The sequence below is a fragment of the Serinus canaria genome, chromosome 3 (assembly GCF_022539315.1).
Source record: "Serinus canaria isolate serCan28SL12 chromosome 3, serCan2020, whole genome shotgun sequence".
Lineage (NCBI taxonomy): Eukaryota > Metazoa > Chordata > Aves > Passeriformes > Fringillidae > Serinus > Serinus canaria.
The window spans coordinates 102433045-102505133 of NC_066316.1; the positions used below are offsets into that span (position 1 = coordinate 102433045).

General features: G+C 40.4%; 2 protein-coding genes across 2 annotated transcripts; both read right to left on the bottom strand.

Annotated features, from left to right (window-relative positions):
• Positions 1-33261: 33261 nt before the first annotated feature.
• RDH14 (retinol dehydrogenase 14) lies at positions 33262-38275 on the bottom strand. Its single transcript, XM_009095507.4, has 2 exons — positions 37895-38275; positions 33262-34767 (listed from the first exon to the last, which is right to left on the bottom strand). The coding sequence occupies exons 1-2, from the start codon at positions 38240-38242 to the stop codon at positions 34150-34152; spliced, it is 966 nt and encodes a 321-aa protein (XP_009093755.1). The 5' UTR covers positions 38243-38275; the 3' UTR covers positions 33262-34149.
• A 4673-nt stretch (positions 38276-42948) lies between these two features.
• On the bottom strand, positions 42949-49486 carry NT5C1B (5'-nucleotidase, cytosolic IB). Its single transcript, XM_009095498.4, has 6 exons — positions 49298-49486; positions 49024-49191; positions 46304-46433; positions 45703-45825; positions 44849-45033; positions 42949-43853 (listed from the first exon to the last, which is right to left on the bottom strand). The coding sequence occupies exons 1-6, from the start codon at positions 49427-49429 to the stop codon at positions 43515-43517; spliced, it is 1077 nt and encodes a 358-aa protein (XP_009093746.3). The 5' UTR covers positions 49430-49486; the 3' UTR covers positions 42949-43514.
• Positions 49487-72089: the final 22603 nt, after the last annotated feature.

Consider the following 72089-nt stretch of genomic DNA (forward strand, 5'->3'; position numbering starts at 1 on the left):
AAATACATTTTTGCAACAGCTGTCTCAAGTTCTGTGGAAATATTCCAGAAGGGAATCCTGTCCCATGGCAGAAGGACTGCTTTGATCACACTGATTACAAAAGCAGATACAGAAGGTCACAGTGACAGAAACTTCCTAATTTTTTTTTCTGAGTGTGGAACCTAACATATTAACTGAGACTTTAGTTACTTGGTTATGTGAAATTGTTCCTATTCTCACCCAAAGGAGTTCAATGACTTTGATGAAATGCAACTTGCAGCCTTTAATACTGAGAACAGGCTTTCCTTTAGTGCATCAAGCTCAGCTAACAGTGAGATCAGTCTGCCTTTACTTTACTGAGAAGGCAGAAGGTGTTGGTGGAGTATTCTAGGTTGAAAATATTTTGAGAAAAGTTTAAAAATTTACCTTGATATTTCTGAATTGCTTTATACTTCTCCTCTTCTAAAATCAAATGCTGATACTGAAATATCTCTTTCTAAATTATGAGAATCCACCTTTTCCCCTTTATGTTACATTCTTTCATGTATTTCACATTCTTACATTCTTTTTATCTGGATCTTCTGCTTGTGCCAAAATCATTGACAACAAAATATATCCATTTAAAGGAGATTCTCTTCTGGAATATTTTTGAATCTCAGAAACCCTAAAATTTTTCACCTTAATGCTCTATCCCACACCTTAAGCTTCATATACTTCCACTCAGAACGAAACAAACCACGGCAAAAGGAGATATCCAAGGGACTGGAGCAGAAAGTATTTTATTTACTTCCAACTGACTTTACACAGACCCAGCAGTTTGTGAATCCTGTCCAAAGCAGTTTCTGAGTTATGACCATGCTGCATATTAAGGCAGAGAAAGAGATGTCTGAAAGATCCTTTTATCATTGCTACAGCATATGGAAAGCTAGAGTGAATATCCATCCTTGGCTCTCCTACTTACATTACAGGTTTATTACTGCTTGCATTCCTGTTTTGTGTGAGAGTTGTGAGACTCTGTACAGCACGGACTAATATAGGATGAGGGAGACAAAGAATATCCTGTTATTGCTATTTGTACAAGCTGGCAACAGCAAAAAGGGTCCATTTTTCAAAGCTGTCAGAAACTGGGAGGCAACAACATTTAGGTGCTTCATGTTTATATGCTTGCTTGGTTGCTATGTGAGTTTTCTTAGGAAGCTAAATCCTGCACTGGCAAACAAATAAACACTTTGTTCCTAGCCCTGATAAGGAAGCCCAAGGGTCAAAGGAAGAAAAGGCACTGTGTCTTGGTTGCAGTTCTGCTTCACAGTCTGGGAGCAAGAGGGCAAACTGCCCCTCTTTCAAATCACTTGGGTTTTTGGAAGTGGGTTTCAGTGCAGAGTCTGAGGGCTATGGATGGGCAGTGAACCATGTGAAAAGTTTCCCACACTGAAACCAGTTGCCCTTGAGACAGATGGTTTTTCCTGGTTCTTTCTTTTTTGACCCAAGCAGGATGCTTGGGTCTGTTTCCTTTGGAGTAAAGCAACTGACCACGTCAATCCTGGCATCTTCTGCCTGCACAGACCAAGCCATCACATCTAAGCCTTCCCCAGATATGAGCCACCAGTGAAAACTGAGCAGAAGTTGGAAATCATGAGAGGGAGTAATTCCCAAGACTGCCTGCTCCAACAGAGCCCAAAGGAGGTCAGAGGCAGCTGATCCCTCCCTCCCATGCCCCCTCCTGCTCATTTTCCATGACCATTCAGAAGGCAGCCATTCTCCTAGAGCCAGAGGCCTCTTGGCACTCAGAACTGGCAAGTGATGTGCTAGAACACTCACTTTGGGGGTAGCCTTGGCTATGGTCAGCACTGCCAGATGCTTTTCCTTTTGTGAATCTGCTGCTGTGCCCCTTTTGGTAAAGGGACTTGGATTCATAAGTCATTTAGGAGCTTTAACATGTTTCTCCCAAAGTAACTGGCCCGAGGTCGCAGAGGAAATCTGCAGCAGAACTGGGAAATAAATCAAGATCTGAGTCCCAGTCCGGAACCTCAGACACAAAACTACCATTTTTCATAGGAGGCTTAAATATGTGATGAGTTCTTTTATAATCATATAGTTTCCTTTCCAATGCCTAAGTTCTCTTGCTACAATCATTAAACTACTAGCTGTCCACTTTTAACAGTTCTGCAGGAATTCTTTCATGTCAGTAGTGTTTGATAATAGGCCACATATGAGATTCCAAACTTACTTTTTCCATTATTAACCTTTCATTTACTGATATTTCCCTCAGTATGTTTTGTTCTTATACCCTTCTGCACCATATGTTTATAATCATCTGAAACTTCTGAGTAATCCCATTATTTTTCTATTCTCTCACACATCATAAATGTGGGCTGAGTTCCAGAATAATTTATGCAGGATTAAAACACGGAATTGGCTTCAATGCTTCATCAATGATGTCTTTTGAGTTTATCTCCCAGATTTGTGTCCTTTTCAGGGCTAGAAATCTGGGAGATTGAGATCACAAACACACAGTCACACACACTCACACACATCTTGAACACCAAAGTAAGTGAAAGAAGATGAAAACCCAGGATTTTTCAAGGAAAAATACCTCATTCAAAACATATTGAAATTCATAAGAGGACTTCCTTCCACTTCACTGTGCATCACACTAGTTCTCTATGTCTAGCAGGGAAGCCTGAAATAATTATTGTACTGATGAAGTGTAGGATTGTAGAAAAGTTTTTCCAAAGGGCAGACACAAGCACTGGGTGTACGACAAGAAACAGTTGAGTATGTGACGGGAGAAATAGTAACTGAAAAAAATCTGGAAGCCTACGGAGAACAAGATTCAGTCTATAAACCCAATGTGTGAGGCAGCAGCTAACACCTCTCTGAGTCCATTGGTTTTAATTAGCCTGTTTTCCTTTGCCCCAAAGGACAAAAAACATCAAAAGTCCTTCCATCAGAGAGTCCAGTGCCTGCAGCTCCCAGAGAATGAGCTGGTTTGACTGCTTTGTGCTTCAAATTCAGTGGCAGGCCAAAGGAGTCCCAAAGGCTGTGTGACCAAAGTCACTGAAGGCTTAGAGGTGATGAGAACACTGCAAGTGCAGGTGGGGCCACAGGGTGCAACAGGGACCCCGAAGCCAAGCACAGACAAGTGGCAATAGAGGGAGGAGCAAGCTCTGAAGATAATGAGGGATGACAGGAATCACCAGGAGCAGCACTTGCTGGAGGCAGCTTCTGGCAGCTGGCTCAGGAGTTACAGTCAATTTTAACAACCAATCTACCAAACCTACTGAACCATCTCCAGCTACAGAGCTGTGGCTTCAGCTGATGGGCCAAACATCCATCATGAAGATAGATGTGTTCCCCTCAGCATGCAGCCTTTGTTCCAGTAGATGAGGTAGGCTTTTGGTAAGACAGAGGACATAAATGCAGCATGAAAACCCTGGGTTCCTTCAGACAAGTGCAAACTTCTGCTTATAAAGAATGTTTTTATGCAGATGTTGCCTAGAAACTACCTCAATTCTGACTTATTTATTATTTTTCTTAACTCCTGCACCCAGCATTGTAATTTTTGATAGTAGGTGTCAGCTTGAAACAAAATAATTTTAGGAGATGTTTGGTGAACAGAAAATTTATTTGTTTGAATTATGAAAACCCATTTCTTGACCTATCCCAGAAAGCTAATTTGTCACTGAACCCCAGTGACTTTCATATGCTTTTGTATATGGGAGAAGAACTGACAGCTGTATCAAGGATGGGTGAAGGAGCATGTGTGAAGTGTAGACGGAGACCAGGACCTCTCTTTGGTGCAAATACACTTACATTTATGTTAAATTGTGGCAATGACTTTCTGGGGTAGGACTCAGAAACTGAAATGAAGGAAAAAACCCCAAAGACTGGCGCATAGGAAAAAGTGAAACAAGCGGAAGAGGCAAAAGTGGGAAGAATAGTAAAAACTAGTTCCACTTGAGAGAAAGGACAGAAGAATCTTTGGCCACAAGGTCAAAATCTTCTCCACAGGCCAGGCTGCATCTTTACAATGGGACATGCTGTGTCTCATATTTTGAGAGAATTCCAGCAAGAGAGAAAATGAATTTGCAAAGGAAGGCCCTTCAGGAAAATACTTCAGTAATTTGGAGCAGGATAAAAGGTGTGATGCAAACAGAAAAAGAAGGTGCATACAGCTTGAGATAACTGGAATCAGTTTAGCATTTGTCCTAAACTCATCCCAGATGAGAGAGGCATCTTATGAGAAAAAAGGTTTTTATTTTGATCTAACGAATATATAGCAGTGACTTCATATGACAGCTGTAAATGTCACTTTGCTTCATTTTGTAACTTCTGAGTGCAGGACATCAAAACCAAAAACCTTTTAACCCAGTCTTCATCTGTATATTTTTTGTATCTGATGGGAAAGAGTCTGTCCATCCGTTTATTACACGTTACTTACGGGCCTTTCCAGGCTGGACTGAAAACTTTCACAGCACACTCCTGAAGACACTTCACCCCTTGTGGTGCCCTTCTGGGCAGTGGGTCTGAGTGTTACCTGATGGGAAGGGGTTGTGCTGCAGCATTAGGATGAGAGGCAGTGACAGGGTGCCGGCAGAAAGTCTGGATAACAAGGATTAATCAGGAGTTCCAGAAGGATTCATAATGATCTGATGCACAGGGCTAGGGCTGCAGCAGCTCATTCCTCTATTTTTAAAGAAAATGAGGTCTCCAGTCCTCTGCAGAGAGAGGAACAACATCTGTATGAGGAAATTAAATGGGCCAAGGACTGTGATTTGTCCCTGAGGCCATCCAGCATGGCATGGCTCATGTTCATACCCTTCCAAAACAAAGAGCAGTTTTCAGCCTGTGTCACCTGAATGGTACTCAGGAATTATCCTGGATGGTGTTTGATGCCAAAAACAGTACCACCAAATTTAGCCAGTTTTAACTCTGTGGATAACCATGTGACAGTAGTGAGTCTGTATCCAGGCCTTGGTTAGTCTGTTGACAAAGTCATTGCAATTAACCTTACCTTCTCTTTGATTACTGCTTGATAATAAACCTTCCTGGGCAAAATAATTACTGAATAAGAACAAAAAACAAAAACAAAAACAAAAACAAAAAAAAAAAACAAACAGCAACAAAAAACCAACCATAACAACAAAGAACTAATACCTAAATATTTAATTTGGGGAAGGTCTAGAGGGTACAGGAGCACACACTTAGACAAAGCAAGTAAGATGACACTGTCTGGATGATATCAGTACTCTGATTTGGAGAACTGGCAGAGTTTTTGAACCATTTACTACCCATAATCTCATTTTAAATGAGTGATTTTCTTGAGGTTGATTTAGATTGCATTTAAAGGGCAGTAAACTGTATTCTTGTTTCCCAGAGTGCATTAAAAAAATTCTAATTCTTGAAAATAAAGTTTTTTTAGATTATGTTTTTAATAGCCTTAAAAAATATTATTATATGCAAACTAAAATTACAGCAATGAATAAAAGTAGTAATTTTTTTGGAAAGCCAAAAGTGCAAAGTTGCAAAAATGGTGAATCCATACTGTGAGCACTATAAATTAAAAGAAAGAAAAGGGGGCAAATACCATGATTCAAACTTATCAGTGACAGTGCAATGCAGACAGCTCCCACAGCTCTGAACATTACAGACTGCAGCTGTTGGTGGCTGTGGGTTTTCTGCCTGATGACCTTTGAGGAATCTGAAGAGCTGGAAGCAATTTGTGGCAGCAATAAAATCATATTTGGGTTGGAGGGGTCTGAAGTGGGCACTGCTGTGGTCAGTGTCTTGTGAGAATCTGTGATTTGGGTTCTTGAGGACTTTGCATTTCCAGTCTGATAGTTCTTTGGAGGTCTGGGGGTCCAGACCCAGAGCCACTTGAGACTGCAGGATGAGAGAGAGTGGGAGGGAAGCTTCAGTACAGCATGTTTTCCATAAGAGCTCCTTGTCTGTTCAGAATCTCATTTATCTCCCTGTCCTTTCCCACTGACTCCTGGGTCATTGCAAGGTTTCTCTGTCGACTTCTCACTCATGGAAAGGCAGTTCTCTGCCAGTTCCTGGGCTGCATTTTCACATGTTTAGCTGCAGTTCTCAAAACTTGTGATTTCACCAACCATGTCATCACCCTCAGATTTTGCAAGACATTTTGATAAGAGAAATACACCCAAAACCTGCTCTGTTAAATCCTGCTCATAGTTCAAAAAAATAACTGAAGGTTAGTTTATCCTCCAGTTTCTATCACAGATAGACAATTCCCATATTAAAATGTCATCCTCATAATATCTCATCAGCCTCAAGGGGCCTGAAGGCAATAAGTCCTTTCCAAACTACACTTGTATGTCTGAAAGTCCTGTTGCAATGAACAGTTTTTTTCATTTCAAAGGTCTTTGCAGCCAACTGCTTCAAGTTGCTGGTTTGATATTTTTCATATAGGTTTCTGCCACAGAAACACTGGGTTTACAACTTAGACACAAGATTTGTGTTTATGTGTAAGAAATGCTGAGATAGGATGAGGGCAGGACTATTTCACAAAATAGGGAATCAGGCACTAGATATTCTGGGCATGTAAGTGTTCTGGTCACTGACATCTCTGCAGCTATAATTCAGTTATAATATTGGAGAATTTTTCACTCATCCAAGCACTCAAGGAGCAGGGAAAATGATTGCTTAGGAGGTCTAAGGGGAGCAAAGCAAAATATTTTCTGCTGTTAGTCACCTGCTGTTTTGAGACAGTGGCAAAATTCAGCCATTTATTCTGGAATAAGTGAAAAAGTTATAATTCAGTGTTAACTGACCTTACATGTTCATTTTCTATCTAGACTTTTCAGGTACAAGGCTTGTGATGAAACATGTGAAGTTTGGAAATTGCTGCTAGGTCCATTTCCAGTTAATATGACTTGAATTTACTGTTAGCTGGTACCTGTGGTACAAGGAAAACACATTCCATGGCCTTGCACTAGTGGGTACTACAGGATGGACTTCAAAACTTCCTCCAAGGTAACTTAAAGCGGTTCAGGATGTGACCAATGGAATGATTTAAAATGTTCTCCATAAACTCTTTTATTCCTAGTTTCCAACACACTTCATGAAGGACACCAGCAAAGTGACCTGTGTTGGCTCTGGATCTTTGGAGGGAAACAGGGGATTGGAGGCTGCAGCAGGAGGACCACGAAGGGTCAAATTCTGGGTGTGTAGCAGGAGAGTTGTGAAAGCCATTGGGTGCTGCAGGCTAGTTAGAACACTCCCCAAACAAAGTGCACAAAAGAAGAGGGAGATAGGCATGGTTGTAAGTAGGGTGAGAGGGAAGAGATGGAAATAGTAGGGCTGAAATTCATAAGTCTATGGGATAAAAAAAAGACAAATTTCTGATATTGTAGTCAAGAGGTTGTAAGATTTCCCTGAGTATACACAGAGGGCATGGTAGGTGTGACTGGTCCCAGCCACAGTCCTGCCATTCATGAGTCTGTAACAGGTTTTCTGGGAAGTCACGATGTTAATTCTGGCTTTCTGGACTAATTCCAGCAAGAAACATCTGTGTTTCAACTTATCTGCAGCTAATATTTAACAGTGAATTTTACAGGAATTTGAATATATAATCAAATATTTACAAGTCACAGACATTACGTAATAGTTATTGCACAGTAGTAAGTAATGAAGACAGCAGGAACAGGCTGGGACAACCTGGGCTGCTTGAAAGCTGTAGTGACACAGTCTGTGAAATCAGACTTGGTCTTACCCTCGTACTATGGAAAAAACCATGGAGATGCTGATGGCATTTCTGTGCTGTCTCCAGGGTGCCTTCTTGCCAAAATGCCCCTTGTTGCCTGCTGGAGCAGCCCATGCCCTGAGATTCTAGGACAAAATCAGGCAATGCCATTCTTCACTGGGATTTTGGACCATGGTAGAATGTCACTCAGAATGCACTGATTGAGCTTCAGCTGACAGAGGCAACGAACAGAGCACAGAAATTATGTGTGGAATGAGTACACCTGACAGGTCCAACATTACACAGTTACATTGTAGAAAACCCTGCCTAAAATAAGGTTTTGTTTGGAATGACAAGGAGGTGTTTTCTCTTCAGTACTGTGAACTATGTAAAAACTGTCTGGATGCAACATTCTTTCCAATCTTGTTTTGAATAATACGTGATGAAGGTCGTGTACCTTTCCCTTGTTCTCTAACTGTCTGCTTTATCCCACAGGCTCTCCATACAATGGCAAGATACATTTAATTGCAATAAAAGGCATTTTTCCACTCTAGGTCATGGACTAATCCCAGTTTAGTGACAAAGAATATATATGAACGTGTATCCAGATCCTATACACTGAAGTATTTTAAAGACAGAGATTAACCCTTCCTGCCTAGCAGACAGATGCTTTGTGAAAATAGAAAACAGAAGAAAATAATTTTCATCTTTGTTTGCACTGTGTAATACCCAGAACCATGTTCTGATTTCTGGGACTGCAGCACTGTCCCCACTCTGACATTTCCCCATCTCCTGGAACAAGTTGTGTTTTCAACTTACCCTTCATCACTGCCTTCTCCAACCCTTGCAGCCCTGGAAGCATGTTTTTGTGACTGCAGAGCTAGTATTTCAGACCATCAATGGTTTTCAGTGAGAGAGGAGGATCATATTTACTCAATCACCATTTTTGCAGGGTTTTGGCTTCCTCTGGTAGCACATGATGAGACTGGCTTGATGAATTTTAAAAGAGATTCCTGTGGAAAACTGGGATCAGAGATTGCTATCTTACAATGGACAAAGGTGTGTCTGAAACCTAGAAAAGGGGTTGTGGAAAAGGTTTTCTCCTAAATATTTTAGGATTACTTCAGTTCCTCACTTGGGCTTCTTCAATGGATCAGAATGACATGAACCCATTTTTTTCCTTGTGCGTTTCTTAGGATGATTGTGGTTATGTCTGTACTAGCAGGGGAACCTGAACATCTGCTCAGTTTTAACTTTTAGCACGGGCTCTCATCTTGCCAAACAGACTTCAGCCACTGTTCAAAGTTTAGCAAGGACTAAAAGCTATTCTAGGTAGACAGTTGGGATGTTCCTGCCATGCCTTAGAGGGAATTCAATACAGCAGACATGGCCAGGCAGGGACTCAGAAACAGAGGATGTGCTGTAACCCTGCTTAGCCCAAAGATACCTGACCTCTAACAGGATTCAGTTTGAAGTGAATGATAATGTGCACAGCACTGCAAACCTGAGCTGTTCCTCTTCATCCAGTGATCAGGAAAGATGTGGCCCACAGGGCCATGCAGAAAAAAACTGCAGGAGTGTGAAATCAGAACAATCCCAGTGATGCCCTGGCCAGCAGGTGCCCCTCAGAGCTGGGTTGTTTGAGCTTTCCTATCTTGTTTTCTGTTCTCCACCTCTGCCCACAATCTCACTTGGTTGTCTGGACTCCTACCAGATACTGAAAGTTAATTTGATCCTGGATAAAATAAGGAATTTAAATAATGGAATACCAGTATTCCTGTTACATCACCAAAGGATTATGATACTGATCAAAGACAATGACCTGTGCATGTTATGACCCTTGACTAGAGTTACTTAGAGGCCAGTTTATAAACAAAACTATTTAAAAATAATGTGAGAATTTGGTCTGTGTAAATGGTAAAATAATTTTGGAACTAGATCATGAATTTTGTCCTTTCACAAAGGAGTTTTTGGTACAGTGTATGACTAGGGCTCTTCTGTGACATCATAATGAAAATAAGAGTAGTCCAGGGTGCTCCTGAAGTAACAAAGGAAAACAGCCAGGGAAAAGGTGGACATGTGCCCTATTATACAGAAAAGTTTCTCACCTCAAAAAACCTCGTGGCAGCAATTTTAAAAAAACACAGCCCTAAAAAGAGCACCCCACCAAAACCAACCCAAAACCTCAAGTCAGACTGGGAAGCAAGGGAAGCATTGAAAACTAAAATATGCAGTAGGCTGAGGAGTAAAATACCATTATCCAAAGCATCCATTTGTAGCACTGCAGCACCTCTGAGGTGTGGGGGAAGTAAAATAAAGTAAACCAGTCATGTTTTTCAATGAGATTTTTAGTATTGAATTTTAGTTCAGAATTTCAGGAAAAAAAATAATTTGTGGAATTCTTTGGATTGTTATGCCATCTGCACACACTTGTTTTATTATTAAAAAGGAGCAAGGCATCAGTAGCAATTATTATAAATATACTAATCCAGTCAATGCCTGGGTAAAAGTAATCAGAGGAAAGAGTATAGTAATGTTTTGATCATAATAGCAAGAGGACTCCAGAGAGATATAATTTTTTCCCCTAGTGATACTCCAGCATGGAGATGTGTGAGCAAGTGTGTGGATCCTCACAGGCAAACCAGAGTGCTGCTGTCTGCTGTGCAGCAGGGGCACAGCAGGAGGACTGGGATGAGTCAGAGGGAAGGACATCAGTGTGCACATCCATCCACACCTGCTTTGCTTTTCTTCACTGCTGGCCGGAACACTTCACAATTTCCATATCTGGGGAGATACAGCCTTGAAATTATGATGTATTTTATGATCTAGCAACAGTACAAGGTTGAGGACCAATAATGGAGGAAACCATGTACTCTTGAAAAAGTCTCTTTTGGAAGGCTTTCAGGATCCTCTGGTTACTATGTTCTAGACACCAATCTCTTGGAAAATGTGGACTGGCAGGTTGCATCACTTGGATGTGAGGACATTGGTCATTCTTGTGGCAATGAAGATGGCAGAGCCCCACTGCTTTACGAAGTGTTGTCACATTAGATTAGTAAGAAAGATGATAATAAAATTATTGTGACTCTATGAAACAACCCTTTCTTTATATCATGCCCACATGAAGGCTCCAGCCCTGATACACTTAACATAATAACATACGTTATTATGTTAATTGTATCAGGGCTGGAGCCTTAACATACTTCTGTGGGTATATTACCATACCTCTGTGGGTGCATAACTTTTATCATCTCAGGGTAAAAATAGAAGACAAGTCCAGCCACAGGTATCCTAGCTTGTCCAACATCACAAATGGAGAGAAAATTTCTAAAATAAAAACTTCAATCAGCTAGGTTCATCCTGAATTACATCTCAGTACTTATAAATGCTTCCCCTTTGTGTTAATACAAGTCTGTATTAATGCTCTGCAGGTGACTCAGCTTTGGTGCTCAGCTCCCAACTGCCTCAGTTTTGGCAGCACTGAGACACCCAAGAGTTCAATCATCCCTGTGTCCTGAAAGAAGGCACAAATTAAACACTCTTCCTCTCAGCCCCCTCCCAGCCTATGCCCTACAGAATGGACTTCAGGAAGAGCATGGCAGTTCCCAGTCTTTTACCCCACACCACTGTCTGTCCTGCTTAAAGAGCACCTGAGAGGGGCCTCCCATCCTTAGCTCAGCTGTGGGTTTGTGTAGGACCTGTGTGGGAGGGTGGACGGAGGGGCTGGAAGGATGGCTGCCTCTACTCAGACAACATACAGGCAAAACCAGCTACACCAGCTGAAAAGTGAGCACAAAGGGGTTACTCTGGCTATTTTTAGCTTCATCTGGATCATATGAAGTATTTGCTGGTGTCCAAGATGACCTTTTTCCCATTCAATGATGCTACAGGGCCAGATTTTATCCTTCCAAAAGACCTATGAAGAAGAAAGAGCAGTGACAGCCTTGATCCAAAACAATTGCTGTAACTAATGTGTTGTCAGTGGTGACAAATGAGGAGGAAATGTTTTTTTAGCTGTGAAAAAAAAGGAATTATCTAGATTCATTGTTGAGCAGAGGCTGGGTTCCTGAGCTCCACAGCAGCATTTAGAAATGTGAGTCCTAAGGAGGGATGCTTTGGTCCCAGAGGAGCAGGATTTTAGCCACAGGCTTCCTTGTTCACCCACTGTCTATCATCTCCCTTGGTCAGTTTTCTACCAAGTAACTCGGATTTGACAAATCATTCTGATGCCATGCTTCAGCACTGGAACAGAACTGCCTTTGCCAGCAGTGCAGGTCACTGTTTTCTGCAAACCCATTTTCTTTCATAGAGCAGGAATCTTCCATGTCTCTCTCTAAATATTTTTTGCCACCATACTAGATTATATTAATTAAGAATTTTGTATGATCCTGCTTGGAGCTTGGGAGGATGAACATGGATTTAGAAGACAGAATGACTACTGAGTAAATCAGAGAGAAAACAACTTTTTCTAGTACTGTCAGACATTGCTTGTTTCCCCTTGACAGGGTAATACGTTACTTACTACCACTAATGCAGGAGAAAAAAAAGGAGCAGAAAGAAAGCACTGGACAAAAGAAATTGTTTAAAAAAACCCCAAACTAAACCCAAAACCTCTTGCTCGTTGGGAACTGGCAGGTCACACAGTTTACTACATTGCTGCTCTGATACCTGATAAAGTGCAAATGGATTGAAGCACAGGAAGGTGTTCAATACTATAAATATTTTCTGAAGCAGGAACTCTAGATGCTGCTAACAGACTGAGACTTGTATAACTATCCTGCAAGTTTCTAGAAACTTGGATACTCTATAACTTTTTTAATTCACCATATTTCCATAATGCAAAGTGCTCAAAAATAGCAATTAATGCTGTGATTGGTATTTACATAGCAGAGAGTATTAGGAATATGAGTGAGGTTGACAAAGATTGGTAGATGAAATGCTTTTCCAGTGTCTATAAAGCAGGGGTATTTGGCACTTGGTAGGAATGAATATTCCACACTGAGGATTTAGAACTTTCCGTAATTCTTACATATATAAGTTGCAATTTTGACACCTGCCCTGTAAAGTGCAAGTGTGAGGAATGGACTCACAGGCATAATCATCTTCCATATACTTTTTAAAACATTCATATGACTTTTCCAAATAATTACCCTTTGAATTTTATACATTGTTATACCAGGTGGCAAACTGCAGTGGAATAAACTGCACTGTACCTTGTTATGTCATGGGAAATCACGCAATACCAGGCGACATAGCCAATAAAATCTACACCTATCACCTCCTCCAGATGAGTGGGTTGTTTACTACACTTTGTGGGTGGATTTGTGTTTTCTGTCTGCAGTTTTCATGGGCTCTGTCTTCATTGTGCAAACCAATTTGCAGCATTCCCTCATGCCAAGATACTTGTATATGGTTTTATCAGGGGTGACAGTGATTTATTCAAAGAAAAATTTCTGTCACATTTCATGTGAGTTTGGCAATCACTTCATTTCCAAACTTGCCATATCCTTCAAGAAAGAGGAATTAGGTTTAAGAGGCTCTGCAGCTGTTTGGCATTTGATATTCAGAGCTTATTATTATTAGTGATTTGTAATCTCTAACCAGTCAGATCATTCCTTTCTCTAAACATTTTTTACCTTATTTTTTTTCACAGGGAATGTAAAACTTTCCTTCTTTAAAGTCCAATGAAGGGAGGTGAAGACATTTACTTTTCAAATGTAATAAAATGAACTTTATATTATTTTTTCAATGACTGATTAAAAATATTATTTATACCATGCCAGTGCTTCCATGCATATGATAGGGTGTTTCATTTGTGATCCAGCTGATATAGAACAGCTCCCTTTCACTTAAGAGTCCTAGAGAATGACCCCAAATTATTCACAGCCATATGCAATGTAAACAGAAGCACCTCTGAGTAACATATATGTTTATGGTTAAATGCATTCATTCTATGGAAAAAAGGGATTTGTGTTTGCAAAGATTTTGAGAAGTCCTGTGGCTTGTTTTAAGTGGGAGGTCAAATAACTGAGCACAGTGATCTTGTTGGTGTTACACTCCATGAATCTATAATGAACTGCACTATGCACAACAGTCCCAGAGCCCATTCTGCTGGCTCTGAATGGCTTCCAATGGCTTCCAGTGGCTTCCAAAGGCAGCAAGCCCATTTGAACTGGGGGGGCATTTAGCCCAACATCCCCTCTTTCTCTCCTTTCACCAAATCTTGCTAATTGAATTGTCCTGGGCAGGTTCAGAATAAGCCTCCCTATGGATTTAATGAAAGTAAATCAGTGAGTTTGTCCTGGTTCAGCAGAACAATCCCTGTGTGCTGAGCTGTGCCAGGCTTGGCACTGGCTGTGAACCACAATGGCAAAGGTGTTCAGGGCTGAAGGCCAACAAAAGTCAGCAAGCTCTGCTTTCTAAGGAGACCCTTGTACAGATCTCCAGCACCAGAGGTCAGTGTCATCAGCTGTGTTGCCTGAAGTTACATCTCATTCAAACATTTTATTTCCTTAGTATGGATCTGAAGTAATGTTTCCTTTGTCATGTGTTTTCTTGGAACCTGCTTACACTGGAGCCTTGAGTTGGTACTTTGTGGAAACTGGGAATATTTCTCTGTCTGCTCTGGGATGCCCTGACCCCCCAGGGGAGCACTGACTTTGACCCTCATCCATGGAGAAAGTTTCCTTGACCTCAAGATAGACTAGAATCCACAAAAGTGTGAAACTGATTATAGAGAGTAGTGTAGGTGTGTCACTTGGGGAGAAATTTAGGTTTTGGGATTTTTACTATGTTGTGGATGGAAGCAAGATGGAGGGCACAGGGTGTCTTCCTGGGTTTCTTCTCCATGCTTCTTCTTCCTTCTTCTCCATGGGTTTTGTGGCCTTTTGTAACTGGGTGGAAAAATCCACATTGCAGGCTTTTAAGGATCAGTTATTGGGTTAAAAAGGGAAATAATCTAGGTGTCAGTTCTTAATTGGATAGCTGAGTCTTAAAAGAGCTGGTAACAAGAGATTGTTGGCCATTTTTGTGGTGCTTTTCCAGTGCACTGAGCCTGGTGTGGACAGTGTGCAAAGCTCTAGATAAGATAATAATAAACAAGAACCTGAAGACCAAAAAAATCTGTGTCTCTCTTTCCTGACACAAAACCACTCCAGGAGGGTCTCCTCTGACAGGGGAGCCCCCTGGGAGGGCCCAGCCTGAGACCCAGAAGTCGAGGAATCAGCAACAGGCACCCCAACAGCACTTGGGCCAACAGTTTGCCACAACCTGCATATGGGGGATAATAATTGCTGCAGAAAATAGCTTATTTTGCCCTTTAATACACCCTTCATCTGGAAATCCTTCAAGAACCTAGCATTGTTACTGAAGTATGAAAAGGTTCCTGAGGAGCATTAATTTAGTTATTCTGCAGGAGAATAAATGTGGTAGACCCAAGGGTTATGAAGCATTCTCAACTCCTAGTTGCTTACCATAGCTACTAGAAAATATTATGTACAAGACACTAGGTTAAACTTAAAAAAAATTATTAAAAAGTATTTTAGATGCATTTACATCATTCTCCTGAGTACATAAGCTTTCACTGAGGACTTTTGTTTTGTTGTTTCAGGATGTCCAAAACAAATTGTGTGATTGTTGTGTTAAAAGTCCTCAAGGAAATCTGTGCTAAAAATGTGATTTTTCTATCTCGTTCTTTGGCTTTTTCCCTTCTTTTCCAGGACTCTGTTCTGTGAAATGCAGAGGTGCTTCCAAGATGACTCTCGCACTCAGAGATACTCACGGCACTCCCGGGTTGCCGCCAGTGGGCCCTTGGCCAGTTATCCCAGCCCACAGAACTGGCAGAGTACACTCAGAGCTCCTGGCCAGGAACCCAGAGCCATTCCCAAAGCAGAAAGCTAGTCCTTAAAAATGCTGGTCTGGCCACTACAGCTGAGGAACAGTTTCAGTGTTATGCTTATAAGACGCAATTCTCATTTCCATCAAAAAGCTTTCTGGCAAAACCTTACTAGATTACAGCAGGAATAGGGTTTGTATCAAGTGTTCAAAGACAGCCTAGAGTGACTATTAGATACGGTCTGGGAATCCAGTAACTGATTTCTACTACTGGCATATGAGTATTCATAAAAAATAATCTGAGTTTTCTGTTCTTCAGTTCCTGTGTTTGTCCAAAGTGAGTGATTACATGGATGACATTTATAAAGCACCTTGAGACCTGCAGAGTACTTGTATAACAGCTGGGTGTTATTATTACTCTGTTCAGTTGATGTTTTATACTATAACCATAGCAATGCTATATCTGAATGACTTCCAAAGGTAAAAATAAACAATGTGGTTATTTAACATAATTTCTCCCGTAAAGGGAGATGTGTATTTCTTTTTAGCTCAGGCCTGAAAAATATTAGCAAAATCCAGATTGGAAGGATAAGCAGAAAGGAAAGTACAAGCAAAAAGGTTGGATTTGGATTGAAAAGTGAGATTTGCATACCTCCCATTGGAATTAATTTTAGTATTCTAACTTATAAATATTAACTTATGTAAATGAGTTTCACTGATTGAAAGATTTCCAGAGAGAGGAGCTCCTAACAGAGATTAATATCTTGATGGGGGAGAGTCCTTTACATATGTTAATCTCTGCAGGCAAAAAGAAACACCAGGGTTTACCTTTTATGCATCATGGGTAAATGTTTAACACTGTGGGGAAGGTTTCAAAAGCTAAAAGAAGAAGTTGGTAGGTAGGCTTAACATTTGACCAAGGACAGCTGCAAATTTTTTTCCTCCTGTAGGCTGAAAAACTACTTGAGTCTATAAACCAGTGCTTTTGCAGGTTTTCAACATCATTTCAGAGAAAGTTATAGTTCTATGTTTATTCAATTGTCCTGTATTTTCTTGGTGTCAGTTTTAAGGAATTATGGCATAGAGTCATCCCCACTTGTAGATCTACCAGGCTAAAAAAAGAAGTAATGATGTCCCCAGTGATTTCTGTCGCTGTTGCACCTTCATAGGTCCCTTGCCCACTGTATCCTTTGAGAATTCATGATGTTACAAGCACAGCTCTGCAAAAACCCTTTGAAAGAAGGATAAGGAGCTAAGCCACACAAGTTACTAGCTGCTAGCTACTTCAGTTGCTATTCTATATGCTAAAAGTATTTGCCCTGGGGAGTGATTTGAGCTCAGGGGGTGCAGCACGGTCACACCCAGGCTGTCCAGAGCACACTGACCATACACACATAGACAGCACTTCCCTGTGGCTCTCCTCTGTCCCTGTGCAGTATTTCTGTGGCTGTGAGACTTATTTTATAACTTTTATCAGTTTATGGTGTTAAAAATAATTTCTGTATTGTTCTGCAACCCACCATAATAGCTTTTTCATGGCAGGAGACAGACACTGTATGCTGCATACCTTGGTATATCACAGGCACAGGGCAGGGGAGTCTCCAAGCACCCTGCCTGGAGAGGGTCACAGGGCTGTGTAGAGATCCAAGCCAGGTACATTTATCTGTTCTGCCTACTGGTAGCAGTCTGGAAGTGAAATTTCCCCAAGAAAGACACCTGATAGCTTCTAATGGACCTAACTAACCCATGCCTGAAGGATGCCCAAAAGTGAACTGCACTGCATCTGTGCAGGGTAGATTGCCATGGAACCATGATGGGTGAAGGAAGTGAGGACAATCATTTGAGAGTGCAGACACATACAGAAGAAAAAAGATGTGTACTCATGAGCTGAGTGAATTTACAAATGCATTTGACAGTCTGGGTTCTGCAGAGGAGTCCATGGAGACAGAACAAAGATAGAGTCCTAAAGCAGCCAGTGAGACTGTCTCAAAGTGTCTGTGGAAACACAGGAATTTCAGCTAAAAGAGAGAATGATGCCAAGCACCCACTCCTTTGTTTCTTCTTCTACACATGTGACTGTTTTTTGCTTATTATCACTGGTGTCTTAAGCATCAAACACCAAGAACTGAGTCTCCATAAACAGCTGTTTTGGAAGATGAAATATATGTGGTCAGTTCTGTCTACGAAGTTCTTTTGATGTGCAGCTACAGCAGCGAGCAGGAATCTGCAGCTGGAAGCAGAGGAACAGAAAGGGAAAATCCAGATTTTATAGATTTATTTATTTAAAGCAAATCCCTTGATTAAGCAATGCAGTCAGCTCTGTCAGATGTGCAAGTCACACTATGTGAGCAAAGGCTGAAGTGTTGATTCTTGCTTAGAGTAATTCTAAAGCCAATTGTCACTTCCATCACTTTAGTACACCAGCTTCTCTCAGCTCTCTTGCATGGACAGTGAGGTAAATCCAACAAGATTCATCCAATCTAGGGCAAAATGAATGGGTCAGTGGGCTGAGGCCAAGTATATGGGGCTTAACAAGCTGAGTCCTGAACTTGGGTCACAAAAATCCCTGCAGTGCTACAGGCTGGGGAAGAGTGGCTGGAAAGCAGCCCAGAGGAGAAGGACTTGGGGGTGCTGGTCAACAGCAGCTGAACATGAGCCAGAATGTGCCCAGGTGGCCAAGAAGGCCAGTGGTGCCTGGTCTGTATCAGCAATGGAGTAGCCAGCAGGAGCAGTGACCATTGTCCTGCCTGTAAATCTCATCTCCACAACAGACAGAGCCTCCATCTGAATAGACTACTTATTTGGGCATCATAAGGGGTTATCCTTTACAGGTTTTGATGGCCAAGGTTGTCCTGGTTAAGACACCTAATTCCAAAAAATATTTAATAGTCATTCAAACAGCAAACATGATGGACTGAGTTCTCGAGGGTCAGCAGAAATTCAGCTCAGCCTCTTCAACATTTCCTCCTGAAAGAGCTGGTGTTTTACCACTCTGGGAGCTCACTCTTCCATGCTCAGGTTTTGTGATTGATTGTGTGGAGAAACTGGACAGATAATTCTTGTCTTCTGATTCCTGTAGCCTGGGCTACATCTGAGTGTAAAAGATTTGCAACACCGGAGTTTGTCCATGCAGCTGAGAGTAGCAGCCTGCTATGCACTCCAGTCACAGATCATCAGTTTGGGGGCATCTGCTGTGAAGCTGTGGTGGGCTGGCTTGGCTGGCCACCAGGTGTCCAGGAACTCACTCTATAAATCAAAGACAATTTAAGGAAGCACCACCTTCAAGTTGGCTCTAGCAACATCTTTAGTCTTAGCAGACAGCATCACACTTATCACATACATGTGGTAAGACAGAAATGAAAGTGTAAGTGAGCTGGTGCTGGGATATGTACACCTTGACTGGTTATTCTACAGGACTGATGCCCAAATACCTCTTGAGATCTAGCTCTGATGACTGTGTTGTAGGGTTGTATTAATTTTTTTTCTCTATGCCTAACATGCAGCCTGTATGATGTGTGTGATTATCAGGACAAATCAGTCACTCAGAGACCTTGCCTTGCTCACCCTTTTTTTTTTTTTTTTTTTTGACATTAAGAAATCTGGAACAGGCATTTGAATATAAATTTATTTTATATTCCTAGAGTTTCAAGGAAACATGGGATTATGACATACACACAGTTAAACTTTCTTTACTCTAATGAATAAGGAAAACAATATTTCCCAACATGGCCTACTTAGCAGGAAGGTCTCTGCTCAGCCAGTGTAGTGGAATTGCACTTCATGAGCAAAATTGTAAAGCAGCAATCTAAGCAGCAGCTTCTTCCAAATAGTAATGCCACAATTAACAGAAGTGTTTCTCCACCCCCCTACAACATAGCTACTTGTGAAGCCCACTCATAATAATGACATCTGATGACTTGCAGGCCAAACACAAACCAGTTATTCCATATTTTTACATGAAGTAGAAGATAATTATTTTTGGAAATTTTATTAAGGAGACCCAGAAGCTGCAGTAGTTTATGCTTCTACTGACACAAATATATCTGAGGTATCAAAAATGGTGGATAAAGGACCAGTTCAGTTTACATTTTATTTCCACTCTGCTACTGCACAGAGCTGGAGAGAGCTGAGTCCCACTGTTCCTACAAAGTGATATTATCCTTACAGCTACTTGTGTCAGCCAAGCCATATGGACCATGCATTTGAAGAATGACCTTGGTTTGGGTCATATTTTCACAAAATTTTAAAAACAACAGGATCATTTCCTTTTGTTTATCTATTCCCTTGTTCAAATAAAAGAAGTTGAAATAATATGAAACATGTCGAGTTTTGTTATCAGTTGGACTAACTTACATAGGCATAGAAGTATTTTAAGTATTTAGAGCCTTTAATTAGTATGTTTTCAGGAACGGACATTTCTAATCTCCTTGGACTTTCAAGCAGATGTTTCTGAATTAAAATCATTCTATTTCAAAAGATATCACTGCGCTTATTATAATATTTAAATAATACAATCCTTTTGATCATGGTATTGTGACATACCTCAGACATCTTCATTGTTTATGCTATTTCTTCAGAGCCCCAAAGAAATATTATATTTATTGGCACTGAGTCAAGTGGTTGTGCTAGGCACTGCTCTATGTTTTCCAGTGTTTGTTAAAATCTACCCTATAAACAATTTAAATCTATTATTATTACATGGGAGGCCTTTAAATTAATTTGTGCTGACAGAAAAACTACAAACTCTGACCTGCTTCAGCAGTTTGTCTGTGAAAGCAAGAACAATTTTTGAAATATTATATATAAAAGATAAAAATCTTTATTACAATTTATACTACCTCTTCCAGAAATTACATTTGACTGGGGAAAATATTCAACCAGAATAGCACGTGTGACCAGAAAGAGGCTACCAGGTACATGGCAAAGGGACTGGCCAGCTCACCTTGGTTTTACTTCAGCTCACATCTAACCTATACATACAATATTACAAACTACTACAGATCTGAGATTCCCCCTCACTGCTGTTATCAAAGTTTAAAAGAACTATTGCCACAACTCTGCTAAAAAGGAAGTGCCAATCTTGAGCTGCCATTTGGGTGTCTCCATTTTCCAGAAGAAGCAAATATATTTTCTGAGTAAGAGGAGAAGCAAAACTTTTAAAAAGAAAAATGTTTGTATTTATTAGCTACTACTTCTTTATATGAATCAAAATTCTTATGTGATAACAAATACATGAGATGATAAGTTTCATCTGCAATAAGCTGAATTCTGTCCCAAGTAGTCTGAGTCCTAATTCAATAAATACTTGTGTTTTGGTCAGCCTCAGAGCAATTTAGACATATGTGTCAGTACCCTGCTGATAAAGGTTGCTATCCCAAATCACTAGGATACTTTTTATTCTGTCTTATTTAGCAGCATTACCAACGCTGTAGAATTCAGATCTCGAGGCAAGAATGGGCAGAATGTGCACTTATCAAATTTAGTTAAAGGGGGAATTTCACTGTAATAGTCTAGAAACCAGCTTGAAAATAGAAAAATTTCTCCTAGGATATGAAGGCATCAGTAATATCTGTCCTCTATCACATGTATTTGTGTTTGCCAATGTATTTTATACCAAATATATAATTAGCCCTTCAAAGCACATGGAACATTACATTTTTAATTTCTCCCTGCCTTCTTAAGATGCAAAAGAAAAATATGAACATAATCGTTCTGCTACTTCTAAAATTTAAAAATAAAAGAAAGAGGCAATTTTACTGGAAAATGAGTTGTCTACCAAGAAGTTAAACAGAAAACTTCCTTTACTCAAAATGCTCATTGGTTCAGTCTTTAATAGCAACATATTTAAGAAGTCTGATAAACATCCTTTACTTTGAAAATCTCCCAGCCACCAGTTATTCTTCCAGACCACTCATTTATCAAATTTTCTAGCCAACAGAAGACCCATATTTCTTATCAGTGGAAAGGGTAAAAACATATCTTGAGCAACATTTACAAAAAATCCCAAAACCACAGACAATTCTACAGGCTGGGGTTTTTAGCTGGTTACTATCAGAGGCTGATTATCATTATCAATAAACTTGGCAAAATGATCTGAATTTAATTTCTTCCTTGAAATCTCACTGGGTCCTTTGCTAACATGAAACTCAGGATGAATTTGTAGGGAGTAATCAAAAGGAATTTTTAAATTTATGAACAGAGAACAGATGCATCCTTGAAACATATGTACAAACACATGGCCATGCCCCAGTGTGAATTTCAAGCAAGCAGTATGTTTCATAAGAAACAGCCAGTTTGCTCATTTCTAGAGAACTGGCAGCCACTTTGACTTGCTGAAAGATCCAAAAAACATAATTTAAGTACTGTATTTAAAGTTAATCCAGCTAACAAAAAACAGGGACAAACTTTCCTAGACTAAAATTGTAAATTAGATGCAAATTGACAATAGGAGTGGAACTTTAATGAAGTACAGTATTCCTCACTGCTGAGGAAGTTAAGCTGATGGTTAATGACATTCATTTACACATGGGTTCATTTGTTGACTTCCTCCAGTGCAATGGCACTAGCTATCCTGTTGGCAGTTAGAAATCAGGAAGGAGGTTTTGTTAAAAAAACTCATCCAAGAGAATTAGGAACAAACAAAGGGAGAAAAAAAGGAAAATCAGTGGAACTGACACTTCTGAATCTGCCCCAGTGAGCAGTGGAAAGTTTTAAGCAGAAAGACTAACACTTGAGTATTTCTCCGATTCTCTGGGATGCTCTAAGGGTACCCAGTAGCCTGCCTGGTGGGATGCCAGTGGGCACATGGGGGCTGATAGTGAAGCACACTCAACCCTTTGGAGAAGGCTCAGCAGCTTGTAGGAGTGGAGGAACAAAGAGAGGAATCCAACTTTTAGAGTCAAAAATTCCCAGGCTTTTCCAAGTTAGCCCAGTCATGACCTGCCTATTACAATTTTGTTCCAGCCATTCTGTATAAGCCCTAAATGCATTCAACAAAGCTGTGACCAAGCCCTTAGTCTCTCTTGGCAGAGATCAAATCGATAGCACACCAAATAAATTAGTGAGTCAACAATGCAAATGGATTTCTCACTATATTAGTGGCTTCACTATTGACTGTGCCCTACTTTATGCTGTTTCAATCATCTTTAGCAGTGGAGCTCCAACTTGCTCAGCTGCTTGGCACCCCTACCAGAAAACAAATATAGAATTTATTAATATCTCTGTGAATTACATTGGATTTTGGACTGTTTTCCATGCTATATTATTTATTGTACATAGGGTGAATAGGAACCTACTGGAACAGAGTTCACAGCTGAGGAGAATTTAGTTTTTTACAGATGGCAACATCCATGTTTTGTAATTTTTTTATTTGAAGAAAACAAAGGGAAGATTGAGAGAGAGGAAAAAAACCTAAAAATGAAAAAGAGAAATACTTTTATTAGAATATTATGAAAACATTTTTTGTTTCAAAATATATTAACTGTAGTCTACCAAGATCAGATAAACTACAGCATAAAAAGAGTGCATTTGTTTTCTCTGTACTCAGCAGGATTATTCACATTTGTTGTTTCATCGGATATTATTAATATAATAAATTGCACATGTTACGTGTTTGCCAACATTCCTAAATTAGTCTTCAAAGAAACATCTAAATGATCTTACACTATAAAGGGAAGAAAGTCCTGAATGTACAGTGCATTAAAAATAACAAAGTGGCATCATAAATATCTGCATGCACATTCATTTTTGCTAACCCAATCTACCCAGAGGTCTTTCCCTGCCAGGGATCTCTAAATCCAAACTAGACCAATGGTGATATATTTGCTCAGGAAGCCCTTGTTTTAAGTAATCTCATCTCTTTGATCAGCTGTAAAAGTGGAAATCTAAAATCAATGGTGGCAGAACTTCAGCAAACAAAGTCTTGCCAGATGGCCAGGTGTTGAGAAATATTAGACTGCAGTTGTAGTGTTTAACTCCCTTACAGGGTGATGAAAGAAACACTGCATGTGTCACTGAAGGTGATGATAATAAATGTAATAAAAGTAATAATGAATCCCTACTGTATGTCTGCAACAGGCCCTGTTTCATGCCATATCAGCTATTCAAATTATTCCTGAACACAGGTGTTTCTGAGGTAAGAAGAGCAATTTGTACTTTTCAATACTCACACAAATGAATATTAAAACTGGTTTATAAGTGAGAAGAAAGTCAAGACTGCTATTCATGTTTGTCAATAGATTTACCTCAAGTGGCTGAGAGTTATGATATCTGTCATCCCTTCCACTCTCCACAAAGAGTAATTGTCCGCTCTCAAGTATGACTGAACAGAGCAGGATTTTGGTCCCAAACTACCACAATCCACAGCACAATCTACAGCCCAAACTGGTGGCAGCCTCTAAATATTCACAATTTGAATATGCTGTGCTCAGCACTCCATGCTTCACTAGCATTTGTCTCTTTGAGACAGTGAAACCAGTTGCAAGGATCTTCCATGGCTTTCACCCAACCAGGTACATGCACGAACACACTGCTGTTTGAATTTTGAAAACTCAGGATAGAAGGTTCTATTTCATGTACAATTCTTACTGTAAGAGTCAGAGAAAATGAATTAAAAGTCTGTTTATCATATCCATGCAAATATATTATATTCATGGGTAATTTGACCAAAAACCCCTTTCTGTGATTTAGATGCATAATTATCACACATAGGAGTCATCTCCATAGGATTAGGAGTCGTGCACAGAAGGGAAGCTGAGCAGGAGTTCTTTCATCTAAGTGTTGTCATGAGAAGATGGACTTGGGCTTATAATTGTTCAAGTACCCTTACTGTCAGCTGAGAAATGGGGAGAGGCAAATCCTACCAAACAAAGAAACTGTTCAAAACCAGGCATCTGAGGAAAATGGGGTGAATGAAAATCAGGACATCTCTAACTTGACAATGTCTCCATCCAGCTGAGGTGAACAGTTGAGTCTATACATCTGTCTTCTAAATTCTTAGAGCAAAAATGAAAAATGTGTCTTTTTTCTAATACTTTCACTGAAGCTAAAAATATAAGTGATGCCTTGAGGGTAACTGAAGCATTTTAGGCTACCATATTGAATTTAAAAAATCCCAGGAAATGTTGCTAGAGATGAGCCCTTGAGCATACACACTACGGGGTGTTTATTTTTTATCCCTGGCATGGTTTTGGCCTCTGCCAGCATTTTCCCTGATTTCCAAACACCAACTCAGTACCAGAAATTTACAGGAAGCCATTATAAAAAGTAGTTTGGACGTTGACATCCTGCTGTGAGAGATAAAAAGCATTCAAGAGTAGTGATGCAAACTATGATATTCCAGCTGGCCTCAGTGCCAGGGGGCTGCCCAAGACACATCTAAATTAGTGATAGCAACTGAGGGAAAGCACTGAGAAGCACTAGGATTGCCTATAAATGGACTCACACTGGAGTAATACATCCAGTTCTTTTTTCTTTGTGTCACAAAAGAGGTGAAACACTGGCTGGGATGTGGAGGAGAGCCACAGATGTTGGAAATCTTGGAAAAGGACCGTGCAATAAGAGAATAAAAGGGTCTGTTGAATTTAATAAAAACATCCAGCGGTGATTTCAGTGATTACAGTGTACGAGTATCAGCACAGGGAGAAAATGCTGAGCAGTAACAGCAGCACCCTCATCTCACACAGAACAGCATAATGAGAGGTGATTGCTGGAAGTGAAAGCCAGACAAATTCAGGCAAAACTCAAACCACACATTTTTAAGAGGGTGGGCTGCACTCCCAAAGGAAGTGATGGATTCTCCCAACTACTGATGGATTTAGATCTTGACTGCACTATGTTCTAGAAGATAAGCCTTGGCCAAACACAGATTGCTGGACTAACTGGCTTAAATTAAATGTCTTGTGTCATTCAGGAAGTCAGACTAAATAATCTAAGGGCCTTTTCTGGCTTTAAAAAATCTACAGATCTGTAAAATGAAATGGCATAACTCTGAATTCTAGTCCAAGAATAACACATTTTGATAAAATAAGGTTCCCATAGTCCAGTGCTGTGATAGCAGATACAATTCCAAGAGATCAGGCTATCATTATAAAATTGGAAATGAATAAAGCATGATGACATTGTGATGTTAATAATACCAATTTCCCATGTGTTTACAGGATCAGTCCATAGAAATTGCAGCAAAGTCAGTGGAATTTTCACACTATAAAATTATTAAGAGAAAATATGGTGCAGCTTTTTAGACCAGTGTCTGAATGTCGTGGATATAAATAGAAAAATTACTTTTATCCATTAACGTTTGAAGGAAGAGGAGCAGCTTTTGGCTATGCTTATTGCACTCCATTAAGGAGTTACAGGGCACCAGCCCAAGCACTGAAATTCAATCATCAGTGCTGCTCAGGAGTTCTGGCAGTTCCTGGCACAATTTTGGCTCGGGCCAACTAATGCTTTTCTAAATGGCTCTTTGCATCATTCAGGAGTCAGCATGGGCCAAGGACACTCCCAGCAAACAGTTTGGATGCACCTTTGCATCTTCTGGGAGAGAACAGGATATGGTGACATGAACATTGCCCAACTATCCCTGTCAACCTGTGATTAAGGAAACAATTTGTTCTGGCAATAAATGCCCAGTAACACACATACAGCCAGCAAGTTCAAAGTGTCAACTGCTTTGCAGAAAAAGAGCTGAGCTCTCAATTCTTTCCCTATCTTCTACAAAAATATTTACACTATATGTATTTTAATTTCATATATGATTTATATTGATTGATCTCTAAGGAAAATCAGCAATTAACAAACTGTTCAACTGCAAATGGAATCACAGAATTAACTATTTGAAGTGACCTATCAAGGCCAGATCCAATTAAAAGCCAGAAGTGACTAAAAATAAGGTACTCTCCATAATACTTCAGACCAGAGAGCGGAATTTCAATCCAAAACAAGAAACCTATTATTCACATAGAGTTAGGCACTGTGGAAAACTCACTCAGATCACATTGAGAAGGGAGACATTGCATTATCTTGATCATAGAAGAGCCTCAGAATACGGACCTCTCCTTACAATTTAAACAAAAGATATAAGGGAATGCTTCTGTTTACTCACAGCCTGGGATTTGCTTCTCAAGGCATAATCCCCTGGTTATTTTACTTCCAGATACAGCCATTCAAGGCTCTTTCTCTTGTATCACAGCAAGAGGAAGTGGACTAATATTATTTTAATAATGGAGCAGCTGGATCTGTTGCCTGATAAATACAAATATCCTGATCTAGAGACAATTTTGGCTCAGGTTAAGAACTGGGAGAATTCCTTATCCACAAAACTACTGGTTACATCATACAGCTGTCCTGCTGAAAAAAAAAAAGAAGCTTTATTTCCTAGCAGAAACAAAAATTTCATGAGGCTGAGAAGGAACCTTACAAGAGAAAATACAATTACCATCAGGGCAAGGATACCATCCCAGGGCTGGATGCTCACCATTCTGGTTCCATCTGAGCTACATGTAAGTGTTGAAATAAATGGGCTAAAGCCCAAGAAGATCTGGAGTGAATAAAACCATGCAGAGAATGAAAAGGAAACATCAAACTCAAGGAAAATGCTTAATATAGGTAAAGGCACAATGAATTTGGCACATCCCTTTCCATAATGCTGTTCTAATTTTAAACAACCTATTGTACTGTGCTGTTGATAGCCTTGTGTGAGCCATGTAGGGTTCAGCCAACTCAGCTGCATGATCAGTAAAGAGACAATGCTACCACACACAGGCTTATTTGGATTAGTGAATACCATACGCAAGTAAATCATCTGCCAGATGGCACTGGAAGAAAGCTGCAGCTCTCTCACTTTCATTTCCACAGCAGCAAACAATGTTCCGTGTTTAAAATAAACACTTCCAGATGAGTAAAAGATAAACTTTGTGGTGCTTTTTTTCTTGGTCTTCTCTTTGACTTCAGCTTTTTTCCTAAAAAAAAAAAAATTAACAAAAAAAACCAGAAAAAAATCCCATCCACTCTGATTGAGTTACGTTAATGACAACTCCCAGTTTAGACCACCGTAGTACAAAGCTGTCCCTCTAGGCAGCATCAGAATTCCACACTATTTACTGAACAAAAGGCAAAAATGAAATACAATATTTTCATCCATCAACCTCTGTCAACAGAACCCCTAAAAATGAACACCTACCACATTAAGCCATTTCCTGTCATTTTATGGGTTTTCCACAATGAAGAACTGTGCCTCTTTGTTGAAACATGGATGTTTCAATTTTTATACAGTTTTAACCCTTTTTAAATAAGTAGCAAGTATCTAGAATCAAACAAACAGAACTTACCAAAAACCCAAATTCAGAAACAACATAACTGTAATCAAAGTTTTTCAATTATTCCTTTTGAGTTTTCAAGTTGCTTCTTTTGTGACTACAGATGAGCTTGTTATCTCTTAGTCTGTTCTACTGGCCCAAGACCCCAGTCTTAGCTATGCTAATACAATTATTTCATAATACATCTTGCTATATAAAATAAGATTTTTTTAAAATTTTCCACTGACAGCAAAATTTTATGTACAAAAAGCCTTCATAAAGCAATCTTATTTTTATTTCCCTATCTGTGGTGATTCTTCTGAGACACATGAAAGATTCTGAAGATTTTGACGAGGGCATTCTGAAGGAAAGTGAAGCTCTAGTCTCTTCCCAAGTATGTTCAAAGCCAGGTGAGATGTCAACTAGAACTATCAATAATTTTTACTGGACCTGTAGTATCTCAGCCCTTCAGAGTAGCAATTGGGTTGGCTGTACTGAAGCAATTTTCAAAATACTATGCTTTACTCATGGGATACACATACAGAGTTGCATATAGAGGCCTTCAGAGAAGTCTGAAGCCTAAAATATCTATCCACATACACTGCAGAAGGCATTTCTGTCTGTAAATAAGTGTATAAAATGATACCAAAACTACTTGTTGCAGTGCATGTTGGTTCTGAGCCTCCAGGTGTGTCACCTGTTGTTTTGCAGATGCTGTTCATGACCCCTTTCTTGAGGCATCTAGAAAGACCCTGGGATTGCTTGTCTCCAGGGCAGGTGGCATTTGGAGAGATGATGGTCATGCCAGGACTTAGGAGGACCCAGGACACTGACCTCCTGGTGGGAAGGTTGCAACAGGACTTGGATAAACTTAAGATAGTTTATCTTAAGATCAGTCATCATCAGACTGCAGTCCAGGTGGCAAACTGGCAGACATCCCAACAATTGCAACAATGAGCTGACATTTCTTTGGGGAAAAACCCCACACCTTTCTGTAGAATGCTGCAGGATATTTAATATATGCATAGCACTGCTACTGCCACCACCATCCCACCCTCCTAATTTCACAATTTGTGAAGTATTTCTTTAAAAATGCCATACATCCACAGGAGTGCATAAAGCCTCATTCATCAAGCTGAAAACAATCATCATCCATCTGGCTGTAAGGGTCCTACTGCTCAAACCCAAAGCCAGGAGATCAAGATCAGCAAAAACATTTAGATGTCTGACTCCCAGTGCTGGGATCATGATTCCAGATTGCTTGTTTTGCCCAAGAAGCAGACAGCAAGAAAAGCTGTCACTTTCTCAGCACCCTGATAAAATGATTCAAGCATGTGATGGCCTCCTGAGTCTTTCATGGCAAATAAGCTCCTGATAGTTTCCTTATGCAGTTTAACTAAGTTTCTTCCACATTACCTGAAGTGATCATTCTTAAATGTGCAAAGAAAGGGCTCTAAACCTTGTTTGGTGGTCATTGTGCCAGGCTTCCCCCACAAAAGGCGATTAGGGAAGCGTTCCTTTCTCCATGTTACACAGGACATTTGGAATTAGTTAACTTTTCTAATTAATTTCTCTGATCTGAATCCAGTTACGACAGGTGTGAGGCTGCTAGTGGTAGCTAAAGCTGTAAGTAAAAAGACTAGAGGGACCCTGTCATTTTCTGTTATGAGAAATAGCAGCACCATTCTGGGACAGATCAAAAATAATAATCCGACTGTGGAGGCCTCCTGGATCGTTTTGCAAGTCAATTACTCTCTAAATGATTAGTTTGGAAAAAGTTATGTGAAAAAGAGAACAGGCCTTCCATTTTAGAGTTATTTGTATGACTTTTGCAAGTTGTTTATTTTGTTTATAGCCTTAGGTGAAAAGAAATTAAGTCTGTTTGAAGTGGGAATTATCCACATTTTTCAGCAAAATCATAATCATGCCACACATTCACAGGGCTCAGGCTTTGGAGCCTGTGAAGCATTCACTTAGTAGCAAGCTTAGGCAAACCAGGCAACTGCTGAAAAGAGGAGAGTTTAAATACTTCTGGTTTTATTGCATCATGGAAAAACTGAACATTTATCTCATTAAAATGGAGAATTTTTACTGGAGAACCCCCAGTGAGTTTATAAGCTTGCCTACTGTGTTGACTGGAGTAACTGAAAGAGCAGAGTTGTCCCTTTGCCTGGGGATAGATATTGGCCTTTGTGGCAAGGTAAGAAAGGTAAATTGGTGACAGATTCAGAGTGCTTTTTAAAAAGTAAATAAGTCTCCCTTGGCTTAAACAGATGGGGCTTATTAAACGAATTCATGCAACTTCAGTTTGCTTGCAGAAAGCTCAGCTGTAATACATACACGTCTGCAGGGAGAGCTGGCTGATAGCTAGGGCCTGCAATTTAGAATCAAAATAAAGAAGTTTTAAAAAAAAAGGAATAGTTTCAATTTTTCTTTCTAAAATTCTTTGTCTGTCCATAAGGGAAGTTGGTTATTAAAGGTAATTTCAAATGCACCACAGCAAAAGGTGAATACATTATAGTGAAACAGTTAGAAAGTGCTCTAAAGTCTTGAAGTTTCTCTTGATCATTACTCAGAGATGTTTCCAACCCTCAGCTCTACTGCTTGAGCTCAACACAAGCCTGACTGCTCTGTCCCCAGCCCAATGCCTCACCACATGCCAGAGCAGCACCGTGGCAGGTGACACTCCTGTGACAACCCACTCTCCTTGATATACCTCAGCTCCTTGGTACATCACTGACAGCTCCCCCTGTCTGTCTTTTAAACTGAGATATTAAATTGCACCTACACATATCTGTACACACACATATACAGACACACACCACCCCTCAAAATGCTGATTCTAATCCCAGCCTTTTAGAATGAGTTTGTGTGCCATGTTGTTGCCATATCAAATGTGACCACTGAGAAATGGAGCCACTTGGACACACTGCTGACAAAATCTTCCCTGGGGAAAGTCTGCAAATAGGCAGTTAAGCCCTGCTGTGGCTCTCCACCTCCCAGCCATCAGAGGCACTTTCCCTGGGAGAAGCCAAAGGGCAGGGAATATGTTCTCAGGAGTCACTGTGCCCTAGACATGTCCCACCCAGCCTGATTTCACATCCCCTGGGCACAGGTATGCAGTGCTGGCCCAACACTGCTCGAGGACCCAAAAATCAACACTCAAATTCTAACAATTTGTCTAAGAAAGCTGAATGTACAATTTTTGTTTGAAAAAAGCCTTTTAATATTTATGTTTATCAGAAACTTCAGCAAGATCTTAAACTGAGCTGTGGCTTTCTTAACTGTATTTACATATTTGCAGGTGATTAGGTATTTGTACTTCCATATCTGCAATGTACTTGCCAGCAATGTTGTCAGTGTCCATACCTGTCAATGAAAGCTGCATTTCCACGGGCTTTACCTGATATCCCTGGTCACTGCTTTCCTCTTTCACCCTTATTTTAAAAACTTTAATTCTTCATAGGAGGTAAGTTTAATTTGAGGTTAGGAGTGCTCAAATGGTGGTGATGGTGAAAGAAGGCAACTGGAATGGAATATTTTTGGCTGCATGCTCTCGATAAAAATCAGTTATACAACAATAATGCAGAGAGCTTGCCACATCATTCTGGAGTCACTGCTACACTGGGGGCAAGTGTGAAGGTGCTGATCCTCTACCAGCTCCAAGAGAAGACATTCAACCCACAATCCCCAAATCATAAACATACACCTGAGTTTACTGGGAGGGGAGGAGGAGGAGGAGGAGGAGGAAGAGGAGGAAGAGGAGGAAGAGGAGGAAGAGGAGGAAGAGGAGGAAGAGGAGGAAGAGGAAGAGGAAGAGGAGAGGGAGAGGAGGGAGAGAGGAGAGAGGCTTCCTTAGCCAAAATGTTTGGTTCTTACCAAGACTGAGTCAGCATCATTGTTTGTTGAAATAAGGACTTTTCTTTGGTTTTGTACTTAGCTGCTGACCCGTGAGGTCTCTAGTTCCTGGATGCTACTAGAATAACAAAGGCATCACACAATAGAAACATTCACAGCAGCCTCAAGGGAGTAATAAAAGATTTTTAGTCCACAGCAGTTAAACGACACGAAAAAAGCCCACTTTCCTTAAGTACCCCAACAATCCATCCTTTCAAATTGTTTTCAGGTAATATTCATCCTCCATTAAGGGTCCATTAAGGATTAGTCTACTCTAGAATGAGGCTGTAATTTAGTTATGATTACAGGAATGTAATTGCTTTCTGACAATGGCTCTTATTTCAAAAATGTTTCAAAAGAACAAAATTAAGTACATTGTAGATGTATGAAGTATGGCCTGTTGTATACAACTAGGACTTCCTAATCTGCATCTCCTATTTCAGTATGAATCCACCTTTGCTGTTTTGAAGGCAAGGGCAGATCGTATGTAGGTCTGAAAATTACACGTATTTCTGCTCTTCAGGCAGTTTCCATGCAGCTCTTTACTGCAGTTATTTTGAGAATAATCATCCTCTCCATTGTCCACCTTTGCATCCAAGGCTTTCCTTGCAAAAGGTATACACTCATTTCAGCAGAGGAACAATGTAGTAGTTTCTTTAGAATTGCTACAGTAGTATTGAAACACAAGTTTGGCTCAGCTCCTCTGTAGCTCTTTACAGAGGGAGTTAATGAAGTCTTCATTCTTCAGCTGCCTGCTAAAGGTGCTGCTTGCAGCCAGTTACAAATGTTTAAAATTAAAATGTGAAACACATCGCTGAAGATCAAAGCAGGACTTTAAGTGTGTAGCACAACTCCCTCTGCACCACTTAGAGAACTTTGTTCAACACTCACAGTGTGCTTTGACAACACATCCACCTTTACACCTTGCCTTACAGTGAGTAGTGCAAAGTTCAACCTGTTACATGATTTTACAAACTTGCTCTGCTTTGCAGCCTTCTGATTTTTGCCTTTCTGATCCTGCTTTCTGCCCCACCCATGTCACCCAGTATAGACTCTTCCTGGGGAATAGGAAGGCAAGATCAAGTCCACTCCACTATGCAAAAGCTAAAGTATGCTGAGAGTCCGAGTAAACAATCAGAGAAAGGATTTAAAAAATTTAGTAGGTCACCACCTGAAGTGTAGAACTGATGTACTTATAACTAAGGAACCATTGAATATATAATTTATTATTGATTCTCCTTCCTTTGAGTAATAGTAACATAGATCACTCTAAACCATTCTACTAGAACTTTTTAATAATGTAGACCAAACCAAAAAGGCATAAATGCCAATATGAAATCATAAGTTACATGAACTAAAAAAAAAAAAATAATCAGTACAGACTCACTCAAGTCTCCTGTATTTCACTGGAGCCCATTTTATTTCTACCAGCCCCACAGCACAGGCTCCCTTAAAGCAACACATGGGTTCATCTTTTGGTTTGAAACAAGGCTACTCTATCAAGGCTGCTGGTTTCTGATACATCTCCCACAATAAAAAAATGAAAGCTATGTCTTCTTTTTAAAAGATTTTATTAAAGAATATTCAGTCAGCTGTATGAGACATTTATGGAACCTCATTACTGAGTTAAAGTGCCATCAGTCAAGCCAAACACACGGAGCAGCTTATTCTCTTCGGTCTAATTTGCATGAGGTCTTACACAGTTCATGCCATGCAAAGCCTTATCAAGACCATTATACATTTTGCAACTACCCTTTTAATGAAACACAAGGTTTCAAGAAACAGCAAGTTCAACACATGTGAAAATAAAAATACAACTTGCACAACCAAGTGTACTTACACACTCTTACAAACTGAACAGCAGCAACATCACAAAATAGCTAACTTTGTGCTTCACAGCAAAACTCAGCATGGCTCAACAATTTTGTTCACTGAACCATGGGGCTGACAAGCCTCTGAAAGGCACTCAGAGGCCTCAACAATTACAGTGCAAGATATCAGGAAAACTCTTAATTCCATTTGTCATTGTGATGGCTCAAAAAAAGATGACTATTATTAAGACTTATTTTTAAATAATTTTTTACAGAAGTGTTTCACCATCAGTACCCTGCATTGTCCAACAAGACATGTATTGACAAATATGCTTATATATTGCAAAACAAACTTCTGCTTAATTTTTATTTGTAAAACACGAGTTTCTAAGCAGATTTAACAAGAAATTATATTCACACCCACCATTTTTAAAAAAAATTTTTCTGAATGCCTGTGTCTCTTGAAGATTGTCTTTTATTTCAAAATAGAGTTCCAAAATAAATCATTCTCTTATTTCATACTTACTGGGCAAAATTCTGTATTCCCTCAGCATTTAGAGTGAGAATTTCACTGCTGCCAAAATGCACTGCATAGCTATCTGCATTCTTTTTAGCAGACATTCCCTGGCACTTACTTCAGTAAGCCAACCATCACTTCACTGATATCCCACAATTTTCTTGCAACCAAGTCATCCATGGCTTTAGGCAGAAGTTCTTCCTCTTTGCAGTCTCCAAAATACTTTCCTGACACGCCTTCGACATCAGGAGAAGAGGCCAAATAAATAGATGTCTGGGCTCCTTCCAGAGGTGTTTTGAAGAAAGCCCACGACACCAAGTTGAACAGAGGTTTGGCCAGCAAAGGAATATTCACATGTCTGCCTAGATTTGTTCTGACAATCCCAGGATGAAGGGAGTTGACAGTGACTCCTGTCCCTTCCAGCCGACGGGCCAGCTCCCTGGCAAATAAGATGTTAGCCAGTTTACTTCGGCTGTAACAAAAGCTTTTATTGTAGCTTATTTCACTGTTCAAGTCTTCAAAGTTGATCTCTCCATATTTGTAAAGCTTTGAGGACACTACAACAATTCTGCTTGGGGCAGAATTTTTGAGGAGGCCCAGAAGAAGGTTGGTGAGCAAGAAGTGGCCCAAGTGGTTTACACCAAATTGCATCTCAAAACCATCCTCCGTCTTCATGTATGGACACTGGAATATCCCTGCATTATTTATCAGAACATCCAGCCTTGACTCTTCCTTTAAAGACGAAAGAAGAAAAAAAAAAAAATCATTCAGGTTTAGAACTCCATGTATAACATTATTATGCTTCAACTTCTCATTGGGAACTGTTAAAAAATAAATAATTTCATTTCTAGTTTTCTGTATTGTAACTTTCTGATATTCTCTTAAAGCATTGCTGGAAAATAAAATCACCTTTAAGGTGAACGACCACTAAACTGTGTACTTGACCCCAGCAGGATGCAAGTACCTGAGAGGAGATCTGTATCAACCTGTAATGCCGGAAAAGAACACAACCATTGGCTTCTCCAAGAGCAGCTTTTTCTACAGCAATTCAATCATAAACTACCTTTGTGATGCATTTTCTTCCTCTTTAAAAAGCAACCTGTCTTTTGAACTGCAAGAAGACACACATTAATTTATGGCAAATCTCTGCTATAGCAGAGGGATCTAGTGTGTGAAAGACATGCAAGCACGGAGCACAAGGAATTAACCTCAGGGCTGAAGAGGAACCATTACACTGCAGACCCATCATCTCACTGGGATGAGATGAAAAACTCTGCCAAATAATGTTTTCATGATTTTAAACTTGTCTTACTTTAAAATCAGTACACATCACTCTGCTGCTGGGTGAGAACTATGGAGCAGTACTCATAGAAAAGTAACACATTTCACATGATTCGAGTCTAATAGGTCTACTCAGGAACTAAGGAACAGAGGCTCTGTGAGGTGCTTGGCACATGAGATTTGACGGATCACTATTCTGGTTCAGGTTGGTAAAACTCAGACTCAAGGATATATGTTACACTCTCCAGGATTAGAAAATATAAGTAATTAATAGAGATGGCATTGATAATTTAAATTTATGCATCATGCACTTCATGCTCCAGAATCCACTCAAAAATTAAGAGCACTCCAATTTACCCAAAACTGTAATTAAAAAAAAAAAAACAACCAAAGAGGACTAAGAGTTTGCCTTTAATTCTTTAAACTCAATGCAGGGACTGGAAGACAAGCTGAGACAATCTTGGACCATTTTGATGATAAAAATAGAGAACCTCATAAATGAATTCTGCACCATTTCCTTTTTATTTCACTGCCATTAGCAGCAATGATAAAAAGAGCAAACGCCAAATGCGCACTTGGCATTCAGTTAAAGGTGCTGGCATCAGATCACTCAAAACTTCAACTACTTCAATCTCAGACTGATTTCCTTCAACTTGTGGCTGCTCAGTGTTTTGTATAACTGGGTCCCAAAGACATGATCCAAAGAGCACCAAACTCATGTCTCTTCTTCACCCAAAGGGACACAAAGGTCAGTCATTATCACTAAATCAGGACAGGAGAGAAGAAGTATGACTGCAGAACTGCTCACTGAAGTGATCCTTCTTTCTTTAGAGAAAAACATCTGACTGGAGGATTTATTTTGCAAGACTTAACACTTCAAGAAGCAAGACCTCCACATGGGCTATTCTGTGAAATTCCTACATGTAATATCCTAGAGGTATGTGATCAATGCCAAGAAGGCAGCTACTACAACCAAGGGCAGCAGAGTACACAAATCATTGCTTTGATGGACAGTGATATTCCCTGCAGCCTCTAAGCTCGCTTTCACTTTCTCCATTTTCCCATGGAACCCTTCAACATCTTAGTCTTTTATTTTTTTTCAGTGAGACTAAGGAGTGAGAGATACAATCACTTTCAGTCATGCAAAGTAAAGCTCCTACAAATAAGTCTAAGCAGTGGGAGTGCACTTTCTCTCCATCCTGCTGATGTTTATATCTTCTTATGTCAAACAAAAAAAAACCACAAGAACCCCCAAACAAATCCTAAAATAAAAAGGACTCAAAAATAGGGAAGGTAAATAACATAAACTTGGGTGGAAAAGTTCTTGAAAGTATCTCTTGAACTCACATCCCTTGTCATTCAAGTGCACTCAAGTTACAATGCTCTGAAGACAGCACACTCTCTTTTCTTTTATCTATTTCTCACTTAAGAGCCACTCTGATACTCTGTACTATAAAAGATATAATTCCTAAAAGTTAAGCAGTATGTCTCTTTTTTTTTTTTGCTGTGTGCTTATTACACAAATTTTATATCCTTTCATGTATGCAGGTTTTCCCACAGCATTGGAACAAGATTAGACCTTATCACTGGATTCACATATATATATAAAAATATATATATACACATATAAATATATATATATATATATATACATACAGATTACAAAGCGTCCCACTAGAGAACTTGACACTTAACTTTTATAAAAGCAGTTTTAAAATTAATACAATATAGTCCCTGTTTTCTTCCTCTCTTACAACAGGGTCTGAGCATCTTTTAAGTTCTTAACAAACCCCTGAGCAGCAGCAGACCTTAATAAGCTTGGCTCCCCAAGACTTCATGTCTCTTGACTTGAGTAGCTAGATGTGGTGAGATCAAAGTCCCAAAAAGATGCTTTTGGTGGGAATGAAATAATGCCTCCAACAGTGCTTCCCTCTGCTCTACAAATCTAGCGGCATTTCTGTCAGGCAAAGCAACTGGATGTCCCCATTCTCCTTAAACTCAGGTTTTCAGGGAATTTGCAAAAGTTTTATATATTCAAAAATGTCTACTGACTAGATTCTGTTGTTGGTGGGTGAGTGATTTAAATCCTTGTGGGGATACAACCTAAGGAGGTGGCAGAAGGATGTCTGGAGCATGCCAGCAGTGCACTTGGCAACTTTTATTTTTCTGGTGGCAAGGCTGACCTAATTTAAACCAACAAAGGTTAAGCTAGTTAATTCAGAGAGAAAGGAAGAAAAATCATTTATCTCACAGAGAAACAAGCATTTCCTTCCCGGAACAGAAAAGATCTAGAATATTTTAAACCAAAATAGACCAAACTATCACGAAGTTCATGCTTCCAGGAGCTAATTCACGGCCACTTTGCTTACACCCTCTTCATTCACCCTGCGGTGACCTCAGCGACTTCCCCAGCCCCTGAGCGCGCTGCTGGCAGCAGGGACTGCCTCGTCCAACCCATACGGAAACCCGGGCGCCACCAGGGAGCCCAGACACCGCCACCCAGCACCCCGCAGCCGTGCGTGCCGTGCCCTCTCCGGGCCGGGGCAGCGCGCCAGGGGACCCGCGGTCCCGGCCGTACCTGCAGGACGCGGTGGCAGAAGGCGCGCACGGAGCGCAGCGAGGCCAGGTCCAGCTCGCGGACCACCAGCTCGCCCCCGCCGTCCGCCCGCTCGCCCACCTCGGCCCGGATCTCGCGGGCCGCCCGCTCGGCCCGCGCCCGGTCGCGACAGCCCATGATGACGCGGGCCCGCATCCGCAGCAGCTCGGCCGCCGCCGCCCGGCCCAGCCCGCTGTTGGCGCCGGTGATGATGACGGTCTTGCCCCGCATGGAGCCCCCGCGCCCGGGCCGCGCCGCGCCCCGCAGCCAGCGCCAGGCGGCCACCAGCAGCCCAGCGCCCAGCACCAGCGCCGGCAGCGCCGCGGCCATGCCGGGCCTGGCCGGGCCGCGCGGGGCCTGCTGGGGCTTGTGGTCCCGGAGCGGCTCGGGAGCCTGCGCGCTGCCCCAGCCGGGCTCGCTGCCCGCAGCGCGGCGCTGACGGGGCGGGGCCGGGCCGGGCCGGGCCACGAACGCTGAGGGCTCTGCTGCTCTTCAGCCGCACCGCCCCGGGCTGCGGAGTTGGGCGGAGAGAAACCTAAAGGCATTCAACCGGCGCCACTGGATGATGCATGTAGCAGCACGCGTTGGGGGCTGATTGAACCTCTGTAGTTGTTGGCACTCTTGGGCGGCCCCTCAGCTCTGACAACTTTGTTTTGAATCCTTAACCCAAAATCTTTTTCAGCCATCGACTTCATGTCCTGTTTCTAGGCACTGTTACTAATCCCAACCACCTTGATGATCCCAACCAGGGCGCCATGAACCCACTCAGGGAGGCAGGAGTGGCCACTGCGGTTCACCCACTCAAAGTCCTTTTCACCCTAGCCATGGAAGAGTCCGTAGCAGAAGTGTACAGAGAGAGCATTAAAAGGTAATTGAATTTTGATCAAGAGCAAGGTAGTTTAAAACAAAACAAACAAACAAACAAAAAAAACCCCAACAACAACAACAAAAAACAACCAACCAATCAAAAAAAAAAAAAAAAAACAAAAAACCAAACAAAAAAACCCCACCCTAAAACCACAGTACTGGAGTTCAGTGGAGATTTAGGAATAAGAGAGAGTCAAAGACGACAGAACAACATAGCTTAAGAGAAGTTTGTGATGAAGAACTAGAGGCCAGCAAGCAGAAGAATACAGGGAGACAAGAAACAAGCTTGACTTGGCTGATAAGGTGCATGTCTGTACTGAATCAAGACCTGGCATGTTTGGGGAAATGACTAAGAAACCAAGAGGAAACCCATGAGCCTTTAATCAGGTTTCTTGTGGCTTGTCTGGACATGATAATGATTTGCAATAACAAGCTCCCCTTAACTGTCACATGTTGGTGCTACCTGCAGGCTGTCACATGGCTGCAGTTAGTTCTGAGGCTGACCTCAGCTCATGTTACAGCAGTAGAAACGGCAGAATCCTCGGGAAGTACCCTTACCATGTCTTTTCGGACTGTCTCTCACTCTTCTCAGGCAGTTTAGGGGCTGTATAGGCAGCACACCACCTAAACACTCCAGATTTGTTAACAAACCTCTTCTTTGTCTTCAGTACAGAGAACACTTTTTCATTCTCAGCCCTTCACTCCATTGTGAGCCTCATGGTTGCACCAAAGGGTATTTTAGCCAGGCCACACCATTGCATCTGTGTATGAAATGTGAAATTTTACATCCTTAATGTGGTGTAGGAGCCACGTTAGGGTGTTCTTCCATATGGTCTTCTCAGAGTAAACATGTACTGGCAGGTGTTGCAGCCATGCCCGGTCAAGGACATGAGGAAGGAAGAGCAGTTGCCAAAGAGATGTCAAAATAGGAGAACCAGGAAACGCCCTGTTAGAGGAGCAGATTCATTCTGTAAGAAATCATCCTGGTGGGAGCTAAAGAATCTGCTGTTGATCACCTGGCTGTGAGGACTCTCCAGTCATCTCCAATGCTCCTGCTTAGAAGGCTGCAGATGTGCTGGAGAAGGCACTGACCCAAGGGCACTGCCTGTGTTTATCCATGTCAGTCCAGGCTTCAGTGCAAGGAGCATTGTGCTCAGGAGCTCGTGGTGATTAGAAGCTGCTCATGTAGGCAGAAATGATGTGTGCATCCAGATATTGGTCCCAGATACTGAGCATGATAACTGGAAAATATTTCTTCTGGCAATGACCTGCTCCTCAGATTTCTGTACCCCTCTATTGCTCTCAAGGCTGTGTTTAGCAATGCTGCAGGTCAGTGCAGATTACAGGATCTGGCAGAGGAGCCTGAGGGGATACCTGAGGATCCTCCTCAGAATGTAGGAGCCCTCTGAATCCCACATCCTCAGAACAGACCACAGTCCAGAATGCATGTTGGAAGATATGTGATGATGACTATCTCCAATTTTTTAATCTGAAATACTTTATATTTTGGCTCCTCCAGATGATGTGCTAGCCTGGAAATTAAAAGGGTGTCTTAAAGATGGGAAGGAACTAGGAATATGGGTTTATGATGACTTAGTAACTGGTGGGAAATATCTAACACATTCTGAGAATACATTCTGTTAAACAAAAAATCTGAAGACACCTTCAGAATCCTATTTATAACATTTTTCTCCACAGGAATTGGTAGCAGTTGGAGACATTCCCGTTTGTCTTATTGTCTTTCCTGGACTCTTATGTGGTGTAGGAACCTGGAAACTAAGGGAACAAGAACTGGGTTTCCCCGATGGAGTTCTGTTTCTACACAATCCATCTGTGTTATTACTAATCCTCCCCCAGATTTTGTCCAGGATGATAGTTTCCTTTTCGTGAGTCTGTCTTCCAGTGTTAAAAACAGGTTGATAAAGGACAGTTCTCTCTATTCCCCTAGTGAAAAATATTTCTGCTGTTTTAATTGTTACTAGCTTAGGGTTATGAGGGCATAAACTCATGGTAGCCTGATAAGCGTGAGAAGCAAGACATTTTTTGTTGAGTTTTGTTGCTGTTGTTTGCTTGTTTGTTTTGTTTTGTGGATTGGAATGCTATTACGAGACAATTCTCTTCTATGTCTACAAAAATAGAAAATACTTTCCCTCAGCTCCCACCCCACTTCACAGAATTTTCTTGACAAAGATTATTTCGGTCCACTAGCCAAGCTGTGCCTTGGAGCAGAAGAAAATAATTTTAACAGGCAGAGGCTGCTTGGCAAGCTGGTTCTCCCCAAACATCCAGATTAGTCTGGAAGGTACTTGCATGAACTAGTAGGCTCCACTCCCCCACCATTCTGCCAGCTGGATATGCAGAGAAGCAGCCACTGAGCCTGATGACAGTTGCCTGACAATCGAAAGACAGTGTATGACCTGAAACATCTAAGGGCATTTTGCTCAACTCATTTAGGAAAAGTGTGAGCCTTAACATCAGCTTCTGAACTTTAATGTCAACTTGAATTCTGTGACTAAGAATGTAAATTCTACTAGAATAGTAGATTTGTGAACTGGTTTTACACATGCCTTAGTGATGTCAGGAGGACACTGCAAGAGGGAGTCCCCTAGCACTGTGTGTGCACAGATCAAAAAAAGACTTGGAAGCTCTGGTGTCCTGGCCAGTAGATTTCATTCTTGCTGTACATGGATGGTTTGTTGGAAATAAAGGTGAAGTGAACATAATAGAACACATGACTCAGCTTCCAATTTATTCACTGATATGCATGCTTGCCCTGTCAGGTATGAGACCCACCTCTGCACTCCTATTGGAATTAAGGATTCCATTAACCTTTTCATTATCAAGATGTAATTGTTCAGTGGGAGTCAAATGCCAGTTTTATTTCCTGCACCCACCCTCTACAGCTCTAACAATGCATGGATGAAAACCAGATAATACATGTTCTGCTTCAAAAAGGCAGGACTGATCTTTCTGAAATTTGCAGCCATGCTTTTGTGGTACACACAATTTATATTCCACAGCAAAGGAATATTTTTGAATTCCTTGTGGACTCAGATCTCTCACATAAAAACATCTGCTAATAACATTTTTCATAATCTCCATTTGGTAACTCTATCTCATCCTGGCAGACAATGACCAGGCCTCAATTAATTCATGTCTTCCTCACCTCCTGGCTGGGGTGGGAAATGTGATACGTTTTGGGCACCAAGCCTTTAGCACATACAAAGCTCCAAGTACACCAGAAATCTGCAGTGCATCTCATCAACATCACATACTGGTGTGAACACTTGAAAACCTTTCCAGCGGTCTCTATTTGTGTTTCATGCAGGATCAAGGCTTTTGCCTTTGCTTCCAAAGAACTTTGTGGCTTGGACCCAGAACATTAAAATGATTGCCTGTGTTCCTGGGAGGGAAACCATAATTGATGCAGTGGAGCTTTCTATAATACCAGGACAGTTCATCTGGACAGAGGAGACCAAACTTTCAGAGGCTAACATGAGATTCTGGGCCAAATTCCCCCAGGAACCACAGATCATGGCAAGCTTGATTCACCATTTCTACTCCCACTGCAAAGCACATTCTTTTGGTTTTGTCTCTTCTGGTATAAATATATAACAACAATAAATAATAAAACAGGACAGTTGTTTCACTAGGGAGAGAAAGAGAACAAACACCACCTGACAGATGTTAGTGGTGTCATTTGGAGATCACTTAGTTACATGGATAACAATGAGATACAGGAATTTAGTATAAAAGAGAGAGAATAGACCTATGGTGTAAATATGAAGTCATGCAGCAACAGACACCTGTCCCCTGGAAACTCATTAGAAGTTGCCAAATTGAGTTCATGCAGATCACAGAACAGTTGTAAATCCTAAGGGAATTAGTTAAGAAGAAAGTAGTTCCATCAACAGTATTATTTCCAGGTAGTTTATCTGCTGTTATGGAGGTGTGCTCTAAAGCTTCAGCCTTTGTCACAGCCAAGATCCTTACAGCATCTCAGACTTCTGTGCAGCTCTGTGAAGTATGTTGGTGGTCAAGGTGAGACCTCTAGGTCTCAGATTAGACTGAAAGTGGTCACTTCTGGTTCCAAACATCAGGAACATTCTGATTACACAAACTCTGCCTAGGAAATTATGCTAAAATCTCTACATAGAAAAATGACAATGTTCTGTAAAGCCAGCTTTATTAAGATAAGAAAACAATATAGAAAAATATGTGCAAACACAACCAAATGTACTAATATTTTACTTGAAGCCAAAACCATGTGGTGACAGACCTACTGAACACATATTTAACCAGCAAACCACCAACAGGTAAACATTTACATGTAAACTGTGCTTTTGGGAACTTCAGAAATTACGGTCAAGAACCAGCATTGCAGCATGAATTTTCATATAAATAACCTGCCAACAAATTTTTAGATAAAATATAACTGTTCTGTCTTTCAGAATATGTCTCAAGCTATAAAAACAGTACAAATCTCTTAATATCAAAACCACAGTGTTAAGATACAGACAGTAAAAAAATCTAAACTCTTTAAGAACTATATTAAAATAACTATATTAAAAACTTACCAATATTAAAAAAACTTCCTTTAAAGGCTATTCTAGCCAGAAGTTAAATCTTTAGACACAGTGCTCACAATACACAAATGTAGAGGTTTTCAGATGTAACTATTGGTAGATTAGAGGCTGGCTGAGTTAAGAACCTTATCCTTAATGGCACCCTCCAGTCATGCAGGTTTTTGGTGCTTCTGAGCAATGCCATAGGGGACATGTGCGGCTATGGCACCTAATTTCTGTGCTCCTTCAATGTGGAACATCTGGTCATCAAAGAAAATGTGAGGGCGGATTTTCACCAGGATTGGTCCTTTCGGTGCTCCTGCTAGGAAAAGTGCCTCATCAATCTCCAGACCCCAGCTACGGAGAGTCTTCAGCACTCTGGCTCCAGAGCTCGCTGCACTTCTGGCTGTGACCAGGTATGTCCTTATAGGACAATTTAATCGTTCATTTTTTGCATAGAACTTCTTCTGGAGTTTCCCCAGGTCTTCAAGAAAACCCTTCAAAGGACCCTGAGTATGAAATACCAGAAGCATATTTAGTATAAGTCCACAGTTGCCAAAATAATTCTTTTGCTTTTTTCCAATCTGCCAGTTACACACAGAATTCATTTTCCAGTGCTGTGCTCCTCCACAAATTCTCTATGTAACATCTCCAAATGGGTCTGGACCCTCACTAGGAATTCACTAATTGGCAAAAAGTTAAAACCGTAACACTACATGGTAGGATAAGTGGTAAAGTAAATCTCACTAAGGCTTACAAGATCTCTTACAATATTAATTTTTAATTATAGTCTTTGATAAAATGTTCATTGAAAACATGGAACTCTTTTTGCTATGATCCATGAGCTGTAATTTCTTTTCCTGCACAAAAACCAGTACAAGCCCTAAGTACAAAGCCATCAATGAACTCTTTCCAGACTAATGGCTATACTGTATTCCATTTAATAGAAGCAAATGACAGTTTTGTTCAAACTGCAATATATTGCGTTGTCCAGTACTTTAATAATTAAAGCTTTTACTCTGAATTTATAGTTTTTAACAATAGGAGAATCGGTCTTTCAGTTTAAGCTAATGTTAAAATATTTGTGTTTTTAGACAAATGGCAGAGCTCTGCTTGGGTATAAGCAGATATTATCTTCTTTTAATAACCAGAATATCTCACTGTTTGAAATTAACATTACCTTCAGTCTGATTAAAAAAAAACCAACAGGGAAATCAGTACTAACATTTCTTTTTCTAATGATACTATTAAATGACAACTCTAATATATATGCAGTTCTCTCAGAGAAATGAGAGAGGACTGCAGTGATAGCCTGCTAAAAAGACTGCAATGGTGGCCTCTCTTATGTGAAACATGCATTTTAAAGATTATCTTTGGAGAAGGAAATAAATAGGGGCATCAGCTTTCACAAAGAACACTTGGGAAATGGAGAAATACAGCAGCAATGAAAGTCATTAGATCTTTTGGAAACTCCCTTTAAACAAGAAATTAAAGAAATACAAACCTGTGCAAGAGGCTTATTTTCATTCAGCTGTTCATGTTCAAAAAATCGATCTAATCCTTGCTCTTTAAAAATCTGTTCTGATTCATCAGAAAAGATAACAGCATCCCCATCAAAAGCCACCCTCAGCTGTGTATCCGAGTAAACAACATCTTTGTTAGCAGTGAACATTGTAGCTGATGCAATGCCTGAAAATGGATCAGAGACCCTCGGTTAGCATGTCCTGCAAAGTCAGTTATGAAACCATCAACAGTTTGGTTCCAACAACTTATTGGTGGTGACCCTTATATATGGTGAGCACATCCAAACACAAAAGCTAATTAGAGATGGCTGTTCTGTAACACAAATGCATGGAAGCTGTCCCACTGCCAAAACTTCTCAGACATGTTTCCTTCCGCTTTCATGTAAGACCATATAAAACTGCTTCCCAAGCTGGGCTGCAAATGAGAGAAAACCAAGAAATCCCAAGGAGACCACTCAAAGTATTTGTTACTTTTTAACAAAAATAAGACACAGAAGTTGCTTTTTTAAAGTTGTATCAGAAATATTATCCTATTCAAAGAGAAGTTGAATAGAGGTGGGAGTCTTGTTTTTTTTTTGAAGGGGAGAAGACAAAGGTGTAGAGTGGTTAAGTTGTCACTATCAGCAGGCTGAAGAGCCAAAGAAGAACCACATCAACCGATTTTATTTGGTTGAGTAAAAGTAAGTGATAAAACTTGCACCACACAAAGTGGCAACTTTCTCCATTTGATGAAGCAGAACTACTTTCTGTGAGACACACAATGTGTATAATTTTTGAACAAGCTCAACAGACGACAAAAGATATCAACAGATAGCAAAAGAAAGTCAATTCAAACCTGCTTCTATAGCTTCCTGCACTTTGTCAGAATCCGCTGAGAGATACAGGTTCGTGAGGTACGCAGTCAGGTAACCAATGGGGCTCTGGCCTCCCGTCATACAGAAACGTTCAATTGTTAAGCCTAAAGTAAGAACAGCACAAGGTGGGGCTCTGCCTTGACACTACAAACCTCTAAAAGGAACCTATGAAAAGGTGCACTAGCCTAGCTTACAGTAAACATAAAAAAAATACATTCATTGTAATTTCAACAAGTTACACAACTTCAAATAATTACAATGTTTGATCAGCTCATCCTCATTGAGAATTTAGGGGGAAAATTCCCTCTACGACAGCAGAGTAACTGCTGTGAAGATGTATGTATAGGGAGCATAGATACCAAATACTCAAAAGTTTAGGGACTTCTCAGAAGTTATGGTTCACACCTGACAAATCTAGAGCACAGGATCAAATTCTAACTAATACTATTTCACTTATGCTGACACCCAAGAATAAATGTCCAAGAAACTGCTTTTCCCAAAGTCAGATCAGGAAGAATAAAATTAATTCATATTATTATGTAACAGCTGGCAATTCTACACATCAGTAATTATTTTATTTACCATAGTGATTGATACTGTTTATGAGCCTCACTCCCACTTGGGCATGGTTATTAGTCATCAGGACAATATCAAACCGTTCTTCATCATCAGGGTACAGCTCAAGAAGCCGGGTATTGACATGCTCCAGTGCCTGCAGATTGAAAATGTGGAAGTCAACAGCCCAGTGTGCCTCCTTTCATAGTCACTGTAGTTTTAGTGATAGGATTGTCTTGAAGGAGGGTGTAAAATACCTGATAATTTAACTTGCTGAACTTCTTTTACTCCTTTCTGTTTTGCTGCCCCCAGAAACCATTTGACTGGGTACATTTGAAAGGAAGCAAGTAAATTTCTTTTTTTTTTTTGAGCTATGGAATTTACTTTGGCTGATTTACTGACACAGTTCAGGTCATCAGGTGTCAAAGACCACCCTTAAGCAATGAGTACAAAATCACAGTCTTGTCAACATGATTAGCTTGAGAGTTTCTAATTGCAGCAATGAATGAGACAGATTTTGCTATGAGATCTCTTCAAAGATAACTGGCCAACATGTTATACCCACAGTCTGGCATTCTTATTTCCTTGACCTTTCATCTGCTCATCTCTTTCTGTATCCATCTGTTCTCCTATTCAGAATTTCATCTTGACCCTTGAATGGAATTCTTTGGGACTACAGCAACAAAATCAATAATGAATCATCAAATGAATGCAAGATAGAGTGATTTTTATAAAGGTGCTTTAAAAAGTCAGGCCAATTGTTCAGAACTAAACCACAGATTTCATAATTAAATTCTGGAAATCTCACTTTTAAAAGCTATGTTATTATGGGAGTGTGCTTAGGAAAATTCAAAGTTAGAACCTGGTGAAAGACCTAGGAATAAATCTTAGTATGTGGTCATAACTCACTTCTATTGTTAATACTCTACTAACAGGCAATTTCTTAAATTATTAGAGAATAAGGGTGAGTGGAGGAAAGGATTCCATTTTTCTGTCCAGTGGTTCTATACAGTCTAAGGACTCCCTGGCCTGTGATGACAAATCTTAAGTACTACAAGCATGAGATATAATACTTTTAAGTTAGTATCTTAAACATTTCAATAAGGGAATCCAAAGAAAAATTTATCATTTCCTTTTTGCTTTGTCTCCAAGTAGAAAGGATGACTCAACAAAGCCACAGTTCTTTAGCCTAATGATTCCTGTGACTAAGCAATATAAAGACTTCAAACAAAAATACATGTCAGAAGGGAATAGAGGTCAAGGTACATTGGGCTGGGCATAGCTAACAGCTCTGATTTCCACAGTATGAGCAGTTAAAGAGTCAAATCATGTTTATACTCTAAGTAAATTCGATACTGAACTGTAATCTGAAAAACTGACTGTGCTGGCAGGGCTGCTACACATGGGAAAAGATACAGTAAATTCCCAAGTCAGTCTGCTCCCACTGGGGTACATTGTGAATGATTTTATGGCCACACTTTTATGTTAGAAACACCTTTACAGTCCTTGTGATATTAATGCTACTAATAGCTATGTTATATTTACAGCAGCATGGGTATTGACATAAGGAGTTTTTCCACTCTGTATGTTATAAAGTTAGTAATGAAGAAAATGTTTTAAATTTCTGAGACCAAAACTGAAGTAATGAAAATCTACTTTTAAAACCTGAAATGTTCTGCAACAACTCTGATGTCAGCAAGTATGATTTCTAGTTATGATTTAATTAATTTTCCAAAATTATTGTGGTAAAGGTCAGCAGACAGTTCTCAATGGACATAAAGCTAACTCTGCAGACAATGTTTTTCAATACAGTCCTACTAAAACCTGAGCTCTTCAAAAACATACAACTTTTCAGTTTTTTTTCATTTTTCTTTAATTTTACTTGCTTTCCATTTGGCAGGGTGTTTTCCTTGGCCATTTCTTTTTTCTTGTGCAATGAAAGCAAAATATTCCATTTCAGCTCTTCTTAAACCCTGACTCAGAAGTAGGGAGTACATTTCTTTTGCTAGTATTCAAGAACAATGTCCAGGGTGATAACAAAAGCAAGGAAAAATTAAAGCTGACCAAAATAAATGAAAATCAACACTGTTTGTGTTTTGTTTTCTTTTGGGTGGGTTTTTTTGTTGTTGTTGTTGTTGTTTTTTTTTTTTTTTTTGAATTGGGGAAGGTAATTGAGTTGGTTGATTTGTTTTGTTTTGGGTGGTTTTGGGGAGGAGGAGGTTGTGACAAACAGAAAAATTTGGGGCTTATCTTGACTGAAATGGTCTAAAAAGGAGAGGTGCTTCATACGTCCCATGTCCAGCGGAAAAAGCAGGCTGCTCCTTACCCACACCTGGGGTGTGGTGCTGTGAGCCGGGATACAAACCGGGATGCTGAGGGTACCACTCCGGTCCCGGTGACGCGAGCAGTACGTGCTCTGCCGCAGGCGTTCGGCATTAGAGCCGGAGGGAGGGGAGGGCAGGAGAGGAGGAGAGGGGAATGGGAGAGGGGAGAGAAGCGATGGCCGCGGGGCCAGGGAGTTTAGAGAGATGCAGGGAATGCTCCCGGGCTGCCCCGCGGCGACGAACTCGGCGCTGGGAAAATAACTCCCAAAAGCATCTCCCCGAGGCAGGATTATCTCCGCTGAAGGAGGCTTCGGGCTCCTCCTCTTTCCGAAATTTGGCCTCGCAGCATCCTCCGTGCCCTGCCGCACCCCACACCCTCTCCCTCCCCGCCGGGCCACCCGCTCCGGGCCGCCTCCTGGCTACCTTGACGAAGTAGAACGCCGGTCCGGGCTTGAGGATGATGTTCTCGTTTTTCTGCTGGTACTCCACGTACTTCTCCACGCCCTGCTCTTCGTAGATGCGCTGCTCCTCGACCAGATTGAAGAGTGCTCGGGAGGACACGGCCACCGTGATGGCATTCTGGGGCTTGGGCTGCGGAGCGAGCGCAGGGTAGCGCCGGCCCGCGGCCCTGAGCCCCCGGGCCCCCAGCCTCCCCCCGGACCCCCGAGCTCCGGACCCCCGGCCCGCCCGCACTCACCGGCCGGGGCCTGTGGGTAACCAGATTGTCGTAGAAAGCTTTGGCCGCCGCCCAGTCCTGCTCGGCCTCCTGCTGCTGGTCCTCCTCCGACTTCTGGCTGGGCTGCGGCTCCTCCGGGCCGGAGCCGCTCATGGTTCCTGGCGCGGCCGGGGCCGTAGCGGGCGACCGGGAAGCGGCGGCAGCGGCCGCCCCCCCGCCCCGCCCCGGCCAGGCGGGGAAGGCATCGGCGCTGCCTCTCTCTGGCGCTGTGCGCGCCGGGGGACGCGGCCCGGAGCGGTCCGGCCCTTCCCAGAGCGGAGCAGTCCCGGCCGTGGCTCCGGCGACCTCCCAGCCCCTCAGAGCCCGAGGCGCAGCCCGCCCGCAGCGTCTCCCCTCACGGCGGATTCGTGGGCTGCGCGGGAGCCGGAGCTGCGGCCCTTCCCCGCCGCCCTCACGGCACCTGTGGCGGCCCCTTCGGCACACGCCGACTCCGGCGCTGCCCTCCGCAGTGCTCGGGGGAGCGGTGCCCGCGGCTGCTTGATGTCAGGCAGCAGCCGGCAGCCCTCAGTGTACCTGCAGCATTAGACATGTATTATTTAACTGCAATGGCTTAATTCATTTAATGTTAACTGCAACAAATCCCCGGGAGATCTTATATAATATGTTTTAGCAATCAAAATGGGGTCGATATCTGTGGCCTTGGGTCCTCTATGCCACATAGGAAATACCTTCAGGAAACAGCAATTTGGGCAGTGTTGCTGAGAGTGTGTTCACACCCACAGAAACTGTTAGTCTGGCATGAGGTTGGGGTGGTTCTAAAGTCCAGAGTCCCACACAGACCTCTGGGCAGCATCTAATACTCATACAGCTGTCTGAAATGGTCCTGTCAGCCTCTGCAGATCAGCATCTGAGCCACAGCAAAGGTTTCCGCACTGATAAGCTGCAGAAGGGAGTGGAAAGTGAAGAAGGAATCGGATTTTCTCCTAAGCCAGTACAGGATATGGCACAACAGACCCATAGTGATATCTATGTCATAGCACATGTGATCACCATCCTTTTAACATTTTGAATGAAGACTCTAAATATTGATTCTAACCCTGATCACTGCATAATCTGTATCTGATTGTCAGATCTTTCTGCCTCCCCACAGTCTCCAAAAAGAAACAGGATGGTTTTGTTACTTTTGCCTTTTTTTTCTTTTTAATGTGGCTTCCCAGTGAAAGGAGGCTTATGTGATTCTACCATCTGCCGGTCTTTCCCCAGTGATGTTCAACTGCGAACAAATTTGACAGACGGATAAAGATCTCAAAGAGATTTAAATTGTTAAAATGTTTAATAGCAATCAATAGTAACATGAAATTTGTTGCCCTGCTGGGGAAAGAACTTTATCTGCTTGTTTCCCTGCTGTGTAGCAGCAAACAAATACTGCCTGGCTGATCTGCCACCTCGAAATCTGCCACACTGCCTGATGCCCTGCTAACCAGGGAGGAATCTGGGAGCGGGAAGTGATGGAAATGGGGAGGTTAGAGGAAATGGGAAATGGGAGTTGACCATACTGGGGAGGGGAGCCGGAAATAGGAGGTAAAAGGAGATGTACTGAGAGTAGTGCATTGAGAAAACAAATGCTAAAAGACAAGTTAGGATCATTGTAGTGGCTGTTGTCATGGGAAGCTGCAAAAGGCATAACTTCAACCCAAACAAACCTGATTTTAGTAGCTCTGCTACTGATAAATGTGCTTTTTTCCCTTGAATTTTATCCTGAATATTTCAGTCTGAATGTGTTTCCATGTCTGAGCTCAGACCTGTAGCATATGCCACACCTGCTCCCCTCCACACAGAGATCAGGCTGAACAGCCAGGCTGACCTGGAAAAAAGGTTCAAGTCACAGAATGGCAGCTCTTGGTCCCAGCCACCACTGCTGTCCTGCTCAGAGACTTCAGCACTAGTCTGAGAAGATGATCTCCAAGAAGAGACTATTCCTAGTTAACTGTTGGGCACATTGCCCATGGAGAGGCGAGGAAAAGAACAGGAGGAATCAGGAAGCATTTCTTTGGTGGTTACAAAACTGAATTGTCCTTTCTCTGAACATGAGACAATACTTTTACAGAGCTGTGCACAGGTTATCTTGTTGTTCTGTGTCCTTCACCACCCTGCATCTACTCAGGAGCAAAATCAGAGCTCCTCAGGACATTCTTGATTTTTATTTTTGTTACCCCCTTTCCCGTCCACCCAAGGAAAGAGTCATCACACAGTGAAGACTCCTTTTAACCTATGCAAGACATCTGAAAATGTATAAAATGATAATCTGGTGCTTGGCCCAAGCAGTGCTGCTGATGTGCTGCTGCTGAAAGCAGTGCTATGCTAACAGAAATACTTTGCTTGCCAGACACACATGGTATCTCTACACAGCACTCAGCTGTGTGAACATATGCACTGAGCTGCCATGTCTCTGTTCTGTGCTTGGCTGCCTGCTGCTGACATACCCTCCATTTCCTCTTTTGCTGGAGATTGTGAGCTGAGGGCCTGACATGAAAGCCTTCCAGCTTCAGCACCTTATAAATGAAATCTTGACTTCCCAAATGCAGTGTAGCAGCCTTATCTACATCTAAAACATGTAGTAATGCCCATGGGGTTCCAGGAAAGAGCTATGTCTTGCTTTCACTAAACCTCTTGGGGAGTCTGAGAAATAGGAATGGATCCAAAACTGAATGACTTTGTGGTTTCTGAGCTAAGCTAGAAAGGAAAGGGAAGGAAAGGAACTTTCTGTTATCATGTATTAATTTGTAGGGCATTTACATTAAAATAACAAAAAAAGAATTTGTGTTTCTATCTTTGTATGTACATTTTTATAGTTAGTCATGCACATTCTCTGAAGTCTGTTACAAGTATTCAAATAAAAAAAAAAGTCCCCCTGCTTGACCTGCTGATATTTTTCCTGTGTTAAGAACAACCACTCAGAATGATTTATATGTTCTTGTTCAAGAAGGAGTCAAATTGCATTACTGAAAATAATAAAAACATTGTAGGTTTTTTTTCTTCTCTTGATACCTACTTCTATTTTGAAAGACATGAAATATTTCCAAATATTTAAAATTATGAGAGCAAAATTATGACAAATTTTTTATTGGAAGGATGTTATCTCTCTTTATATGTAAAGATCTCAGTATGTATTGTGCCAGTTATATCTAAAACATATAGACTCCAGAGCCTAACTCTCCCAGAGTCATGCCAGGGTCACTTCAGAGTGCAGTTGCACTGACTTTTTCATCATATATACTCTGTGATTTTTGCATTCTGAGAGCCCAAGACCCGTAGCATATGTGTGGTGTTCCCAGAAGGAAGGAACCTGAGAATGGCTTTGATCTAGGTCAGCCTGGCATGGCAAAATGTGTGATGGCACTGCCACATTACATCTGACCAGACAGATAAATAATTTGTAAAATCCTCCTGTTTGTAGGTAGTATAAACACCTCTAATACAATCCTAATATTCAGGAGCTGATTCTATAAAACAGTTAACAGCTGATTTTTTATATGTGTTTCTACATGATTTCTACAAATCCTCAATGTGGATCTCAGGTCATCTATATTCCTTTGTTTGCCTGCCTTCAGCATAATATTAACTTTCTATCATAGTATTAACTTTCCTTTTTCATCTCATGACACTTTCTGCAGCAGTATTTTTCATTTTCTCTCTCTTCTTCTCCTACTTCCCACCCTCTGTGTTGTGCAGGGAAACAAGAATGCAAAAAACCTGTGGCATCACATTACAATCTATGGCAACTGTCTTTCATCTTCCCCTGGCATTGCTCTGCTATGGTCTTTAATAATATGTTCATTTGCAACAGCCACATAAATTCCCTAATGACAGAGATATTTTGTTCTTAGATGATCTATTCCACCTCCATCATTCTAAGCATGACTCATTCCAATATTCATGAGACAGGTGACAAAGAAAGCTGAATCCAGCACAAATGCAGAGGAATGCTCAGTAAGATTTGCTGGGCCATGATGTCTCTTCCCAAAGAAATCCAGTTTAATCATTGTAATACAAGTTTCACTTGCCTTATTACTAAAGTTAATTCTATTCTTTAATCTTCTCGGAAGGAAATCAGCAGCCAAGTTTTATCTTTAGCTTTTGGGAGATTTCTTCTCTTTAAAGGACTTAATATAATTTTTCCTAGGAAAATATAACTGTAACCAAACTTTTAGAACTGAACTCTCTTCCAGCTATTCTGAACAACAATATTTTACCTATCTTTACCCTGAGAAAGACTTGTTACATAACTGTGACATGTAAAACCAAGAAAGACTCATTACATAACTGTGACATGTAAAAACAAATCAAGACGAATTCTGAAATTCACATAAAATATTATTTTTACCTAGATGCTAACTAAAAAAGTAGAAGAATAGAATCTTATCTCCAAAGCTAAATATGTCTGCCCCATCTAGTAGTTTGCCACAGGGATAATTAAGAAGCATTCAATGGACAACCAATCCTGGTCATCTTTTCAAGAATGTGGACTATGACAAAGAGGACAAAAATGGAGCCTTGATCTGTGGTCAGAAAAAGCACTACAAAAGGCACATATGCTATCAAAATAATCATAGTGGGTTTTTTTTTAGTTAGAAACAAATATCTAATAAAGTAGTTACTTTTGTATTAATTAAAACAAAGACAAATGACAATAACGATATCAATAATAACAGGTTCAGCTGTTCAGGATTTGACTTTTTTGCACTGGAATCACTCTGTAGGCACTTAGAGAGCACAAAGGGGAAAAAAAAAAGCCGGAGAAAGGTTTGTCCCTATTCCAAGCCTAAACAGAAGAATATTTGCATTGCAAAACAGCCACACGTAAGATGGAATGCAGATAAATTGTACATGCAAAGCCTTTGGGGTTCCAAGATCCTACTGAATAAAAAGTTCAATATCATGAAAAATTTTAGATTCAGTTCTCTGTAACAGAGACAGTTTGAGCATTTTTCATTATGCACTAATTATCTCTTTATTAATGGAAATTAATGGAGGGTCTAGTCACGCAAACTGCTCCACACAGGGACATGCCTGTGCAAGACTGAAACCTAAGTGCTGAAACCCTATTGATTCATTTTACCATAACAAAAGACATTAAACTATTCTAAGATTCACTCTAGTAATTACTTGTTCTATTCTATATTAAATATCCATGGTTTAGTTGTGTTATTGTCCATGAGGGTTCATGTTAAGTATTCAATTAGGTTAAAGTCTGTGATGAGAATATAGTTTTGGAAAAGATTCTTAGATTTTGTTTGTGTGGTTGTGCAAAACTACCATAAAGATATCACTTAATCTCTATTGCACTGTGCTAGTTAGAGTTTTAAAAGATAGGGAGAACAAGCAAGTCTATTAGATGTGTTTCTCCTCCCCCTGCTCCAGGGTGTACAGAGAAACCCATTCAAGCAAACTGGTTTCCCACTCATTTCCTGAATGGAGGAAGGTATCAAACAACGTGTGCACCAGAGTGACACTGATGGAGCTGCTGGGCACCCCTGATGGGACAGCAGAGCTGTCCCATGGTCTTTGGACAGCAAGAGCAATGGCAGAGCAGAGCTATCAGAGCAAAATCATCCACTGACTGCTACAGCACTGATACTATTCACACATTGGAAAAACAGATCCACTGCATTCCAAAACCAGAACTTCTGCCTTTCCTCTACACATGTACTAAGTCTCATTTGAGCCTTAACCCACAGTGTAACTCACCTACAGAGCAGACTGAACAACAGGAATTTTGTTTACATAGCCAGCCATCCTGCTGCTGTCCTTGAGAATAAAGCTTTTTTGTTTTTCTCTTTATGAATATGAGGAAAAAAAACATTTTCTACAATCTCCTAGGCAATGAAGAATAGGAACATAGTCATAAAATGTACCAATTGCTCCAAGCAAGGGGTGTGGGATGATGTGATTATACCTACTAATAAAGGAGACAAAGTTTAATTGCAGCAAGAGTGCTTTTGGCTGCACAGTTACCACCCAGGTCCAAAAATAGGATTGTAAGTGATTAGTATAGCACTCCTGATGGGGAAAGAGGAGCCAGAAGTGTAAATAGAAGAGGAGATTTAGGGTTTCTATAAGCTATGGCTTCAAACTTGTCAGCAACCTGCACGCAACATCTCTGTTACATGAGTTATGATGTGATTCTCTTTTTCAGGGAATGTGTATCCCATTTCTGGTTCAGGTCATCTCCCTCCTTTTGGCAAGTAAAACTTTTGGGAGAAAACAGGTAAGGACTAAAAGCAATGATAATGTGTTATTGTTTGTGTTGTGCTAGTTTCCAAGGGCCTCAGAAAGCATTGGGGAGCTCTTGTGTTTGCTGCTGTAGGAACACACAGGAAGGTGCCCCCCATATGACACCCCTCCTCCCTTCTCAAATCCTCTCAGTAGAAAGAAGATTATTTTTGCAGACCTTTCCAAGCTCAAGCATTAAGTGTGAGGCTCCCACAGTTGCCCTTTTCCACATGCTTTCCCACAGCTGTGCTGCTGTGTCGTGCATTTACAGTGCAGTGTTTCAGTCCCTCTCCTGCACTTGGCCCCCGTAGAGCCAAGAAAACTGGGCTGACCTGGCTGGTGTGATTGCTAGGGGGAATTTCCTGGTGCAGAGGGTCATGAGCTGAGGTTATGGGACTCAGCTGCAACTGAAGGTGAGACCCACACAAAATCTCCTCATGCTATGGCTTCTCCTTTTGTTTTAGTGACTTGAACGTTCCTCAGACACGCTCATCAGTTCTTACTGTGCTTGCATCAGTGTGGAGAACACTTCAGCAGCCTGTTTTTAGTTCCCTTGAAAGTAACTTTCAAGTTGTATTATTTATATTAAAGCAGTGTTCACATTTCTCTGTTTTCAATATTTTTCTTGAGAGTGTGGAAAGATAACAACGACAAGAGCAACACCACTAATTACATAAAAGTTATGTTTCCAAATGAGGCTTCTACAATTTAGTAGTAAGTGCCTACATCACAAAATAATTTTAAATGGTGCTATACCTCATTTTAAGTGGTTTTTAAAATCACAGAAGAAAAAGACAATGAGATTTCAGTAGGTCATGGATCATATAAACGGGTTACCAGCTTCAGCTCCTAACTTTGAAAACACATTAACTGGTCAGCTTTCATCCTATTTTCTTTCCTGTACAGAAATTTCCAGGTTGGATGTATTCAATATGTTTTTTCTCTGTAAAAAAAAAAAAAGTATGTGTAGAAGTCAGTTCATTACACTGAAGGCTTAACTTACACCCTCTGCTCTTTTACAGAGAGCCTCAGGTGACTGTACTGCTGAGGTCAATGCCTTTGGCAAATGTATGTGTGTGTGTGTGTGTGTGTATAATGCTGGCACTGTGTGGGAGAATGAATTCAGACCTCTGAATGTGAGACTTTTCAACAAGATTAATGTGAAGTCTCTCCAAAGGTACTGCAGGACTTTGCCAGGCAAGCCCTGTGGAGGGCTCCAAAGCTAGAAGCTAAAGACTTAAAAAAGACGGAGAGATTGGGGGACTACAGTCAAAGATTACCCAAGGATCTTCACCCAAGGGTCTTCAAAGTAGTTATGTTGGGTATTGGTGTGTCAGTGTCTCAGCAGTAAACAGCAAAGGGCAACTAGCAAGTGTTTGCCCAGCCTAGTCTGGCCCAGTGCTGCTGTGCCTGCTCCTGGCAGTATCAGGTCAAGTTTACTCATGGTCTGTAGCAACCAACATTGGCAGCCTATTGCTGTGTAAGCACCACTCAGCAAGTAGCTTCTGTTCATCTGAGATGCATATTCTGTCATTTTGCTGGGCTTGTATGTGTACTACTGTATGAAATTTGGTGGTCTGTGGCATGAAGGAGGTTGTGCAAGTTGATAGGAGGGGTTGTTAATGTATTTAAACTCAGTGAATCACTGGGGGATTGGATTGAGTGTAGTATTTGGAGATACCTTGACAGATCCCAGTGGCCTGTTAAAATTTGTCACTTCACTGGTGACAGTTCTAGCCACTGCCAGCTTTTGCTTTAAAGTACACTTTTTAAATTGCATTGAATGTTTTAGTGACCTGCAACCATGTCCTTTCATTTTTGCCCTGTCTGCTCACAGAGACTCAGAGGATTATTGTAAATCAGGATTTGCATGATGCTGGCATGCAACTTGAGTCAGAAGGCTGAGCTGGTCCCAAATTCACCCTCTAGCCACATTATTGCAGTACCCACTGCTAGTAAATGAATGCAATTTTTCTTTCTTTCTATTTCTGACTCAAAGCTTTGAATACTATTTCGTATCTTCAATTTATTTTCAGCTGACTTGATTGCTAGTTTTTTGATAAAAGAAACTACTCATATCTCTTTCTGTAGATACTGCTTCTCTAATATCCTTCCCATTTATGCTAATCAAGTAAAAATAACATGTCTTCTTATCCAGGCAGGAGGTGTGTGATGAAATATGTTGTTTAGAAAATCCAGAAATAAGTAGTGCTTATCACTACTGGTACCATTTGTTCTTCAGTCTGGATCCATTCATTCCTACTGAAGAGACATAGTTCTTGTTGATACGTGTATCTCAAATAATATCACAGATATTTGTACATGGTGTTTCTCACTGTCTTCTTTAATTGGTTTTGTAATATTTGCCCTCATGCATGACCTTCCTCCACATCTTTTAAATAAGCTCTATGTTCAAAATCCTGTCTTTCCTGCCAGTAGTGGAGTATTTTCATCAGGAGAGATCTCAAATGAGCCACAGCAGACCTCCAGTGACAAGGGCTGCATACAGCCCACACAGAAGTGAAATCTTTAACACTTAATAGACCATTGCAGAAATAGAAAATGGCATAGGGGTAGCTGGGTTTGTTTTGTTGGCTGAAAACTCTTTTGAAGGAGAAAAGTTGCACTATGTTATAGCAATAGGTTTGTTTGTTTTTTTTTTGTTGTTGTTGTTGTTTTTCTGGTTCTGTTGGAATTGTTTAAGTTAGAAACCCTTTGAAAAGTCCCTTAGATCTCCAGTTCCTCTGAATTTCATAAAATTATTAATCTTTGTCCATCATGAATGTAAAATAAGTACCAGGGAGAGCGGGGAAAAAATTAAATCCTGCAGTTCTAAGTTTACCTTGCTATAACAGCATCTGAATAGTTCAGAAACATTGGCCAAAAGACTCTTGATACATTACAATAGATTTGATATTTTGCTTTTGTTGATTTTTTGGTGGCTTTTTTTGGTTAGTTTTGTTTTTGTTTTGGTAGGGATTTTTGGTTGTTTTTTTTTTTTTTGTTTGTTGGTTTTGATTTTGTTTTGTTTTGTTTTTTCTGTGAATTGCAGAATGTTGCAGGAGATTTTTGGACATCTAGATGAGAAAAGAATATTCTCAGTGCAGGTTAATTTTTGCTAACTCAATGACATCTGTCCTGAGCATGTGTAAACAGATTTTCCAAAGCCTCAAAACTTGGCAAATTTAACTTCCAGAAATATGACAAAAATTGCTTTAAAGTATTAATGCAACCCAAATTATATATTTTTCCTTAGCTACATTCTAAGATAAGAAGAGCAAATTTTGCTTAAATAACTTTTTTCAGTGCAGGCTGAAATAGAGCTATAGCATATAAACTATATGTATTCTACCAACAATGTATTCACTCAAAAATAGGAGAAGTCTTTGCAGCTGAACAAGCTGTAAAATAATTGGTAGTCTAATTCTTGTGGTTTTTTTATTGCCATGGAAAAGCTTCTAAATGGCAGACCACACACTGTACATGATTCTGATGAAAAGAAAAAGGTGAATAGTCAAATAAGTTATAGTAAAAAACATAGCATAAATTGAATTTTTTAGAGGATTTGAACACCAGTTTTATAATACATTGGAAAAAGATGGGCAATAGTGTGAAATATGTGAAAACTCCTATAACGTTTTTCTTGCTGACCCTCCTTATATCATGCAAAAAGATAATAATCTATAATAGGCACAAGTTTTCCTGTAAGACACACTTGAGACAATTTTTTGTGAGTTGGTCTTATGTCATCTTGCATCAGTAGAGTTCAAATCCTGTTACCATTCCGAAATACTTCCTGTTTCCATTTGTGTAATTGTGCTGAGAATGAACATTCTCCATAGATTAAGCTATTAAAGAAAACCAAGAGAAAAAAAAAGAGACTAGACAATTCTTATACTTAACAGAATTTTTCCAGTTGGTTCTAAAAGCTGGTAAAAAAACCCCAAAAAACCAGCAAACCAAGCAAACACCCCCCCCCCAACTAGTTAAGATTCACCTGAAATGATGCAACTAAAAGGTTTGACTCTTGGTGTAGGGCTTCAGGCCAGCATCAAGTGGGATTCTCTCCAGTAAATGAGCTATCCCATTCAGCTGTGCTACAAGCCATGCTACTCCTGATTACATGCACTGGGTGATAAAGCCCAGGCTGAACAGGTGCTCCATTTTGTGGTGCTTCCATATTTTGTTGCTAGTGAACACAGGAATACTCATTTGCTCCTATTTGCTAAAAGCTTACCTGGAATCAACTACTCAAGCTTGAGGAGAGAATATTTTGGTGTACAGGTGTCTGGAGACACCTTTGCCTATGCAGGATCAGTAGTTAATGATATCAGAGTTGATATGGAACACGAGAAATACAAAGCAATATTAATTTATTGCTATTAATATTTACATAATTTAGGAAAAAATAAGACTCCTTGGTATGTCTCCTTTTCCCCAACATGTCCACTAACATCTATTCAGTATTGACTCTTGGAGAAAAATAAGGAGGTAACAAGGTGGCTCTATGTGACTTTTTGCTGTATTTCTTCCTAATCTTCTGACACTGAATACATAATGTGAGTTTTCCACTTCAAGAGAAACATTTTTTCTAACAGGGCTTTTTACTCCTCCGTAAGAAAGATGATCAGAGCCTTGGCAGGGATGTGCTCTGTCCCAGTGCCAGCAGAGAAGCTCCAGCCTGATAGCAACTCAAAGCTTCTGGTCTAATGGTGATGGTGGTGCCAGCTGTTGTGTCCTCTCAGAGATAGGAATGTCCATCTCACACCACAGCAGGATTTCTTCCCTTTGCAGCAGTCAGCAGCTGCTGCCAGGAGCAGCAGTGGTGGCATTGATTCCAGCTGCTGCTGCCCAGCTGAATGCCAAGACACATAAACTGTGGGATGTGTTAGCAACTCCTCCGTGAGGCAGTAAGATAACAAGAGAAACATTAAGAGATATTAAAGAGCAGATGATAAACCGTTTTCAGGAAACAGCATTTCTCCAGAAAAAGAGGCTGAAGTTTATCAAAGGGAAAATGTCTCCTGGAGGACTTGCCAAAGTAAATCTCTTTGATGCAAATGGTTTAAGCAAAGACTTTCACCTTAATCTACCGTGTGGTGACCTGGTCTTCTGATAAAGAGAATAATCATGGGTGTTTTCAGAATTGCTGTGGTATGCAAGCCCTCCAAACCTGAAATAAGTACTTACACTATTCCCACTTCACCACTCTGATCTTAGTCACCTAAATTTCTCTAAAATTTAATAATACCTAATGCCTTTAAACTTTGCTGATTGAAAGGGATTCAGTGCCTTGTAAAAGACAGATTTAAATAAATGCAATTCCTCATAAACAAGTTTCTTTCAGCTTTGCAGTTTTATTATTTTGCCTGTGCTAAAAGGGATAACATCTTCTATACGAATGGCCCACGAAGAACTTGCCCAAAGGGTAGTACCAAATGGAGAGGAAAAGATGAGTGTGTAGCTGTTGAAATTAGTATTTTCTTCCAGATTGATCTCTCTGCTGGTTTGTCACCCTGGACAATTTCAGTTTAGTTTATTTGTGTTACAGTAGAAGTGACAATGTAGTTAAATATAGCCTCTGAAAACAAGATCTATGCCTGTTTCATTTGAATTCTACTGTTCTTTCATTAAACATTTCTTCATCTTTGCAGAGCCAAATTCTTAAAATAATAAATCAGAGACACCTGAAGTTCTTGCCAAGTCAAATATCTACAGTTTCTGGCAATTATGTAATTTCCAGATTTGCTACAATGGCTCTTGCTGATAAGTCAATTGTCATAAAAAGAAATGTTCCAGACCAATCTTTATTAGGGTGTCCTTCACTGATCTGTGTAAAATAATCCCCCTCCTGCCCCACTCTCTTTTAGAAAAGAGAAACATAATTACAGCTCTTTCCCTTGCTTTGAATGACTCTTCATCATAACAATTTATATCTGGAAAATGTCACAAGAAAATGTGCAAAAGGTAAGTTTAAACCAAAGAAATCAGGCACTGCTGTTATTAATAGAGCAGCTCAAGAATGTTTCCCATGATGTGTTATAAGGGCTCTGTCTTATAATAAAATTTAACAGTGATGTATTTCCCTTGTTCTCAAGTTGATTTTGTATTAGAAGTCCAGACAAAAGCAATTTGTTGCAAAGGTTTCTGATCCAATGTCTGTATATGGAAAAGACTCAAAGGACTTCCATGCCCATTTAAAAGCCCTTTAAAATGATTAATGGCTGAATGCATTACAAATTATCAAGTATTTCACACTGACAAAACAGAGGACTTGTCATGAGTTTTGGCCAAATTTTTCTCCCTTAGTATTTAGAGTAAAATATCTCATAAATAGTAATTTTGAGCCCCCATTCAGAGTGGTGATAAAGTAAGGGCAGATGAAATAAAGCCCTACACCTTTTGCCCTTATTTTTTGCCTTTTTAAATGTAGCTGGTTTATATTTGAATGGATATTTGAAATCCTCATTTCCATCTCCAGTGCAAAGCATTCCCTGCATCCTTCATCATTTTGATGGCAAATGAGGAAGAACAAAATTAAATCCCAGGACTTAGATGCAAGTTCCCAATTTCTTGTCATACCTGGAAATGATTCTGGCACAATTCTGGAAAAGAAGGCTATTCCTTTCTGCACTTAAAATCTAATGATTCATTTTCCAAATCTCAATAGTTTTTCTCCTTCAGTGAAAAGGCAAAACTAGGATATATAGAAATGGGACCTATCCTAACTAAAGAAGTTGGTCAGTCTTATTCCCCATGCTGTATTTGAAATAAAGTCCTAAAATACTATTGTTGGTTTTGCACAAGCAGAATTGAGGAGTATTAACACAAAGCCAGACAAACAAAATCACAAACCCCATGTCTTTCAGTGGTAGTCAAAAAAGAAAACTCATTCTATTTTACTTTACTTGTAACTGCCATGTTTGTCACTGGTGGTGTTTTGGACTCCTCAGTGCTGTGATGGCCACACAGGAAAGCAGAGATCTCCTCCCATGGAGGAAGGGCAGACACAGCAGTTTGTTTGCTCTCCTGGCCGTGCTGGCATCCCCCAAAGGGGCACTGCTCACTTCAACTCTGCACAGTTCATCAGCAGCCAGCACTCCCAGAGCTGGCACTGCCTGCCAGGGGTCTGCTGGCTGCCACCTCTGCCTGAACTGCCACACAGGAACACCCAGAGCCCAGTCCAAAACCTGCTGACAGCTAAGAATATGTCAAACTATAATAGCTATTACACATATTTCATGACAGTATATTTACACAACTTTATTAGGTCATTTGCTTACTTTATGCTGAGAGCTGCTACCTGTCAACAAATGTGATAAAACTGCTGATCCCATGTTTGAAATCATCAGTACCTTTTTTTGCAGTTGCAAGAGGTTTGCAGCACACAAGGGGGGGAGCAAGGACAGAATTGTCTGCAATCTCAGAAGCGTTGTGGGGATCGCAACATGGAGGAGACTAATTAATCAAGCACAAGACATGATCAGTCTGTGTAATATCACAGAGCAAAAATGTGCACCCCTGTATTTCTGTTTATCCATTATCATAATATTTTCCAGTTTCTGTTTCTTTCTACAAAACATTGATTTTTCATCCATTCATGTCGTGCCTCGATACTGTGCATATAATTCAATAACTCTTCTGAAGTTTGGAAGGTTTCCAACTGCCCTTGTGTCATCTTTATGAAATTTGAAAACATTAGGGTTGTACATATTATCTTTTGAAGTGATGATGTGATTCATTATCCTGCAGCTCTCATTACCCACAAGGGGCTAAGAAATTTATATCATATGCAAACTCAACTGTTTAGTGGTTTGTCCAGGGGCAATGCTAGGGTAAAATTAAAAATGTTGAACCTCTCTCTTCCATCTTTCATGCTCCCTGCCCTCTCTTTATTAGCAAGATCTGTGTATGGGATAAACAAACAAACCACAAAAAAATTGCTATTAGGTCTTTATAGACTTAAAGGAATATCTCACCCAACAGAAAAAAAAAAATTCAGTATTCATTCAAACTAGCTGAAATTCATCACAACGCTATTTTAGGAATTGTATGAAATAATTGTTTTCAAGCTTTCCATGATACCAATGCCAAAAAAATATCACTTCGCCACCAATATCATTCCACCCTTTGCTAAATGTTATAGATGAGGGCTCAGTGAGTTTTCAAGGTGAGGTTCTCTGACTGATCCCCCACCCTCTGGAGGGTCAGGGGCTGTTCTTTGGGGCTTACCCTCCAGGTGGCACTTGCTATATTCTTGTCAGTAACTCTTTTTCTGCTGGCTGAAGGTCCTTGGTTTCTTCCCAATCTTGTTGGGATGCTGGGCTGGACAGGCAGGTCCATGCTAGTAAACAATACCAGGCTGGGGAAGGACTCAGGCCTGAGCCCACGACTGCCTCTAGTGCTCTCCTGTCAGGGGCTCCTGGGCACGATGGAGCTGTGCCACACAGGGCTCTTCCAACCATACCCAGACCTGCTGCAGGGGTTCAATGGGACAGGTATTGCTTCCAGCAAGCTATTTCCCATATAGATACTCAGCTTTTGGAGGCAAGAAATGTTACCTTTGTGATCATGAGTTGTGCCCTGCCAGCAGTCCTCAGAATACAGGAATAGCCCCCAGACTGGTCTGTATTTTAGATATGCCATAGAATTTCAGTGAAGGCTGCACCCCTCTGCTGTAGGGTTGTGACTGGAAAACAGAGAAGCACATCCAGCTGAGGGAAAGGAACACAGTCCATGGTCCCTCTTCAGCTCTTCTCACATCCAAGTGCTGGAGCACAGAAGGAATTCAAACAGTCTTACCTGAGCTCAGAGATAGCAACTGGAGCAGCAAGAAAGAGGTTAAAAAGAGGAGCAGGACACAAAATTAGCAGAGTGAATACAGCAAGTCTATTAACTTCTAATAATTCTGCCTCTTTTTTTTTGAACAGGGGTATTAGGGGTATTTCCATGATATTAGTGCATCTCCCATCACTATATTCAAGTATTAAAATATGGATTACAGTAACATTAAAATTTCCCATATGGGACCCAAGAGACCCTTTGCACTTTGCTGAATTACAGGAATGCTTTCAGTGAAGTAGATTAATTGATGTGAATAGGGGAAAATCTACTCAAGTTTATGGCTAACACAAGCTAGACCTGATGGATGTGTGTGTGTGTAAGACTATACAGTTATCCTAGCAAGTAAAAAATTGGGTTTGCACCACAGTTATCTTTTGGGTCTGTGGAAGTGATATAAAATATCTCAGCAAAAGCAGCCTTACAGTTGCAGCAGAGCCAATATCTTACAGCTGTGACTGTGCTAGGAGAACTGCCATCAGTGTGGTAGTAAAAAAGAAACAGGCAGGAAATAGGTTTCACATTCTGGCCAAATGTAACAGTATGGAAAAATGTTTATGTCCTGAATCAGGACAAAGCAGTCAAAAATCTAAAAACATCATGAGCCATAAATCCAGAAGATATGGTTTTGGTTCAAATCAGCTGTAACATTTTGTTTTGGCAATTTGGAAATACTTTGGTTGTTTTCAATATATACTTTGTAATTTAAGTTGCTTATATTTCTTCATGAAATGTAATTTTGAGACATAGAATTGTAATTTTTAGAGACAAAGTCTTCGTTACTTCAAAAAGCATTTGCAAATGCTTTTCAATCCATTTCCCAAAAACAACATTCCCCTTGAAAAAATATTGTATGAAGTAATCAATATGTTCTAATTTGAGAAGTAGAACAAAAATGATCCTGACCAATTCACTGATGTATCCATAATGACAGCAATTTTCTTTGGTAAATGAGGCTTGGAACAATTCATATAAGTTAGACTCATGTATGTGGGTGTTGCAGGACTGGCAATGATAGTTTTATATGTTTTGATAGTTTTATAAACTCTGTCTTCATTTGCTGCATTAGATTTTTATTTATTATTTTCTGAAAGTATTGGGGATTCTTTCACCACAATCACAGCTGTCAATGAGCAGAGCTATTCCCATTAGTTAATAATGATTTTGGATTGGTTTTAGGTTTGAGCTGGACAGTTACAACACCCTAATACTATGAGAAGGTAGGTCAGATTGGAAGTAAAAACTGGAATGGGAACTGTAAACATTTTGCAAAGTTGTATCCCTTTTTTGTGGCCTGTAATATTTAAGAAAAATACATCTGAGGAGGCATTTTGACAGAACTTTCTGATATATGTTCACTTTGCTCCAGAGGATGACATATTCTCTCATTAATGCATGTGCAGAACACCCACAACTCTGCACGCAAGACATTCACTGCTGTTCGCAGCAGAACTAATATTAGCTAACATAATGCCATGCATTTAACAGAGGAGAAATGATTAACAAATGTGATAACAAAGGCTGACTCTAGACAAAGAGTTTGGTCTCCTTCATGGTTGGTAGGGAGTGGTGGGTTCTCCGAGGGGACGATCCGAAGCATAAATTTCCCACTGGGGCTCTTTGGCCGAGCCAACACTACAGGACTGACAGGTCCTTGCAGGGTCCTTGAAGGATCCTTGTAGGATCCTTGCAGGATCCTTGCAGGCTCAGTATATGCAGCACCATGGCCTCATTCCAGCACTTTGAGGGGAGTAGCTGTGAGTTGTGTTTCTTTCACTTGTATGTCAGTATTTCATTCCAGAGGAGATGCCAGTCCACAGGTATGGAGGATATCACATACCATTTCTGTTTATACCCTGATGGAAAACGTAGCAGGGCAAACTGCAGAGCTTTTCTTTCCCACTGTAGGGATGCACATGTTGGGATCAGGGTTGCAAGGGGCACAATGAAGTACCCTCAGGGTATTGCAGAGTAGCCTCGTGCTCTCCAGGACCTTTAACTCGCTCAGTCAGATACAGATGAAGTATAGCATGAATTACTACTTACTTCTGAAGTTATGCTCTGGATTTTCTGTTCCTCCAAACTCTGAAAAGCACCAGCTGTGAATCCAGATATTGTTTCTTTATCATCTGGAATAAAATCTAAGCACCATTGAGCAATGTATTGCCTCTTAATTTTGATAATGCATATCCTTTAAAATATGTTATCTCCTGGAAATAAATTATGGAATTGTTTTTTATAGACCAGCTCTTTACTGCTGACTATGTTAAAATAAAGCTTCTCTGGAGACTGCAGATCTTTATGACCATGATCAAATCAGTGCTGACCAAACTGCTTTGGTTGATATGGACATTTCAGACCTTTTCTTTTGTAACTATCTGGGAAATGCTTGTTTTCATACAGACATTAACAGGGTTTCTAAAGTAATACTGAAATAGTGTTCTTGTTCAGCCTAGTTTACCCCAGCATCATTTTCTCTGTATGGTCTTTTGCTGCTGAGCTATAACAACTAGAAGAAAATGACTTTGCAAAAATGGAGAGAGAATCTTGAGGCCATTATGCTTTCTGATTCCAACTGTTATTTTATATACCTATAGAAATTATATGTTAGCTAAACCATCTGCTAAAGTCATGCACAAGCTGTTGTTTAACAGGGTCTGCAAATGATCAGATAGAGCCTCACAACCAGGTCACTCAGTCATTACAAATGCATTTCAAATAGGATAATTTGACCAGCTGAAAGATATATAGAAGCATTTTCTGAGGAGAAAAACACAAGAAACTCTTTGCCTGTTACTAGGTTTTAACCTTGAAAATATCTCTAGAAAGAGACTGATGTCCAAACCACAAAATACAGAGCTGGATTTTAAAATTCTTCAATTTGGGAGATCTGGTATGTAGTTTTAGTTTTACCCTGTGTTGAGGGGGAACTAATTTGTGAAATTTAGAGCTGCATCTGGGTTTGAGTTGGAAATTAATCCAAGAATGGGGTTATTTACTTCCAAGAATTTTGGTTCAGACCCCATTTCTAATTATTGTCACAACTGAGAAAGCACTGATCACTAATGCACGTCATTCAGGAACTCTGCACCAGCATACTTGCACAAAAGTTTCACTTTACTCAATTGGAAGCAAATGTAGTTTTTGCAGCCAGACCTGGTTTGGCCATGAGTAAAACTGCTTACAGCTCTGCAGAATGCAAAATTGGATCTTTAAGGTTAGCAGGTTAACTCCAGCAGCAGTCAAAAGGACATCACTCACCTTGGACTTTGATTAGGACAAGCTGGGTTTATGTGTCCACATTTGTATCTCTGAAAGCTTTTGATATTTTTGGTTAATTTCAGGAAGAACTACTGACCACACCAGGCTTCTACAGTTTATATGTAGGGTCTGTGTGAGAGTCCTCTTTGAGGAGAAGGCTAGAATGGGACTGTCAAAGGAATTGCCTTTATGAATAAAAACATGATGATTGAAAGAGAGCATCAGTCATTGTTAACTCTTTCTGAGGAAATGGAGAATCTATCCCTGAAATCCCAAGCCATAGAAAAGTAGATTGAATTAGCTTTGTTACTTTGAGGACCATTGTTTTGTTTTGATTTTGGGTTTTGAGGATCTTTAATATTTATGTAACTATTATGCTGTGGTTTGAAGTTTATTCTTTGCACCTCTCATGTTTCATATGATATTTTGACCAGAGAAAACACTCCTAAATCTGTACAGTGAAGTCCACTTCTTAGGACAGTACATGACAGATCAGGAAAAGAAATATTTATTAACATCTTCCTGGGGCTCTGAACTTGTACTTGAGGATGATGCTGCCAGTGGAATTATTTATAGAAATGTGAATATATAACATATAAGCATTTTCAAGAAAAGATGCTTTAATTCATTCTGGTCTTTGAGAAAGGAGAATTCACTCATGTGAATGGCAAAGGAAATTCAACCTGTGTGAGTAAATCTATGATTTTTGTGAAGCAAGTTATTCTATCTTACCTACTAGAAACACCTTGGGAGATAAAAATGAAGGTGGTATGTTTCAATTAATTTTGAATGTAGTTTACCTCTTCCTTGTCAGAGGAAAACTTCCTTCTCAGTTTGAAAACTTAGCATACTTTGGGAAGAAGGCTTTAGGAATCCCCACAGTAGATCAAATCCATTGCAAATATAATCCAGTAGATAGTACCCAACACCAACCAATGACCAGAAGGAGATCCTTCAAGGGAAATTTGTTTCATCTCCTCTTTCCTCAAAGTCTCACAGGATAGATCTGTTTTAACGTAATAACTAGAGAGGGGTTTGTGACCAGATTAGTGAGGTTTAAGAAGTCATATTTATACCAATTCTGTGTAAAGGAAGAGGATGTGGTATGTTTTAAAAGGGTTAATGCTGACCTGATCCAGCCTGAGTCAATAGGGTTTATTTTACTGTTCAGAAATAGTGGAACCACAACAAGATTGGGTTGTTTTTGAAGGCTTAACCCCAGACAGTGCAACACTCAACATGCCTACTCATTGCTCACTGCCAAGATTTCATTAAGGTTCCAGGATTTAAGGTTGGAAAAACTGCATAATATACAAGCTCTGATTAAGAAAAATTGCTTTTTTTTATTAAAGCTGAAAAATAAAGATGACCGAAATAGAATTTTGAATTCTATCTCTCTGCACTTTATTTTATACATACCTGTGTTTAACATCAAAATAGGAGATGGATCCAATACTGGAAGGGGCCTATTCTTTGGTTCAGACATTCCTGAATTTCATAAAATCAGCCTCAGGATATTGCTGCTAATATGTGTGAGCATTTGTCCAATTTGCCCTCAAAGGTAAATTTCAGCCCTAACCTAGCTCTGGACACTATCAGCCCATTCCTAATAAAAAAGTAGACTGTCTTCATCACAATGAATAGTTTTATCAGTTGTGATCCTTTGAGTTTGAATGTCCTTACATAATGATAATTTTGTAGTCTTTTGTGATATCTCATTTTTAGTCATCTAAAAGCAGTTTATGAAATAATTTCTTACATATCAGCAAAATACATAGTTGATACCTTATTCTTTATGGACAGTTCAGTGCCCAAAAATATCTGGAACCCAAAACACAGAGCTTGTCTGTTCTACCCAAGATAAATCACTGAAATCTAACCACTCTATTTCTGTGACGAGAAAAAAAAAGTTGTTTCACAATAACTGAATTGCATATATATTGGGGTTTTTTTGATTTTCATTTTTTTATGCCCCTGTGATTTTCCTAATAGCCACTTGGCAAATGTAAGGTGATGAGAGTTTAAACCAATGAGCTTCTCAATGCAGAATGCACAGTGGAAAAAATAAAGCAGTGTGAGGGTGACAGTAGACTCAAACACAGGATACAGAGATTCACCTCATTGAATTCCCCTGTGCTGACCACAGTGTCCTGGGGTAACATGGAAGTCACATTAACTCTTTGCATGTGGAGTCTCTGATGGCTTAGAGGACCAGTGGCACTTCTTTATTTCTTCCCTGTCTGATCTTAAAATTTTTATGGGCAAAGCTGCCATTCATTAGAAATCATGGTATTATCACTGATCATCAGGCTTTGAGCTCATCTTGAGCTTGTTGATACTACTAGAATGCAAATTGGAAGTAACACTGTAGGAATATTACACATTTATCTTTTATAGTAAATTAACTAATAGGAAGGATTACATTAAAGTCTTGAGGTATTTCCTGTCATCTCATGGAAGCCAAAATATAGTCACTAAAATGTAAAGTGGGTTCATGACCTGCACTGTTTCTGCCAGAGCTTTAAGGAGCTTTTTTCCTCTCACAGCTTTAAGGAAAATCCCAGGCAATCCTCCCGGCTCCATGCAGCACTCGCTGTGTAGCTGAGCACTGAGTGACCACTGGATGGCTGCACTTCCCTTCAGCATCTCCTCGCCCCTGCTCCATCCTGTCATCCCAGTATTATCTGCTTATTAAGATGAACAATGGAAGGATACACCCAGAAATCTGGAAGTATTCAAAACCCAGGCTTCACTGTTTTCTTATATGTACGCTGTGGCCCATCAGCCTGTACACTGAAAAGTTACAGTGCTGCTGGAAAACACCATCAAAAGGCAATAAATGAGCAGGGGAGAAAGGGAGAGGCAGAGATGAGTTAGCAATAAAGTGAGCATATTCTGCACATTTATCTTGCTAGTCTCCATGTGCTGGCCACTTCCCAATCTGAGCACTTCGGCTGGATATCCTACTAACTGACAACTATTTCAGATTTTGATTCCCTTTCCTATGCTGGTTCCCATCAGGAAGTCCCCTGCCATGTTCTTGGATGATCTCCTGGTTACTGATATGGAGCAGGGATTCTGATCTCTACTGCCCAACTTCTCTTCTTCTCAGCCCCATTAGGAAGATGATCTGTTATATTAGAGAGATCACATGTGTGAAATCCTCAGTGTAGCTTCACAGCATTCTCATTTTCAGACATTAAATTTTCCAAACCAAACTTGTAACTGAAGGCCTATTTAAGTTCTCTCCCAAGAGAGTTTGACACCAGGAGATTTCTGGTGAAATAGCAAGACAAATAATATGAAATGATAAACAGCACCAGTGTGACCAGCAGAGCAGCAGCTCAGCTGCAGCATATCCCATGGTCCTGAGAACTGGAACAGCATCTATTACTTTCTTAATAATGAGTGCTGTAGACTGCCATGAACAGCCCCTTTGGAAATGGTAGCAGAGAGGCTTTGGGAAGAGAGAAAATATTCTGATTGTTTCTCTGTTTATCCTGAAAAGTGACAGTCATGACTTTCTGCCTAAGACTCAGTGGTCTTTTGTATCTTGGGAGGACATTTTTCTTCTATTAACTGAAACAACATAGGGAAAAATGCATGAATTTTTGCTTTATGTGAGAAAAAAATAAATGCAGGTTTAGAGCAAGGCACTGCTCTAGGCACTGTTCCTCTACTACAGGAGGTGGAGTAACTCAGAACTGGCAGATGCTAAGTTTAAAAAAGAAAGAAAAAAAAAGCTGTCAGTAAAAGTGAATGTGTCAATAATTATGCAGCATGAATGGATAGATGTGTCAATAAAATACCCACATACCACAGTCCCATTTCAACTACAGAGAAGGTCTTTTGTTGTGGCTTACTAAAGTCAGGACAGCAGAAGGGAAGGAGAAAGCTATTGGTGTGTTAGTGGAGCAAATGAAGTCAAGGAGCTAATTCTGGGTCTCGTATGCAATGCAATTTCCAGTCTCTCAATGCAGCTGGAGTGAAAGAAAACTTCTCAGTCTAAATATAGCATTGGCTGACTGCTATGTGCTGTGCAGTCATGCTGAAAGGTTTCTGTCCTGATAGCCATGTGAGTGGGAGGCTCTTTGCAACCAGGCACCAGTGCTGTGCATTGCTGTGTGAGAGGATTTCCTGCTGCACTGAGCCATTTATGCCAAGAGCTTGCAATGTTCAAAGGCTTTGATTCAAACTGCAGTCTCTGCAGTCTTGGCCATGACTGCTCATGGATTTTAAAGGATAAAGTTTAGGTGACCATTTGATTAAATGATTTAAAGCTTTTCTGTAGATTACGTATTCATCATTTCTCTGCTTATTCATCCATGCCCCAGTTTGTGGGGCATTATTAGCCCACAGGGGCAGGCACAGCTGGGTGTGCATGGCATAAGGGTGTCCTGGAAAGTCCCATGGCCTCTCCCTCATCACCTAATGTCAA

Coding starts and splice junctions, on each gene's coding strand:
- RDH14 (XM_009095507.4), bottom strand. CDS start 38,242: ATGGCCGCGGCGCTGCCGGCGCTGGTGCTGGGCGCTGGGCTGCTGGTG. Junction 34,768..37,894: donor TCTGCCACCGCGTCCTGCAG/GTACGGCCGGGA, acceptor TCGTCTTTAAAG/GAAGAGTCAAGGCTGGATGT.
- NT5C1B (XM_009095498.4), bottom strand. CDS start 49,429: ATGAGCGGCTCCGGCCCGGAGGAGCCGCAGCCCAGCCAGAAGTCGGAG. Junction 49,192..49,297: donor TTACCCACAGGCCCCGGCCG/GTGAGTGCGGGC, acceptor CTCGCTCCGCAG/CCCAAGCCCCAGAATGCCAT. Junction 43,854..44,848: donor AAAATAAGCCTCTTGCACAG/GTTTGTATTTCT, acceptor TTTCATACTCAG/GGTCCTTTGAAGGGTTTTCT.